This window comes from Apteryx mantelli, chromosome Z, assembly GCF_036417845.1.
Source record: "Apteryx mantelli isolate bAptMan1 chromosome Z, bAptMan1.hap1, whole genome shotgun sequence".
Taxonomy (NCBI): Eukaryota; Metazoa; Chordata; class Aves; order Apterygiformes; family Apterygidae; genus Apteryx; species Apteryx mantelli.
In genome coordinates this window covers 49,926,074-49,994,242 of record NC_090020.1, presented here as the reverse complement: position 1 = coordinate 49,994,242, position 68,169 = coordinate 49,926,074, and the positions used below count along the sequence as shown (strand labels likewise).

At 37.1% G+C, this 68,169-nt stretch overlaps 1 protein-coding gene across 4 annotated transcripts; it reads right to left on the bottom strand.

The window, feature by feature from the left end:
- Positions 1-9,610: 9,610 nt before the first annotated feature.
- On the bottom strand, positions 9,611-62,985 carry CHD1 (chromodomain helicase DNA binding protein 1). 4 transcript variants are annotated; one of them, XM_067316299.1, is made up of 37 exons: positions 62,933-62,985; positions 61,073-61,277; positions 47,702-47,906; positions 46,561-46,668; positions 45,166-45,233; positions 43,305-43,454; positions 42,726-42,997; positions 40,965-41,190; positions 39,960-40,060; positions 39,532-39,710; positions 38,917-39,044; positions 38,377-38,593; positions 37,699-37,788; positions 36,729-36,919; positions 35,428-35,616; positions 34,918-35,080; positions 32,153-32,305; positions 31,761-31,832; positions 29,813-29,962; positions 28,972-29,120; positions 28,615-28,711; positions 28,426-28,521; positions 27,242-27,418; positions 26,913-27,073; positions 25,530-25,571; positions 24,633-24,760; positions 24,071-24,209; positions 23,169-23,319; positions 21,993-22,115; positions 19,660-19,797; positions 17,040-17,303; positions 16,459-16,599; positions 14,141-14,319; positions 12,143-12,239; positions 11,858-11,915; positions 10,840-11,050; positions 9,611-10,634 (listed from the first exon to the last, which is right to left on the bottom strand). In XM_067316299.1, the coding sequence occupies exons 2-37, from the start codon at positions 61,123-61,125 to the stop codon at positions 10,271-10,273; spliced, it is 5,430 nt and encodes a 1,809-aa protein (XP_067172400.1). In that variant the 5' UTR covers positions 61,126-61,277; positions 62,933-62,985; the 3' UTR covers positions 9,611-10,270. The 4 variants fall into 4 exon arrangements, with proteins under 4 accessions (XP_067172400.1, XP_067172402.1, XP_067172403.1 ...); XM_067316301.1 differs by having other exon boundaries at positions 19,660-19,785; XM_067316302.1 differs by lacking the exon at positions 17,040-17,303.
- Positions 62,986-68,169: the final 5,184 nt, after the last annotated feature.

The window sequence follows — 68,169 nt, the reverse complement described above, 5'->3', positions numbered from 1 at the left end:
TATCTGCCTTGCAACTATGTTTAGTGCTTGGCAAAGGTCAAAAGATTTGCTGCCTTACAGATTTATTGGGTTGTCACACTCGTAAAGCAGATGCAAGATACACTGCAGTAATCGGCCACAACGTCTGGTGAAACAGTAGCTAACTAATTCAAGAAACTACTTTCCACAGATGATGCCAACTATATAGCCCAAAGGTTGCTTTCTCTGTCATTCCGTGTAATTTTGGCACCCGAGAATACCAGTGTATTTACGTGTGGGACACCAACAAGGCCAATAACCAGTTCAGTTGCAAGATCACATTCAGCCACTCTCCATCTCTATAACAGATGGGAAGAGAGAACCCAGAGGAGGTGGTGGCTGTTTTGCATTTGTTCTCTCACAGAAATGCAGGCAGGAGTTGCACTCGTGACACTCATGGCCACGTCTGCTCCAAAAAGCTACAGGAGAAGCAATCTTCTCAGAACAACACTACTGCACTGGGATTCTTAGGCTGAACTATAAAATTTTAATTCAGTGTAGTGCTCCAGTTTTGAGGCATGGGAAAAAAGGGGACGAGGACTGCACACGAGTTTCTATCGCAGAGGACCAGGACCATATTTACATGCTGCCCCTTTCTGACATTTGCAAACTGAGGCATAACCCAAACAGGTCTCTGTTAATATGTCTGCTTTTAACTTCCTCGTTTGACTGCTCACAGCTGCTGAGTATTTTATTTTTAAGTGAAGAGCCAATGAAGAGCCTCGGTTTGGTAATCAGAATTCCCACAGACTAACTCTTTTTCTGACAAGCGAAGGAACTGCTCCCCACCTCCCGGCTTGCCCATACAGGAGCGCTGGCACAGGCAGTGTTGCTTCCTGGCTGCAACCTGAGGTCATTCCTGTAAGGCTCAGCAATGAGCTATGAAAAGGAATCAGAAAGGCCAAGAGATCTGAATCAGCCCTGATGGTTGAAAGAAGATATTAAGGGATAAAGAAGCACCAAATTAATTATGATATTTGGAAGCATCAGGTGGGGATAAAGATGCACAACCAATAAAATGCCCTAATTAAAGTATTCTGGTGTTCAAAAACAACAGCCATTAAAGACATCACTATTAATTGATGCATGTCTCAGGTCCCCCAGTGTTATGCTGGAATAATACCAACTCATCTCATGAAAGATAGGTTTTAAAGTGTTTGTGATACCAAACTGAGCGCATCACAGTGCGCCCAAGAAGAAATGATTAGTTTTGTAATCTGTATAGAACTTAGAGTGCATCTTGTGATCGTACACTGAATAATAATAAAAGAAACACTGAATAACTATATACTTGGTGCTTACCATCTACTCTCCACAGTGAATGAAGTGGGGTTCCCTAGAACCTAGAACTCTGTTATTAAAATTGCATTATAAGGATGGTATACAGGGGTCTGAATTAAGATTTGAAAGCAAACTTGATTTTGGAATGTCCTAACTTTTGAGTGATTCACATGCAAATGTGAAGTTACTCATACATTCATGAAATACATTTTGAAAATATTCTGACATCTAAAAATATTCTTGCCTCAGTTTTGAATGTTTACTGTACACTGACTGAAAGGATTTCTTTTGTTAATGGTAGGCACTTAGTTCACCTGCTTATTCTGTATGTTATTACACTACAAACCCATATATTAAGCCTTTAGGTTATAAACTAAAAAAGAACTTGACTCATAGTTAATAAGCAAAATTAAAATGAATAATTCCAATGTATTTTTTTAATTATGGAAGCATTGGTTGTGGTTCTAATAGTAAGGTTTGAGTTGAGTTTTATACTTAAATAACATTTTGATCTTCCTATTATGTATTAAGAATAAATTTCCACCAAATTACAAGAGTGATCCTTAAGTACAGATGGAATATTCCAAAATTCAAAAGTAAATTGGATAATTTACAAGTAAATCGATGCTTTAAGATGCATAATACTTCCTGGTTTTCAAGACTGCAATTTAAAATAACACAAACTCTTTAAACTTGACACATTCTCCCATCGTCTCTTAAGCTATGACAGAGCAACTAGTTATTTGGGGTTTTTTTTCCACTTGCAGTCAAGATTATGGAGCTTATATAGAATTTAGAACTGAAGAAGAGCAGTATCTGATCTTTTGAGGCTACAGCCTTGGACTTCACAAAGGTAACATTATTTCAAGACATATAAATATTTGCAGACTGTAATAATTTGGCATACTGTCCCTTTCAGAAAATTTCATATCCATTTGTTCTAGTAGTCTTGTTATATTCTTGTCTAAGTGTAAATATCATCCACTTTATAATGGACTCTTTTAATTAAAACAGAGTGAGGAAGTTTATCAAAGATTCTATAGTAACATACCAGATAAAATGGGAATTTGTGCATTAAAAACTTGACCTGAACTTGATGGAATAGTGGAGGACCCATAGCATAAACTGTTCCATTTCTAGGGGTCTGCTAGCTATGGATATACACTGTGAGGATCCCTCTCTCTTCAATTCCTGGTTAGAGGTTGTCCCAATACAATGCCTTTGAAGGGAAGAATACAGTTTTAAAGCACCAAAACAAGAAAATGCAGCACTTCAAGCACTTTTTTTTTTTTTTTTCATTAAAAGCTGATAATGAAATATCTCTTTCCTGAACATGTTTTCTCTTTAATGTTAAGGTTAATGAGTAACTGGATCCTAACTCTTCAGATGTAATTATTTGGAATTTGACATGACTTAGGGAACACTTAAGATCTTGGGAGATAAGAGTAATTTTCCAATCTTGTTTACTTTCATACTAGGAAAAAGAGACAGGATTAGAGCATACCCTTCTAGATTTGATGGTTTTCATTGATTTCAGTGAAATAGAATTACACTGTTTTGTACTGCAGATCTTTTAAAACTGATCTCTTACTTATTCGATTCTGAAAAGAGAATCTGTTCCCAGATTTCATTATACAAAGAGAAGCATCACCCCCCCAAAAAATCTAATTTTTACATTAAAATGTAAAATAGAAAGCTGTTATATTAACAACTTCTTTGCAAACAGTGCCAAAAAAGAGTAGACGGTTCCAGAAAAGAGAACTGAAAGGCACTTAAGGCCATGGACTTCTGATAATCTTATTATGGATTCTGCATGCTATAGTAGCTGTGTGTGCAGTTCAGTGATCCACTACATTTCATGGTTCCAAGATTCACTAGACAGCACATATTTAGCCTACTGATAGGCACAGATAGTTACACAGAATATGTTCTGAAGTATCTCAGAAACTTCTACTGAAAGATTAAATCAAGCTTTACTTAAAAGAAAGATGGTTTGATAAGCTCACATATATCAAGCTTCAAAGATCTCTTTGTGCCTCTGTGGTTTACAAGCAATGTTAAAGAAACTTTTGTTAATGTCAGTTCTTCTGTACACCACAGATACAGGCAATTATCAGTGCTAGGGTTAATGCAAACCAAAAGCAGTAGCTAGTTTTAAGTGAGGATTGAGAAGATTCGTTTCCAAATGTTCCAATTACTTCAGCAAATATCAAAATTATTGCAATTAAAAGTCAGTTGAGGTCTTAGAGTACAGGAGGAATAAAAGCTGCTCTGATTCATTTCTTACATGTGATCAGTGGTATGTGATTTTCTGACATCATTTCAGGATGTTTATCTTCAGAGAAGACAGACTCAAAACTGGGCTTGTTGAAACACCTGTGACAAATAAAATATTTAACTTTAGCAAACAAATAGTAATAGTATTACTCCAAGCACAATGAAACACACATGTTCTTTGGGCTTCAGCCTTAGTGTATGAACTCAGCCCAGATTTATATTTCAGCTTTCTGACTGGACCAAAAGTTTATATTTTAAAAAGCAAAACTCTTAAAGTCTTGCTTCAGAGATTTCAGTAATTCTTCAATAGTTATGTATTCTCCATCTCACTTTCAGTAAAGTCCACTAGGCGACTTTGACAGTAGCTGCTCTTAGAGTGACTACATTTCAATCTTAGTATTTCACCCACCATTAAACAACTTTGACAAGCTGTCGAACTGTCAAAAACAGGGCAATTGCAACATTAGGCAGCATCTGTATTAAACACTTTGAAGGGCGGTAAAGCTTAAGCCGAAGGGTAACATCTCCGGCGCATTCTGGTTTAACCAGTTCTAGCAGTTTTGCCAGCTCCTTGTTAACAGCTTAAGAACAGACTTGCAGCATACCTCACCCTCTCTTGCTCACCTTCATTCCTCTACATGTTTTTTAGCCTGACTGTTATTATATTAAGCCCTCAACTTAGTTGTAAAATCAGATGTGGACTGTCCATTAATTATTTCCCAAGACCACATCTGGCTGCGCCGAATTTTAGATATAATGCATGAATAACTTTTCCCTCAGCATGTCCCCTTTTTCCTCTTCTCCACATGCTCTCTGGGTGGATTTTGGGGAGGAGCAGCCTGCCTGGACTTCCAAAACCCTCACCAAAATGAGAACTCAAGCTTTGATTTTACAGGGCCGCGCAGGCTTCGCCAAGCACAGCAGTCAGCCAGGAGCAAGGACGGGTGTTGGCAGTCAACAGAAACAGCAGCACGTTCAAAAATGAAACTGCAGAGCAGCTGCAGGCTACGAGCATGAGTGCACTGAGTTAGAGGCCTTGGAGAAAAGGAATTGGAGGGTGCAGTTATAATGGGTCTGGCAGAAAACTGGGGTAGGACTGGGCAGACAGATTAAGAAGCAGTAGAGAGGTGAGGAAGAGAAGAAGGTAGGGGAGAGAGGTGGAGAGAAGGGCTCCCCATACAAAGGTACACTGCCGTCCTGCTAGCAATACCTTCCTTTTTGTTGATGCAAACATGGTACCTCAAACTATCAGAGATCAGCTGTGTTAATTCCCAGATCCTACAGTTAGTTTCACTAATTTCCTTGAGTCTGGGATTAATATTTCTGGCAGAAAACCCTAAACAGAAAAATATTTCACATGGGTTTTAGTCATTATAATGTATTTTCACTGGCTTTCATTTGTAACCTCCATACAAAAAGCTACTATGTTGTATTAAAAATTTGCAAATCAGTTCCAGAATAGAGCTGGTACAGCTGGATCAATTTTCTTAATAGGAATGTGCCCATTCTGTGGTTTCCCAACCAGCTCTGGCTCATGGCCCATTCCTTGCAGACCTCTTCACCAGAGGCCCTTCAAATGTGGCCCTGGGTTGACCTGGGCAATGCGTGAATTGTTCTGGCAGCCTGTGTCCTGCCACCCTTTTCCAAAACACTCCGTAGTACTTTGCAGCCATGTGGTTGAGAGCAAATGATCAGTATCTTCTACACGTTCAGTCATGTAACACAGCACATGTGCTGCCGAGAAACACGTTTGGAGGGTAAGGTAAAATAGATACATACTGCCTGACTGCTGATGGGCCATCATTTGGGCAAGGGATACCATGTACTTTAGTCTCATGATAGCAGAGGTCTAGTTGTACAGAAACTTGCATATGAGGCCACGTTACCTGCTGTGGCCAAAGGTTGTGCGACACAAAGATTAAGCAATTAATCAAGGTTCAAAGAACAGCTACCTCAGATATAATTTATAGATATTAATGTAGAACATAACATGGCTACATTTTTCCTTGTAGCTAAAATAAGAGGAGTGCAATGAATTGAACTTCGATTAAATAGACTGGGTTACAGTCAGGTCTCAGGTGTTGGGTAAACATAGAATTATCATTAATCACTTACCTTTCAAGTTTCTTCATAAAACCCAGATAGCATTATATACCTCAAAGGACTATTGCTCAGTTTACTTTCTGTGAATGACTTGGAGATTCATGGAGAGAAACCACACTGTATAATAGAAGATGACAAATTAGAAATACAATTTTGATAATCCACAATAAATGCATGCAGGTTTTCTATGCCTAATTAATTCATTTTATGTAAATGATGACATTCTGGAGTAAACTGAAAAGCAGGCACTTAATCAAGACTTACCCCTTTTCTTTAAAACAATATGTCCTCCTCCCAATTTTTCCTACAGAACATGTCATATAGAATATGAGCACATATCTGATTTTTTTAATTTATCCTGTTCCTATATTTTAAGTGGGAATTGTATTGATATATACATTAAAAGCCTAATGCTTTCTCAACATTAGACTGTAAAACAAAGTAAGCAGCTTCCACGATTGGTTTATGAAAAGATTCTACAAATAACAATTTAAAAAAGGAATATTATCTTCTTTGCATATTGACTATTTCTAAACCTATCATTTTCTTTTGAACAGGACAATAGCACTTCTTTCTTTTTTATGCAAATTAACTGTCATCATTAAAGGTCATTATTTGCCCCAAAGCAATTTTTCACTTGTTTATAACTTCAAAAATAATAAAACAATAGCAACCAATTAATAACTTAGAGTAATAGTGGTGGGGGAGGGAGCGGCAACTATGTGCCAGAAACATTCAAAAATATATATTTTTTAGTATTAGCCATATCTAAAGGAAACTTTTTTACTGACCTCACACAATGGGCTGGCACAGGGATGGGTAGATCAGAATGTCCTCCCCTATACTCAGTTACTCTCAACTCAGTATCTCAGAAAGAACAACTGGACTACAGAGAAAAATGAAAAGGAAGGTAAGAAACAAATCACGAACTCCAGAATCCCTTTTTCTTTCTGTTCCTAGCAGCGTCTCACACAATTGTATTTCTCAGATATAGCTTTTGGAGCCCTTCACACTAATAAAAGCTTCAGTATAAAGTTTTAAGAACACAGCGTAACTTCCAAGTGCAACCATAATTTGTATACTGCTTGTTGGAAGAATGAACAGAACTGCTAGTAACAGCATCACATACCCTGTCCCAGCATAGTTCAGTAAAGCAAACTTTCATCAGTACAAGTGGACAACTCCTAACAGGTGTCTGTTATCCACTTGAATAGTCTTCGTATAGAGGCAGCTACTCTTTAAGATTTTGACAATGAAGACATGCATTGTCTACAAGATTTATTTCTGTAAAGGTAAAAATAAGAGCACTGCATCTCACCCATAGAATATAAAAGAAACTAGGATTCAGTTAATTTTCTATTCAAATAAAACTTGACCAGGCAGAAACTTGTAATACAGTGCCCCATCAGGAAAAAAAGCTGTATGAGGATGATTCTCCCTTACTGACTTTTAATCTTCCCACCTTCTCAGGTAAGGGTATGGTCCAAAAAAGCCACTGTCACTGAACACTGAGCCACTAACACTAAACATGGACTAAACATTAACAGTCCACTGGAGACTGAAACAGCACTCCTCAAAAATGCATCACAACTACAATACTTCACAGGGATTTTACACCTTAAATGAAAAAGCTCTTCAGCAAAACAGTAAGGGCTGCTGAAGTAACAAGTAGCACTGAGCTGTAATATCTGTGATCCATTGGTTGATGATGGAACAAGCTGATCAAGATTGAGAGGCAGCAGACGTACATCATCCAAGCCATTCAGCCTAGGCAGGCAGCCCATCACTTTTCATAGGAGTGACATTTTTCTGCAGAAACAGTCATCCTGCTGCTGTTGGTGCTTGACTGCTCTGCAAGTCCTGCACTTGACAGCACTGAGCATCCCTCAGAAACCAGAGGCTGTTTGAGTGCAGCTTTGATACAAGGACATTCATGCTAAAGATCAAAACGGGGAAAACACTGAATACAAACAGGTAAATAGTGATGCCAACACAATGGCAGATGAGCTAATGGTAACCAGTCAGAGAATACATTTCTGTCCTTAAAACTCATAGCAGCAATGCATTTTTTAAATGTGCCTTTTCAGACAGACCACCAAAATACTTGTTTTAAGTAGTACTAGAGATGGCAGACTAGAAATATTTAACATGACTGAGATGGAAATCTCAAGACTTCCATGCGTGGTAGATGAAACAAATGAATCTATCAAGAGCACAAGTTCTCTTGAAGCCACCAGATTTCTTACCTCCTAAAACATCTTGTAGATGGCAACATTAAGATTTGAAGCAAGAGGCTGTTGTCAAATGGATGCTTCAGAACCAGACACAGTTCTCACAGACTTTCCATTACAAAAGAACAAAATAGAGATCAAGTCTGCATGCAAGGAAAATGAATAAATAGCTTATTTACAGAGGATATTGGATTCTCCTGGATAAGATATATATCATAACAGTCACCCTCATAAGCAGTGGAGACAGCAAACCTGGGAGACTATCTCCACCACCAAACTTCATATTTACAACTTAATTGAAAGCAAAGGGGGAAAATTTAAACAGTTGTAATGCAGTTAAATAAAAATTAACACAACCTAAATACACTAATTGCCACAGATTGTGACCAAAGTCACCCCATCAGCATATTCTCTGTCTTGCTTATGTCAGAGACCTGAGGTGCCTTTAACAAAAATGGATGCAGTCTAACCATGTCATATCATGTCATGTCATGCTTAGCCACAATGCCATGCTAATGTGGCTGCACTGATTGTGAACCAGACTTGGTGGGACTGCTCAATTTATCACGACAGATCTAAGACTCCAGCTCGCTACCCAAACAGTAAGAACAAGGCAGTGGTTGCTGATGCTCTTCTAGATTTTCACCATTGGGAGAGGAAGATGCATAGCACTCATGCACAACCTTGATAGGCACCACCAGTTAAACACTGTTTCAGCAATTAAGTGCAAAAGCAGAACAACACAAACTCCTCCCAATCCTGAGAAGATGAAGAGCTAAGAACTGAACAAGCACTAGCTGAGTCCCAGCTTACACTAAAGTAGCTTAAGTGTACTTGGCTAAATGATATTAACTTAAAATGAGCTGTGACTGTGCCTACAATGAGACCCTAGCAGACATATACTCTGTGAAAAGGTTTTAGTTTGATTTTAATGCTTTTATATACAATTGGTTAATTGGGAAAAAAATGTTCAACATTGTAAGACAAGAGGAAAAAATGGAGCAACAGATATGGCTTCAACCACACAATGCTAGGCTAGAAGTTTATCTTCCCTGATTTTCGTGTTGTGTATTAAAACTTAGTATTTACAAGAGTTTAATATTTTTATACTTAAATATGAGAAAGGTACACTGTAGAAAAACACCAGCAGAAAACTACAAGAGCCCACATATCCTTTTAGTTTAAATTTAATTTGTCAGATAGAAGTTATCTATGTACAATCAGTGTGCATTGTAACAATTCTATTAATAAAGTCATTCAAATCTGCTAAAATATTAACTGGCTGCATAGCACATTTGACATTATTGCCCATGTTAAAGAGGGAAAACAAATGGATTTACAATAAATTTTGGCTGATTTGGATTCTGAAGTGTTCAGATATTGAACGTTGCTTCTTTAAAACCAATGCACCTGAAAAACTTTCCAGAGCACAGTTTAGCTGAATATTTCTCACCATTTCATTACAACAATCACAACACTGACAGTTTAATAGAAAACAAAAACAAAAACATGTATCTAGAGTATTCAATAAAAAAAGAAGCACTAAATGGAATAAAATGTTCCCTTTCCCCATTTTTACATTCTGAACAGTGATTCCATCAAGATATTTTATTAAAAAGTGTAAGTACACTGATTTTGTTTCATACTTGTGATAAGAAGGCCTGAGTTGGTGGGGAAAGGAACAGTCAAAATAAGCCTGAGAGGGGAAAAACCTCATTTAATTAATTTACAATAATTTACAGCCATTTTTGTGGGTTTTTTTTTGTTTTGTAAAAAGGCATTACAACTGATCACAAACAGGAGAAATCTTGGCTATTTTACAGGTATAGGTACAGAATTTAAATATTCAAGCTTGTGATGAAAAGCGGCAAGGTGGTCGCAGTGTACAATGTAAACAAGTAGCTTTGGAAAGTGAACAAAGTCCTTGAGAGTTCTTTTCTAAGAAAAAAAACAAAAAAAAACCAAACTCCTCATTCCTTCCTGAAACACGATCACAGGTCAGTGTTTAAATGTCCATTAACAAACATAATTTAAACTGTGTTCAGCCTAAAACCACTCTGACACGAAGAGTTTTATAATAAGATCCAGTCTGAATGGGGCAGTGTTGAGGTCCCTGTAAAAGTAAACATCTTCCATTTCTTAAAAAAAAGTGCCACAACATTTGCAGCACAGTGCAGCATAAACTTTAAATACAAAAATATTTTTCTTCTGTTGGGATAATAGACCTTGCATCCTGGAAAGAAGTAACAATACTGCTACTGATAGAATATCCAGTCCATATCTTTCAAGTCATGTAAGGCAATTACTGTGTTAGTTTACTGTATATGGCTAAAAGAGGGTCCAGAAAATGTCAGTCTTTGTTATGTTTTCCGGCTACTCCATGAATGTTCAGGTGTACTTTTGTGATCTGATGAGTGTTCAAATGGAGATCTGTGTCCTAAGGGAGATCTTGAACCATAAGGAGACCTCTGATCTAATGGTGACCTTGGGCCACTACCAGAAGCTCTGTGGTCCATTTGCCAGTCTGAGTGGTACCTATAATCTCTGGAAGATTTATGATGACTGTACTCTGAAGTGGAACGGTGATCTGAATGTATCCTGTGGTCTGATTGGGAACGGTGTTCTGAATGAGGCCGACTGTCTTTTAAACATCCTTCCAGGTTTGACCTGTGATCTCTGCTCCTGTGATCATCCAACTTTCTGTGTTTACTATCACTGTAGTATCTGAAAAATAAATTATTTGTGTTAATGTTACTGGATTCACAGTAAGAATTGCAATTATGCCAGTACAACAAAACTGCATTACAGAGATATAATTACTTTGAAATTCAGCCTTCCTCAGAAAAGACACTTTGGTGCTTACTACAAGCATATTATAAAAATAGGAAGGGAATTCTGAACAGATTTTACAACTGCTGCAACAACTCACCTGCTGTCTTGTTTGTAGTGATCCCAGTCTCTATGATCTTTTCCATTGCTGAAGGCTGAATAGGGCCTTTTCCTAGAGTCACTTTTTTTATAAGCATCTCCCTGATGCCTGTCTTTGTGATGATCATGGTATTGTGATAGATGTCTATCAGAAGAATAACTGTCCCTGCTACTGTCATCATGATTTGTATTCTCTTTCAGTCTTTCCACATCTGTTTAATAAAGCAAAGGTTATAAGGAAGTTTCATAGACTATAAACCTTTTCCTAGCCTAATTCAGTCAGCACTTCTACACATCAGATTTAAAACAATGCAAAAGTGACATTACAATTTGACAGAGACAAAATCTAAATAGTTGAAAGACATATGCACTATTGTGAGTGAACTCAGAGAAACCTGAGAAGTAAGTAGGAGGGAAACAAGTTAGAAATGTAGTTGTGTAGGGCTGAGAAACTTAACTTTTCAGCCTTGCAGACCAAATCCTTCTTAAATTAAGAGAATCAATGTTGTCCAAATGAGCAACCAATAGAGACCTGGTGCCTTTAGTACAGCAATTACAGAGTGGTAGGAATTGCCTAAGGATGGACGGCTCTAGCATGAACATCAGTTTTAAAGGTATACCCGGTTAATGAAAGGTTTTTAGTGGTATTCCTAAAATATATATTATATTCATTGTAAGCCCATTAGAATATTCCCAAGTTATAATGTAACACCATATAAAAGCAAGTATAATAAAAACGCAAGTGTATGAGCATAGAAAGATGGCGTCAAGAATAAAAGACATCCCATATAACTGATTGCTAACCCTGACTTCAGGGAATATCTTTTTTAAACTGTAGTGACATTACAACTTCTGTGCTCAGTTCAATTTCATCAGCAAACTTGTTAAATTATGCTAACTCAGCATATCCCTATGATATCTAGCAGTATGGGAGTTCTAGGAGACAATTTTTAAGGTTATTTTATTTCACATACCTTATCCAAGATATCCAGCACAAGAATACATGTAAGATTTCTTACCTGGATTTCTAATTACATGTGTATTCACATTGCTGCTAATATTCTGGTCATTGTGTTGCTAAAAGAGACAAGTACGAAAACTGTCACTGATAAAACCCAAAATTACACCTGAATACTTTAAATATATCCCCCCAGAAGTGGCTAGTTTATTATGAGTGCAAAAATGTACCTCAAGTAATATTTTTTTAATTGTTCTTGGTAATCCATTAAATTGTTACTCTAATAAAACAGTTATACTACTTAAAAAGTATATTTTTATATTTAGAGAGAGCCTGGAAATGTTACCTGAGACTCTTGGCGTTTTTTGATTGCATGTTTATACAGTTTGTGCAGCTTTCTGGCATCAAATTCTGTAAACTTAGAGACAAATATCCACAAATTTCTGAGGAAGAAGAAAGAGAGCTTATAATTCTTCTGTATGTTAGCTTATTCTTGTATCATGCAACAGAACATGGGCTTAAGTGAAATTTCAGCAGTACTTTGGTAAACTAAAATCACTCTAAGATCCACTACATAGCATATTATCTAGCTGCATAGCAAACACTACCTAGCTGCATTTCAAACATTTGAAAAATGAATTCCTTTAACAATTTACCACTTTGTAATATTTACCATAATGATTTCAGAGTGCAAAGAAATGCATGAAAAGTTGTAAATACAATGATTGTGTTAATAGCATGATTTGTAAAACCGCCTAAAAACATAGCTTTCAATTTGTTGTGGAAGTCTTTTGAAAGATTGTTTGAAATCTGACAAAAAATTTAAGTATTTTCTACTCAATAATGCTTTTTCCAAACCTGAAATATCCTGCAGTGCAAGACACTTAAGCTACATGCCTCATTTCCTAAAAATATCAGAGAAAGAAGATTTTCCCCCCACCGAATTCTAAAGCCTGGTCAAAGCTTTGGAAACCAAACGAGAAATCTGAAAGAGGATGTAAACGGCATGGCCAAAAATTCAAGCCTAATCTGGAGTATCTATGCTACAAAGGAAGAAAGAAGAACAAACCAACTCTTGCTGTTGAGAAGCCAAAACTCTAAAGAAAAGGTTTGCTCCTATAGTCACAGATACCAGATCTAAAATCTAGAATTCTTTTAGTCAAATTTACAGGTGGAGTGCTTAAAAGTGACTACAGAATATTAGTGTTCAACTTAGTGCTTAGTTCAGAAACATTTTAAGTGCGTAGGCTCAAGAAGCATCAATTTGCTCTTTCGCTGTGATGATTTAAATACTATAATATTGGCTTAGTTTTGCAAAAGTAGACAGAACAGTCAATGGTGTACCTAATGACATCTATATAACTTTAATAAATGTAGTATTACTACACTATATATCTTAAAGACAGGTGAAATACATATTTTAATAATCTGCTTATGGTATTGTAGCATTATTACAAGTTATTATAGTAGCTGTATTATGAATTTCCACTAAAAGAAATATAACATTTACCAAAATGCCTTTGAGACATGGATCTTGCTTTTATATTTCAGTTCACCCTACTATTTTGAAGTAAAATAAGTAAAAACAGAAGCATTCTATGCTGACAACAGTCTGCAAGGAAATTAAACACTTAACTGAGTGTTTTATACAGAAGTTCAGGATATGTTTTCAAACAAAGTATTTAAGTGCACATTATGATAAAACCAACTCAAATTATATTAGTTGGGAACAGAAAAAGGGAATATTACAAGTTTACAAAATTTTTTTTTCTTAATTTTTTGAAGTTATTATCTCATAGAGATGCATAAAACATTTAAAAACCTCTTCTTTCATTTTTGAAAAACATCTCTGAGTACATGTTATGGTAACTCTTTTTATGAAGTCATAGCTAATATGTGATTTAATTCTAGAGTATATTTTAAAAAGAATAAAGGATTCTGCAACTCAAAATCATACAAATGTCAACACACAAATTTAGAATGGCCTATTTTTAGCATGAATAAAACCTCCTCAAAATTGAAAAAAACAGATTCTTTAAGGATAAGAACCCTTTTCCACTAAACTTTAAATACTGTTTAAACACATTTGTCTTCTGTTTGCTTTTAGTTGCAAGTGAGATGGCTCCACCTACTGGATGAAATGCATTGCTATGCCAGTATAAAAAACTGAATCCATTAAAAGCCAAAGCCATTTATAATCTCTTTTTATAGGTCCTTATTTAAAACAGCAGAAAGTTACAAGAAAGGGATAATAAGAAATAAGAAATAATTAAAAATGATTCTGTTTAATAGAAGCAATTGTGGACTTTCCTTTTTTTGAGAAAAATCTCACAGAATAACTTACTTCCTCCATTGTTTAATTTGCTCAGGATTTGTGTACTCCTTTAGACATTCAGTAATGTGATCCCCAATTTTGATTAGACACTGTCTAGTATGTTCTAGCTGTTCCCTTTCAGAAAGGCCTTTCTCTGGTCTATCCAGCTGTTTCAATGCTGCTTTGACAGGCCTCATTCTTTCTTTGCACTGTAAAATGGAAAAAAGGAATACATTTATTCAAAGAAAAAAAAAAATTCTAAAACATGACCCACCTTTAGTGTGATATTTATATAGGCAAAGACAGTACTGTTGTAAGCCAAATGAAACACAAGGCTTCGCTCACAGCTCTTAAAATTTAGTTTTACTACAGGTTTCCTTCGGAAAAAGTAGTATTTTAAATCCAGCTGGAAATTTACTCCTATATGAAAGCATTAGATTGTATGCAACAAAGATATTAAAGATTTAAGAAAGCACTAATTTAATGTAAAAGATTTTCTGAGGGAAAGAACTTATTACAACTGGATTTTACAATCATGGTTATAACTTTCAGCACAAGTATATAAGACAGGACTTATTTTACTTTTTAGGATCTTGAAAGCTATACAAACTCAGTGTCAAGATTAAATACAAGAATGTTTAATACATTTTAAATAGATATATTCTGCAATAATTAAACTTGGCATTCAGCAGACATTCAGGATTCTTTCTTCCAGGAGTTTAAGCTCGAGTTCTACGCAGATCCTAACAGACCTTGTGCTATCTAGGGTAATGCTAGTTTAGGTACGCCTAAATTAGCAACAATAGTGATGGAAATGCACATGTACCCATAGATATATTTCATATGGGTGTTCTTGAATTTTCACATTGTAATTCAGATGCGTTAACAGTAAATGCAGATAATCCAGTTAGCATGTTTTAAATTACAGACACTTGGAAATACTATCCAATCGCGATGGCAAGGTAAACAGATGAAATGCACGCTGGCGTAAGAAGTCAAATGAGTTGGCCTCAGCAATCTACAGCAATAATTTCCATTTGAAAAAGTAGTTAAACATGCTAATTAGACTGCATCTGACCGTGACCTAATGATGAACATACATTCCGGAACAGAAGGCCTGTCCAAAAAATGCTCAATACACAAACCCAAATTAGAATTGCTCCCTGTAAGGGAAAAAGGCAAGTCTGTATATCCAGAATCAAAAAATATGAAGGATTTTGGAGAACATCATTATCACTTTGTCAACATCTGGGGACAATTCAGAAAAATCACTAAAGCTGTTCCATTGCTGGCTGATGCCATTAAGTAATTAAGCAACTACATTACATATTGCACTAGCCACAGCTTAAAGTGGCCTTTAAACCACAATTTACAGAGTGTGCTGCTTAAGTATAAAGGTGATCAGAAAGCTGTAATGGTGATCAGGAAAGTGTTACTGTAGATGGAAATCAAGTGATTTTCAGACACCTAGCCACACACAGATATCTACCTGAATCATTTGAGACTCATTCTGGAAATCACATATGAGTCACTTGCAATGTTTAGATTAAAAAACAAAACACCCCCCCACACACTACAAACAAACCTAAACTGGTCATTGTCATACTAGAATCCTAGAATTTGCTTTTCACAGCCAACACCACAGTAGACCCAGTAAACCTGCCTGGCAGTAACAGACAGCTGTTGAAACCAGAATGATAGAACATTCACAGCAGAAAAGTAGATGCTCAAAATAACTCCTTGGCATCTTTCCAAATGCCCCAACTGACCTATGAAAATCCACATAGACTGAGCTTACCTACCTTTTTTCCTCCAATATTGATTCTGTTCTAGTCAGCAGTACTGATTTAACTGATATTCTTTCAGTATCAGATAGATTACTCTGGTAAGATATTTTTAAGGGTTTTAAAATTTGTTTCTTCTTGTGTCTAACAGTGAGTCTTTAAACTTGGGGGAAACTTAGAAACCTAGTTTCTCTTGTCAGCTTACAAAGAAGATAGGGGTATTTGATAAGGCCAAACCAGAGACTCCAGCAACTGTGCTAAGGTTCATTAATTTCTGTCCTTTAAGAAGCAGTATACACGTGAGTTATTCTTGAGGATCAATATTCATATTTTAAAACTATTCAGTGCAATAATCTGCATACGCTGCAATAAATAACAAAATAAAACTGCTGGCCTGAAAACAAACCTGACTTTAGCATGGTATCCATAACCTTCACTGATTTGAGATTTTACTAGCAATAGATCATCTGTATTACAATGCCTAATGGCAGAACAAAGAACGTCAGAAATTGTGTCCGCTTAGTATATCAAGCGCAAACAGTAAGTTATCAATAAGGGCCTTACCACACTGAATGTCTTCTGATCAAGTTCTTCAGACTCCTCAGATATAGGAACTGGTTCACTAGTTGCTGTAATATGAACTGGAGTATCCAACAATGGAACTTTTTTAGTTTTTTCTTTATTTTCAGATTTGGTTTCATTTACCTGAGAACAAAATATGAAAATTAATCCAATAAGCAAACTTTGTTTTGGATTTGGAATTATTCTGTAATTAAGCAAGTACCATAACTACTGCATTGTCTTCACTAATAACAAGAAAAAATATCCTAACATTCAATGCTGGTATATTTTATTTTCTGTCTCTGAAGCATGGAAAAAGAGAATGGAAAATAAATAAATGAGTTTCTTAGGTCACTTGCACTTGCAGCCCCACTAAATTGTGTATCTTCAAAGGGTAATTTCCCATCTTGTATGCCTGTCCTTGCAGTTGCAAGTGGCGAAAAAAAACCTTCAAATTATGTAAAAGATTTCAGTGAAATGACAACTGATCAACAAATGATCCAAAATACCTTTCCAACTCAAAATCATTCACAAAAACCTGATGGCCTTTTCTAGTGCTATATAAGATAAGTAAACCTAGTTACCTTCTCTTCCTTTACTTCTTTTTCTTTCTGTGTGGATTCTTTTACTTTGTTTTCTCTCTTTTCTTTAATATCTTTTTCTTTTAATTCTTTCTTATCCTCTTTTTCTTTTTTCTCCCTTTTCAAATCCCTCTTATTTTCCTTTTCTTTTGTCTCTCTTTTTTCTTCAGCTTCCTTCTTTATATCAATATCTGGCTCAGGCTTTTCTTCATTTTCTTTTTCTGCTTTTATTTTTTTATGTAGATGTTTCACTGAAACAATCTCATCCTGCAATACGCAAGCATATATGTCACATCAAACTGAGCTCCTAGCTATACAGTTTTGTAACCATCAGATTAAAACATATTTTTTATCTGTACATAATTTCTTTAGACTTAGATTTAATACCTATCAAATAGAGCTGGATGCAGCTGCAAAGAAAAATGAGGACCACTCACTCATTTCCTTGATGTGACACAAAACAAGTACTGATTGGGCAGTAGTAATGGGGGTTAGAGATTAAGTCCATTTAACTTTCATATCCCCAAGGAAATCTGCCCCTGTAAAACATAGTTAAGCTGTAAAGAGCTAAAAAAATACAGAAGCAGACATCACAGAACTGAACTGATTGGTCGGGGCACTCAAGTGATGGTGATGATAGAAGACCTCTGTCCTAGTTAGCTTTGTTCCAGTAACTCTTTACTGATCATGTATTAAACATTCACAAGGAACAAAGTTTCAAACTCCTCTTGTCCAGGGGGAAGAAAAAAAAAAAAAAAAAAAAAGTCTTACAGATCATCTGAGAAGGGCCCACTTAATTACTTCATGGCGAACAAAATCTCTTCTGAGAGAATGACCTCACAGAATGCCCCTACTGGCATTTATAATATTCACTTAGGAGGTCTGACATAGAAGCTCAGATTCTTTCAGACACAGAAAAATACTATAATAACAATAAGCAACAAAAAGGTACAAGTGGAAGAATCATCATTGTCATGAAGGTATTTGAAATGCATCCTGGGAGAACATATACAGAATCCTGGCTTCCAGAAAAGCAGACGAAAGAATGCCTAATACATGAATCCCAACAAAGTATCTAGATTAGGTATCTAGCAACAAGCCCAACCAGGACTTCAGTATTTAGGGGGAACTTCCCAGCAAAAAAAACCCAGGGACTTAAAGTGTTTCCTGAATGTTACAGCAATTAAACAGAAACTGTACCTGAGCTTTAAAATACAGCATATTCTACGGCAATTCAGTGGCATTTAGGTTGTTAAATCCTATTTCTGCGTCTAGCCCAGTTTTCAGAAGGGCAATTATTTTATGTGTACAAAACAGTATTCAAATGATGAACATTCGTTAGTAAAGATAGAAAAGGAGACAAAATTCTGGGTTCCTTCCCAAAATACCAGTCAATTGACAGACTGCCAGTGCCATCTGTTTCAGGTGGAGATTAGTGTCCAACACACATTTTAAGTAGATTGAAGACCTAATTTACCTAATTTTGTGATTCAGTTGCCCTTACTTTATTGCCCTCACAGTTTAGTTTGTACATTCCAGACAAATTATTGCATGAAAATATTAACAAGTCTACATTCAAAAATTTTTTTTCTGGCTTTATTTTTTATTTTTCATAGTATAATTTAAATGTATATAGGAACACTTCAGTTAAGACTGATGGTTTTATATAAATGTATCATGATTCTTTTCAGTCTGACTCAGTTTTAAACTGTATATTTGAATAAATATTTTTTCCCTTACAGAAAGAGTTGATCATTGTTATCTTAACATATATTTTCAATGACTTGTAATAATTTAAAATGGTTACGTAAAACATTTACTTCAATTCAGTTTATTTTAAACCATGAAGGAAGGATTTTAATTTTATATATATATATATATATATTTTTTTTTACACCAATTTATTTCAACTGCCTTCAAAGTCACAAAACTGGGTTCAACGTATCCCTAAACTTTATCTAAGTTTTTCTCTTTAGTGGTTTTGCTGTGAGATAAATGTAAAAGAAACCAGAAAACCTAAAAAATCCCAACAAAAGTAGAACACACAGTCCTGAAAGAATACAGCAGTAATAAAAAGTAACAATATTAAGTGGTCCATTTGAAGAATGAAAGTCATGACGTATACAGGACCTTTCACTTGTATGCCTCAAAACATCATTTATTCATGCTGTTATTTCTAGTCAAACTTTTTTTTTTCCTAAGCCTGAACAAAAAAAATCTACCTGAAGAATCTGTATAAGCAGTAATAACACATTAGCAGTTTTATATTCAGATGCTGCATTATATTTACACTTCTAGCAGATACAATGCTGAAGTCATTAAAGAACCGTGAAATTGCTCAATGACACTTGTAATCAGACTATAACATTATCTTATTATCTAAATTATCTAAAATACCCAATTTCTAAATTATCTAAATAATAATTTAGAAACCTAATCATAATGCCTCAGCTACAAGCCTATCATTACATTAATATAGATATAATCTTCCATGTGACTGTACCTATTTAATATTAACAGTAACTGCCACAAAAGGATTCAAACAACATTAAGTTCTCTGCTGGAGGAATGCCATTCAGGCATTTCAACTTTACAACAGAAACAGCTGAATATCCATCTTTACCTTGTTATCCTCATCATCATCATCATCAGATTTTTCTGAGGGTGGTGGAGAGGAGTCACTTTTTATTTCTTCTTTTATTTTTGCAGCCTTTAGCACTTTATTCTTCTTAGTTCTTGCTTTCCTCCTCTTTGAATTGCCCTGAATGCAATAAGTATCTTTACTATGTCAACTGACAAATATCTTTGCACCACAGTTACAGAAAAAGATCTGTTTTTATGTTAAATAAAGGGTTCCTCTTATTTATCGCCACTAATGGCCATCACTTTTCTCAGGAATGGAGACAAAACATAGTGTAATAGTAAAAAGTACTTACAAGTAAGAGAGAATAAAACAATATTAAACTTGCAATTCATTACTTGAGTTAGTCTCATGTAATATGATTAGCACTATGGAAAAAAATTGCACAAAAAAAGAATGAGCAGGAAAAAAGAAAAAAGAAAAAAGGAAGAAAAAAGAAAAAAGGAGGGAAAAAGAAGGAGGGAAAAAGAAGGAGGGAAAAAGAAGGAGGGAAAAAGAAGGAGGGAAAAAGAAGGAGGGAAAAAGAAGGAGGGAAAAAGAAGGAGGGAAAAAGAAGGAGGGAAAAAGAAGGAGGGAAAAAGAAGGAGGGAAAAAGAAGGAGGGAAAAAGAAGGAGGGAAAAAGAAGGAGGGAAAAAGAAGGAGGGAAAAAGAAGGAGGGAAAAAGAAGGAGGGAAAAAGAAGGAGGGAAAAAGAAGGAGGGAAAAAGAAGGAGGGAAAAAGAAGGAGGGAAAAAGAAGGAGGGAAAAAGAAGGAGGGAAAAAGAAGGAGGGAAAAAGAAGGAGGGAAAAAGAAGGAGGGAAAAAGAAGGAGGGAAAAAGAAGGAGGGAAAAAGAAGGAGGGAAAAAGAAGGAGGGAAAAAGAAGGAGGGAAAAAGAAGGAGGGAAAAAGAAGGAGGGAAAAAGAAGGAGGGAAAAAGAAGGAGGGAAAAAGAAGGAGGGAAAAAGAAGAAGGGAAAAAGAAGAAGGGAAAAAGAAGAAGGGAAAAAGAAGAAGGGAAAAAGAAGAAGGGAAAAAGAAGAAGGGAAAAAGAAGAAGGGAAAAAGAAGAAGGGAAAAAGAAGAAGGGAAAAAAGAAGGAAAAAGAAGGAAAAAGAAGGAAAAGAAGGAAAAAGAAGGAAAAAGAAGGAAAAAGAAGGAAAAAAGAAGGAAAAAGAAGGAAAAAGAAGAAAAAGAAGAAAGAAAAAAGAAGAAAAAAAGAAGAAAAAAGAGAAAGAAAGAAAAAAAAAAGAAAAAAAGAGAAACAAAGAAAAAAGAAGAAAAAAGAGAAAAAGAAGAAAAAAGAAAGAAAAAAGAAAGAAAAAGAAGAAAAGAAAAAAGAAGAAGAAAAGAATAAAAAGAAGAAAAAAGAAGAAAAAAAAAGAAGAAAAAAGAAGAAAAAAGAAGAAAAGAAGAAAAAGAAAGAAGAAAAAAGAAGAAAAAAGAAGAAAAAGAAGAAAGAAAAAAAAGAAGAAAAAAGAAGAAAGAAAAAAGAAGAAAAAAGAAGAAAGAAAAAAAAGAAGAAAAAAGAAGAAAGAAAAAGAAGAAAAAAGAAGAAAGAAAAAGAAGAAGAAAAAAGAAGAAGAAAAAAAGAAGAAGAAAAAAGAAGAAGAAAAAAGAAGAGAAAAAAAGAAGAAAGAAAGAAAAAAGAAGAAGAAAAAAAGAAGAAGAAAAAAGAAGAAGAAAAAAGAAGAAAAGAAAAAAGAAGAAGAAAAAAGAGAAGAAAAAGAAGAAAGAAAAAAAGAAGAAGAAAAAGAAGAAGAAGAAAGAAAAAAGAAGAAGAAAAAAGAAGAAGAAAAAAGAAGAAGAAAAAAGAAGAAGAAAAAAGAAGAAGAAAAAAGAAGAAGAAAAAAGAAGAAGAAAAAGAAGAAAGAAAAAGAAGAAAGAAAAAAGAAGAAAGAAAAAAAGAAAGAAAAAAGAAGAAAAAAGAAGAAAGAAAAAAGAAGAAAGAAAAAAGAAGAAAGAAAAAAGAAGAAAGAAAAAAGAAGAAAGAAAAAAGAAGAAAGAAAAAAGAAGAAAAAGAAAGAAAAAAGAAGAAAAAGAAAGAAAAAAGAAGAAAAAAGAAGAAAGAAAAAAGAAGAAAAAAGAAGAAAGAAAAAAGAAGAAAAAAGAAGAAAGAAAAAAGAAGAAAGAAAAAAGAAGAAAGAAAAAAGAAGAAAAAAGAAGAAAGAAAAAAGAAGAAAAAAGAAGAAAGAAAAAAGAAGAAAAAAGAAGAAAAAAGAAGAAAGAAAAAAAGAAGAAAGAAAAAAAAAGAAAAAAGAAAAAAAGAAAAAAAAAAAGAGGATCACTAACATGCCCATAAGCATATTATCTCATTACTGCATGTCAAATTTTACTTACTGCACCAGCAAGTCTTTGTGCTTCCTTTCTTGCAAGGTCTTTATTCAGTAATTTAATGAGGTAGTCTGCACGGGTCTGTAACTGCTTGGCCTGGGGTTTCTTATCTGGATCGTCAGGTAAAATCTGAGAGGAACAATGGTATTATCAGCTATGTGCAGAAATTACCAAATTTATGAGCTACTAGCCTGGAGCACAGGGAAATGAAAAAGCTGCAAAAAACGCTGGGAAAAAAAAATCCACTCTAACTATACCTGGCAAAAGTGCCAGCATGCTTGAAGGAATGGAGAATTTCTTAAACAATCTATTTTTCCCCAATCACACAATTAATGTAGACAGTTTTGAAAATTGTCTCACGGAGTTTACAAAAACTAGCCTCTGATTTCTGTTTCCAACCTTGTAGCTCATCTAAGAAATTCTGAACTCCTGTACCACTGCCATCCACAGATCTCCGAGTTCTGCCTCATGCTTCTAAATGCAGAACTCATCACTACAGGATATTGCCGTAGCCAAAAATATAAAAGGGTGTGTTCATAAAACAGACAAATTGATGGAAGGCAGGAGTAGAAATCATTATTAAACAGATTTGGACACAACCCTGGCTCCTCGAATCCCAAAGCTACAGGTTGTTGGCAATATCACTAAGCTTGCTTCACCCCAGTCCATCCCTACCTATCTGTTACTCAACACTGTTAAGCAGCTATTGTGCTACTTCTGGTCTAATGAGCGTGGCTATTCTCAGGTTGTGAATGAAAGCCAGTTTCAAGTGAAGGAAATGGGGATTAAGCTGGGAGGGGTGGGGGGGAAGAGAGGAAGAGGGGAGCACACCAAACCACAGAGCAGCCTCCCTTCCAAAAGCTCAAGAACAAAATGAACACAACTAGAGCATCTAAAACAGGGAAACAAAAAACTGGAAAGGAAGAATTGAGGTGACAGAGTTCCAAGGATATGGAAATATGAAAACATAATAAACTGTAAGAAGGCATACTTTAACAGAATACACAAGACCTTGAAATCTAATAAACTACCATAAGAAGAGAATGAAGGAGTACAACTGATATACAACTTCTGTGCAATTTCAGTTATCATAAAATATGCTCTTTCAGTGACTGATCTTATTATCATTATTACCTAAACAAAAAAGGTCCTTGATGACAGGAAATTTTGTAGATGACATACCTTCTGTGTCAAACTGAGATCAGGATCCATTTTTATCATTTCCCAGCTGCCATAACCATATTCATAGATGCCTATTAACAGATTGGAATCATCTTCCTTACCCCAATCTATATCAAAATGAGCTGCCTTCGTGTGGCATGGGACGACATATCTAGTGGAAGTAAGTTAGACAAATAAGTGATCTTTACTTCGGAAACTTAGCAAGGGGGTGGGGAATGTGCTACAAGTGGAAAAAATAAGTACTGTTACATCACTAGGAGGCTGGTATATTTAGGAAAGTAATTCAGTTATCTACCATCAGACTTTCTTACAATTTATTTAGAACATTCACTGAAATCAGTATTATAACATGTTTTATAGCAGGTCAGGATTAAGACACAAGGAACAACAGGTACTGGTCTATGGCAATGGAATGAGTCATAAAGTTGGCCAGCTGTGAAGAAAAGCTTAAAACATCACCCGAGTGTAACCACTAACTGAATTTGCGGACAGTTTAGGGAGTATGATACACAGGGTGGCAAGCTAAAAAGTTCAGAGAGTGAGGACTGAAACAACTACTAACAATGACTGCCTGCTCCACTGTGACAGATACTACTTTGCCTCAGGCAGAGATAACACATAAAGCAGCTCCTCAACAAGCCTGATTTCTAGTCTGGAATACCATATTAAGATTAACCGAACCCAGTCCGCAATGAATACAGTTCAGAAACCAAAAAGCAGGTACTGGCTACTAAGGTGAGGGAAGAAAGAACAAAGACACAGAGCAGACTGCTGCTGCCAGTCCTCTATAGGGAATGGAGAGACATTGGTGTCGCAGTGTGCTTAGAGTCTGGATTGATAAAATATATGCATAAAAACCTTTAATAGTTTTCTACATTATGGCTTCCTTTAGAAAAAATTACCTTTTCCTTTCTTCTGGATCTGCAGGAATGGATTTATGCAATGGTGCCAACTCTTCTTCGTGAGAGATGACCAGCTTTGCATTTACTTGCACTCCTGATATTCGGAATGTTGGGCCTTTAACTTTCCCAAGTCTACCTCCTTAAAATAAAAGACCAAAGTATTTAGGCTTTATGTGTACCTTACAGACAAACGTAAAGAAAACAGGAAAGATTGTTGGTGTAGCAGCACACCTTCAATTATATCAAATGTATTTTTCTTAACCAAACACCCCAACTAAACTTCAGAATTTCAATGTCTTCCATATAATAATATGAGATTAATCTTAAATTTCACGGCAAAGCAAAAACATACTGCATTCTCCTATAGCAATTCACACAGGGAAGGGGAGAAGAACTCTTCTTACTATAATCCCCTTTTTAATAGCCTAGCATGCTAACATTTATTACTATTATTTATATTTTCCCCTAATACAATTGTTTTGTCTTATAATCAGAGTGCAAGAATAACTCAGGCTTCTTGATACTTTTTATTCTTCTTTCTCCCCACCCAAGCACACCGTACCTGCTCTTTCTGGTCCAGAATTGTCCTTCAAAGCCTTAATGCATCCATTATGTACAAGCTCTCCCAAACGCCTAAGGTCTGTCTCAGATTTATCAACTAGCTCAGCATCTCTAGCTATAGCATCTAACCTGTAATAAAACAGATAAGTATTTTGTACAACTCTAAAGCTTCACTAATTTGTGAATGACTCCTTCAAATTTTGAAACTAGAAAGGTGATCATGTAAGCTATCAGTCAGCCACACTTGCGATACTGTGTGCAATTTTGATCCATGCAGTTAAAAACAGTTATAGAAAATTATACAAAAACTACAAAAGAAAAAAAAAAAGGAAATAATACAATTGATCCAGATACCAGAGGACAATACAACAAGAACCATAAAGGACACTAACTATACAATTTTGAGTTACATTACTGGCTATTTATTAAAAAGAAAAGGAACTATAACATGATTATATAGACTATAAGTATTTCTAAGGAAAATGAAAATGAGAAATTAATCTCAAAAGTGGAGTAATACAGAAAACTTAAAAATAAGAACTGACAATAAGAAAAATGCAAAACTACCTTTGGCAGTTATGGTGGATAAAACCATAGGCTTTCAACAGACTATCAAACAAGACAACTAAATGATTATCATTAATGCAGATTAAACAAGACAGCATGTAAAGTATAAGGAAAGAACAAGTAGCCCTGCAAAACGGAGAGGTTTGAATTACTGGCTGTCTACACACATGCCATATATGAAGAAAGGGAAGATACTAAACTAAATTCATGTTATAGTCAAGGCAACGGATTAGGTACAGTTATTTTCTCTTCAACCTAAGTTTTCTAGGTGTATTGTTCTAGTTTTATGAAAACAAGGTTCCAAATTGCTACAAAACTATAATCAGTTTACCTTTCAAGGGGGCCACCAAATTTCTTGTAACTCTTGATAAACCTAGTAACAGAAAACAATTTTACAGTTTAAATATATGCTTAACTAACCACATTGGTTTTAAAACTGTCAATCAATCAATTTTTAGTACAACACTGTATGGACAATGGAAAAAAAATGAAAACTAGAGAGACTAGGGCAGCTTAGTATATCAAGATACCCCACATTTAAAACCAGAGTTTTATTTGGTTTAAGAACTGATACAAATAAAACAATAGATGGTACAATTTATTTCAGAAATTACCTTATTATTTTCATGAGACAAAAGATTCAGCAACTAGACATGTCTAATCGTAAAAATCAAATGCGGATTTACAGTAAATAGAGAATTCAAATATTATGTTATGCCTCATAAAATAAAGAGGAGATAGCTGCAACTCAAGACAGATGATTTTAAGATTTAAGAAAGCATGACATGAAAGATAAAGGAATGTTACTACCCTCAGAAAAAATGTGGAAGGATGGAAAGAAACTGGAAATATCCAGGAGGCAGAGAGGGAATGAAATAAAAAAGGAGTTTTCCTCAACAAACAAGAATCCAAGTTACTAGTGCTAGCACAAAAATAACCTTGTCAAAAGCTGCAATCCATTATGTTGGATGAAACGCAAAGGGAACAAGGATCTTGTAAAATTGTTTCTATAATTAAGAATATTTTGTAAACTTTAAAATATTTCAGAGAAATTTGAATACTTAAAATTTGAAAGACAAAGTAGCGTTTCACAAACCCATAAAGGTAAAACAAAAACAATTCTTCTTTCTCCTTCTACCAAAAAATATTTAAAGCACCAATACTTACGGGACCAGCTGTACAGATTTATTAATGAAAAGGGATTTTTTATTTTTTGGTTTTAAAAAGTATATCACATTAATTCAATTACAGTGTCAAGAAATCTAAAAGAAAACAAAATCCACTCAATCTTTTGTGGGTATCATGACAAAGATGTACATGCTCTTTCTTCAATCAGTTGATGCTGCTGGGAAGTAGAATATTTTGTTTATTTGTTTGGGGCGGGGAGGGAAGCTCATCCACTGTAAAAACTGTTTTTTTGAAACCACTCACTGTCTTCAGGGGATGCAGTGATTAGGAGTAATACCTACTCAAACAATCAAGAATATTTTTCCAACCTAATTTTATCCCTCACCAAAAGGAGTTCAAATTCTGGACACTACAGTCCATCATGTCAGCACCACAAATTATGCAAGGTAAAATGTCAAATGCCTTGAATAAAAGGTTTCAACTAAATTCAGGAAAAATAAACTGTCTTTGTATTTACAAACTCTAAAATGATTTAAAATAATTTTGTTTTGTCCCATTAAACATGCATGTTCCTCCCCAATCTTACCGTCTAATCTCTGCATCACTAAATCCTTTAATATTCTCTCGAGGAATAGTTCGTGGTCTTCCACGTTTTTTTGGACGTTTTCTTTCTGAGACAGAGTCACTATCAGATCCAGAATATCTTCTGTTCCTACTGCGTCTCCCTTCACTTCCATTAAAGCTGATCTGGAATTTCAGAGTAAGTGGTTCAAAATGACATAATTAAAATGCATGAATAAAGTTATCTGGCTTGTCAAAAATATATGTTAGGGGGAAAAAAAAATAGGCAATCCAAAAATACAAACTGAAACAACAGCAACATAAAAATAAAAGTCAGTCAAAACCCAGAGATACCTGTTTTGCACAGTTTCTCATCCTTGGGAGCATATATATTTCTTCAAGTTCTTTTTGTCTTTCCTCCTCTTCTATTCTTCGCCGCTGGACTTCTGGAATGATTTCTTCCCAATTTCTTGAATTTCGTTCTGGTTCCAACTCAATGTCATCTTCATCCATATTAGAAAAGTTGGCCACCTTATGTATCAGAACAAATTCACCAAGTCAATATGCAACTTTATTTAAACGAGAGTCAGCAACTAAATTTTAGGAAAACTTAGTTCATGATGGTGGTACACAGACACACACACACTGAAAAGAATATACATGTATATATAATTTATAAATACAAAATGCTTAATGAAACACTGTCTCTAATGAAAGTATTTTCATATACATGCATACACCCCTCCACTCAAAATGGTTGAATAAAAAGATTAGAATCTTTTTCATATTTAAAAGTTGACTAATACAGAAGCACAATGAAACAACTTCCTTGATAGCTGTATGATTATTATTTAATTTTCCTTCGAAGCAGGGCTAATGGCATGTGAAAGCCTAAGTTAATGTGAAACTGTCATAGTAAAGCTAACCATACATTAATACAGTGCAGATATGTTGCAAATAAATAATCAGCAGGAAGGCGATTTAATACTCTACTGATCTAAACAACTGTATGCTGCTCTGCATTTTTTTTAAGCAAAACAAACCAATTTGGATACACTTTATAATATATTTAATTGGATAACACCTAAAATAACTGGCATAGTTTATTGATTTTTTGGGGTTGAAAGGAATTTCTCAGAGTCATCAACCAAGCAACCCAAACTTTATGTTTTGTTTTCAAAAGCACCACAGGTGCTTAACAGCCTAAAGCATGAAGCAAAAAACAACCCTTCCAAGAATTCTAATCATTAAATCAAAGACTAATACATTATATATATATATATATCTTTTTCTTTTATATATCTCTTTTTTTTTTTTTTTTAGCAAAATATATCATGTATTTGTAAATGTTTTTTCTGATGGTAATTATTCTGTATAGGTGAAAAGGCATTTTACGCGAAAAAGATACAGTGTTGACTTATTGTGGTATCTGTTTCATAAGAACAAAGACAAGACGGATGGGTATGCAAAAGAAGACAGTAGCATTTATAAAGGGAAGTGTAATTACAGGAGGAGGGAGGATGGGATCAAAGCAATACCTTAAACTGTGAAAGCAGCTCATCTCCCACAGTTAATGGGCCTGGCTCATTTTCCCGCGTTTCAGCCCTCTTCAAGATTTCATCTATATCCATTTCCTGAAACAGAGTAAGTTTCTCTTTATAACAAAATAATTCATAGACATTTTTGGCTGTTATACCCATCAAGTGTAGAAGCACTGTTCCATTTACCTGGGGCTCCTGTTCTTCCCCTTCAGGTTCTTTAAAAAGTTCCTCAGCACCAAACTTCAAAATTGCTGATAACTCTTCCTTATTAAAGGGCGTTGAGCTAAAATACAGGAATTTCAGAAAAACATCTTAGAGAATTTTTTCAAATTACTATAATCATGAGTCAATCAAGCTTCTACTTCACTTAAAAATAAAAGCTATATTTAATATGTAAATAAACATGTGCAAAGACAATATACTTTGCACGTCCCTTACTACACATTTTTTGTCTTTTATTAACCAGCTCAAATAACTTGCATTTTTACTTGCTTGTCAAATATACTTAAGGGTAAATTGATATGAAAGAATATACAGATATACCTTGAAGGAGTAGAGCCTGTATGTAGCACAGTTTTCCCTGTAGTGTCCATTCTCTGAATTACTAAATGATCTAACACCATCTTCTTCTTGGCTCTCTCAAGAATATCCTCTTCTACTGATCCTTTTGTGACTAGCCGATAAATATTAACCTATGTATATTTAAACAACAACAACAACAACTCTATTTAGATGTTCTCAAATTACGTATGAAAACAATATTCAGATAAAATTACCAAGCTAACAAAAAATGCCTTAAGCAACAATAGGGAAAAATGTCAGTCTTGATTATGAATCTTCTGAATTTTATTAACTGGTTTCATTTATGAAATATTTGTTCAATCACGTTACCATAGTCTCTGCATAACCCACTTAAAAAGTAAAGAAATAAATTCTTAGACCTCTCTTCTATAAACTGTAGAGATTAGGCATAAGCATGACCATAATCAAAAGTGTCATATCTGATTTATTGCTTGATGTCTTTTGCAAGAAAGAAACCTGGAAAGAACTAGGAAATATTTCACTTGTAAGTAAAGGGGATGTGGCTGAAGAAACAGTTATTTTCTAGAATGACATGATACCAATGAACATGGGACAAGTCCATGACTCCCCTTCCTTCCCAACCATATGTATCTACAGCTGCCATACCATCTCCCATATAGGGAGATTTAAATAAATAAATAAATAATTTGGATAAGCACTATTAACATTTTTAGACATACTAAGCAAACATTACTTATTCTTAAAATACATGAAGACTGCTCCCAGATGCAAAACAGACAGCAGACAGCTACTGTGTGGAACCCTCCTTCAGGTTTGGAGCTCAAAGCTGAGAGACGCGTACCTGTTTCTTCTGTCCAATCCTATGGGCTCTCGCCTGTGCTTGCAGATCATTCTGTGGATTCCAGTCAGAATCAAATATAACTACAGTGTCAGCAGATGCCAAGTTTATACCTAATCCTCCAGCTCTGGTAGACAGTAAAAAGCAGAAGTCCTGAAATCATAAAATAAGAAATAGCTTTATACATATTAGTTTTAATATTCTTCAGGGAACCAATATGACACTTGTTTATACATTCTGTGAAGCAGACTATGAACTCATATGCTATCAAACAGCTGTTCCATAGCTGAAGTTTCTTTAAGGATAAAGTGAACACTGATATCAATTTCTCTTGTGAACAGTTATTGATTTCTCTATAGTTTAAGGGAAGCAGAACCATAGGAGATGAGCACCAACCACCAGGGGTGGGGGTGGGGGGGCAGTGGAGAAAGGAGAAAAACAATCAAACAAAACACCAGCCAAAAGTACAAAACAACCTGCTGTTAAAGTCTTGTAGGTGTCAAAGTCCCTCATCAAAATTTTTTAAGAAAACTAAGCAGCCATGGCATAGGAGGGAAGACCCTTGGACATAAAGGTAACTGGTTAACTATGAGACAGGAAGCAAGTGTTCTGCAGGGATCAATGCTGTTCAATATGAAAACGGGATGAGCAATGAGATGACAAAATTTGCAGATGATACACAGTTATTCAGGGACAACTACAAAGGACTGCAGAAGGATCTTATGAGACAGGCATAAAACAGCATATGAAATTCAAGATAAAGCAAAATTGGAAAAAAGCATCCTAATTTTACATACAGAGACAGGTAATAGCAAATCATTACTGCTCAGGAACTGGTTCTTGGAGTTGTGGTAGATATTTCCATGGAAACCTCAGTTTAGTAATGGCCAAAAAGTCATATGAAATGTTATGAATTATTGAGAAAAAACTAGAGAATAAAACAGAGGACACAATTATGTTGCTGCACAAATCCATAGTTTGCCTACGATCTTGAATACCGTGTGAAGTCTGGATTCCCCCCTTCATCTCAAAAGCTGTACAGTAGAACTGGCAAGATTTCAGAAAGGCAATGATGTCTGTACTAGAATGTAAAACTTCTGTATCTAACAAACATCTGCAGTTTAATGTTATGAAGTTAAGTCCTTCCTCCCCAACCATAGCAGAAACTTAAGCTCAGCAGTAACTGATAAATACTATCCTTCCATTATTGCAAAAAACCCTGCCAGGGTGGGGCAGGGATCTAAGATGACCAAAGGTATGGCATGGCTTCCCTATTAGGAATACTAAATAAGCTAGGAATCTTTCAACACAGAAAAGAAAGAAGCTATAACACAGGCCTCCAAAATTACAAGTAGGCTAGAAATCAGATCTTCACTATTCTCTCCCAGGGCAAGGAACTAAGAGTCAACAGATGACGATAACAGAAGCCAGAGTTAAAGATGGTTGTACTTCATGCAAGGATATATGCGACTCAATTCTGCCCACTGCCAAAGGATGTTTTTGACGCTAAAGGCTTGCCTAAGTTTAGGGCTCTTGTAAAAATCATAGGATTAAGTCCTACAAAACAACAAAGTTATGAAGCTAAATTTTCAGTGCTTATATAGTACTTGTAATTACTTTGATAAAGAGCACTGAAAAAATATTAAAATATTGTAATTACTGATTATATTAATTAAACAACATTTTCATAAATTGTGTTCCTATTTAACCTCATCTTAGAAAAAAATCTAAGAGTTGTAAAAATTATATTCTAGGTAATAACAAGGAAATGTCAACTTTACAGATGCATCCATCACTTTACTCAGCCTTCAGTTTTTATGTAATGTTTGTTATATTTCTCAGGGATATATTCATTTTCCTAGCTAATTTCCCTAAATTTCTATTTAGTATATCTCTTTGGAAAAAAATAAAGCTGAGCAGATTCCTTAAAAATACACAACTAATACCATACCTCTGATCCTTCTGCATTAAAATGATCCAGTGCTTGTTTCCTCAATTCCCCTTTTATTGATCCATCGAGTCTCTAAAGAGATTTAATACTACAGTTAGAAAGGAATTCCTATACTATATTCTAATCAGAGCAACTTCAATTTCTCAGTTGCTATAACAGTTACACGAGAAAACAAAAAACCCCAAATCCAGCAATGTAACATTTTACACTCTCTTTTCCATCAGCTTCATTTCAAAATATCATTTAGCATGTAGCAATTGCCAGGCTTCCTGTACATAAAGATAAATTTATATAGCTCTTTCTACCAAAAAAAAAAAAAAAAAAAAAAAAAAAGGAAGGAGAAAGGGACAAGGGACAGAAGGCTTCTTGGCTACTACCAGCAAAACTCTTACTTGAAAGGGAAACTGGCGATACTTCAAATACTCTGCTAGGATGTCCAGCATCCTCACCATCTGAGAGAAAATCAAAACTCTGTTGCCACGTTCTCGCAGACGAATCAGTAGCTTGTCAAGAAGGATTAGTTTCCCGCTGCTACGTATTAAATGCTACAAAAACAATGTAAATATATATTACAGAATAAGTTCACCTCAACAGTAATACACACTGCAATTGGTTAAACATTCATTTTAGGTTTGCTTTCTTGTCTACTGGTATGGGAAGAATGATAGAAATTCTGACTTTCCTTTAAAAATATTTTAATACGTGCGCACAATATACATACTCTTAGAACTAACACACACATTCAGGTGACCACCCTACACTGCTATATATGCAGCATTAATTGAACATTAAAGTTCAATCAGGATTTAGCAAGCATCCTGATCTTGTAAAAAGGCATTATAAAAGCATTGAGTACTTCAACTGAACAAACAGCAGCACTGAGTAGCCTATTTTTAAGGAAATGCATTTCTCAGCTCTTGCTCATAAAACAGCATCTTAACATTCCACTGAAGTGTTAGCTACAAATCAGAGCAGTTAAGGTATAGGCTCAAGCTCTTTTTTGCCAAGTAAACAATAACTTTTCGTAGTCAACAAAATACTTGAGATTATTAAGAAAAGGGACTATTTTATTACTACTTTCTCCCCACTTCCCATCTTATGAACAGAAACAGGCACTGCTGCCTCATCCTGTTAAGTATTCTTAGACAATGACTACCACTCAAGTCTCTCATGCAAGATAAACTGGGAAGAATCTTGTTTGTGGAGTTGAACGGGCTTTAGGTAGGCTACAATGTTAAGCCTTCCCAGCTCCACTGAGAATAACTAGAACAAAAACTCCAGTGCACGTGGAATTTAATGCTGAAAACTTTAGGCCTCTTTAACTTGAAAAGGTTTGGGATACAATTTTAGGGAGTGGAAAAATTTGGAGTTAGGCACTTTTATTCTTTATGACAGAAAGAAAGAGGATATTTTGTTCAGAATTAGAGCTAACAAAGCTTCACAGAATGGTTGAGGTTGGAAGGGACCTCTGGAGATCATCTAGTCCAACCCCCCCTGCTCAAGCAGGGTCACCTAGAGCACCTTGCACAGGATTGCATCCAGGCGCGTTTTGAATATCTCCAGAGAAGGAGACTCCACAACCTCTCTGGGCAACCTGTTCCAGTGCTCTGTCACCCTCACAGTGAAAAAGTTTTTCCTCATGTTCAGATGGAATTGTCTGAGTTTCAGTTTGTGCCCGTTGCCTCGCGTCCTGTCACTGGGCACCACTGAAAAGAGTCTGGTCCCATCCTCTTAACACCCTCCCTTCAGATACTTGTACACGTTAATAAGATCTCCTCTCAGTCTTCTCTTCTCCAGGCTAAACAGGCCCAGCTCTCTCAGCCTTTCCTCATAAGAGAGATGCTCCAGTCCCCTAATCGTCTTTGTAGCCCTTCGCTGGACTTGCTCCAGTAGTGCCACGTCCCTCTTGTACTGGGGAGCCCAGGACTGGACGCAGTACTCCAGATGTGGCCTCACCAGGGCTGAGTAGAGGGGGAGAATCGCCTCCCTCGGCTTGCTGGCAACACTCTTCCTGATGCGCCCCAGGATACCATTGGCCTTCTGGGCCACAAGGGCACATTGCTGCCTCATGCTTAACTTGGTGTCCACCAGCACTCCCAGGTCCTTCTCCGCAGAGCTGCTTTCCAGCAGGTCAACCCCCAACCTGTACTGGTGCATGGGGTTATTCCTCCCTTATTAAGATGGGCCAGGGAAGTCATTGTTAAAAGTATGAAATTATTAGAAAGAATGGTTGAACAGTTCTGACGAGCTTAATTATAGTTTAGAATAGTCATACAGTATACCAAGTTGTAAGTAAAATATCCTTTAGCTTTGAGAAACACTTTATAACATAAAATAGCTTGAAATCACAAGCTGTCACTGCACAATCCGGTAATTTTCCCCAAAGTATTTAAATTATCAATTTCAAAGCTTACAGGAAAAAATTAACTTTAGAAATATTTATGTTGATATAAACTGCATCAAACAATAGCAGTTGTTTTATCTGTTGCAGTGGTTCTCAACAGTTTTAGTATAAACAAGAGTTAACCTATACAAAAAAAAAAAAAAATCACAGACCATCCTTGGTAGTGATGCTATAGTTGTTTTCATTCATAACAATAACAGCAAAAATCATAATAAGCTTTGGCTGTTTGTTGCTTTTATTTCCTTTCACTTTGGCTGTTTGCAGGCATACAGAGAACAATGCTTCATTATAAAAAACAAACAAACAAAACCTTAAAAACATTCTGCAAATCACTTTCAGCTATCACATGGATTGATGATGTACCACTACCAGTCCCATGCATTTGTATTTATATTACATTCACCTGTTTAACTACTACTTTTTTTCAGTCTGGGTTTAAATAGGTCTTGAGTTTATTTTGTCCGAAAACACACAGCCTATTTCAAACTATTTCCTTTTTATTTTGATCATAATTAAAATCAGGGATATTTTATTTAGTAATGGTCTATTATTTGGTTCTAATTAAGAAACAAGAAATCAATTCACTTACCTGTAAAACTCAGGATGCACATTTTATAGAGATCTTGTTCTTTCTTAATATATATTAATAAGAACAAATAAATTGCCTCAACAGTATAAAATTACTGTGTACATATTACTGATGTAAAACAGAACTTTATTTTTTTTTTTAATTAAAAAACAAAGTGGTATTACCTGTAAGGCCTCCTGTTTATTATAGAATTCACTGTCATCTGGTGGTTTAATGAGGTAGCAATGGTTACAACACTTTTTGAGTTCCATCATGATGTTCAAAAAGCCTGACGTACTGCCTTTTGAACCCTTACTCAGGGCTTTATAATTCCTGGTTAAAATCCACCTATGATATAGAATGTACAGTGTAAATAATTTCTAACCATATATGGAATTAAGATACATGTAAGCTTTCAAAATAGAAGCAAACTGAAGAGAAAAAGCAGCTCCTGACAAAAAAAACGTACAAATATGCCATACAACAGAAGCTAAACGAACAAAGATTAGACCAGTGTAATTCTTAAGCCTTTGCTTCATGGAATTTCACTGTGGTAAAATCCTGAAAAGTATCAGGTTTTTACTTTTTCTTGTTTTGTCTCAAGCTCAATTGCATCACAAAAACTACTAAACTTCAGTAATTTGCAGGTAGATATATTACTTAAAAAAGCAGGATTTAAATAAATCATTTCTTACTTGTAATATTGCTTCTGCAATGCACTCATTTCCATCCTCAAAATTTGTTCAACCTTAGCAGGTAAAGACTTTTCTACATCTTTTTTAACTCTTCTTAGTAGAAATGGTTCAAGTTCTTTGTGAAGACTTGCATAACCAAACTCTCTCCCTTTGCCATGCTCCTCTTCAAAATCTTCCCATGAAGAAAACCTTCAACATAAGAGAATGAGTCACTATGAGAATCACTATGAAAGTAGTGATATACTGTGAATGACCTGAAGAAGCGACACTCAAGAAGAAACAGAACACAAACACACAAAACCCATAAATATACCACATATGCGCACACACACATATGGACTTCTTCCCCCACTCTCTCCATTTCATTTTCATCTCGCAAGAAATTCAAAGTACTTTCTCTGTAAATAGAAGAATGGAAGTCTCCAAACACTTTGCAGAATTAGAACTAAACTACTGAATTTGAATTTCTCCAGTGGAAACTCAACATTTTACCTTGTCTGCAAGAAACTCGGATAGATAGTTGCAGAAATTCTATTACTGTATTTATCAAGAGCCACATGAAAAATAGTTGCATGGCTGGAAGAGAGTGCATGAGAACAGACCACTTCACATACTTTTTGCAGCTTGTATAGAACAGCTGAAAGGTGATATGCGCTAACAGACTAAGAGAATGGACATGTGATCAGCTGAAGAATGCGTGCTAGATAACAACTTTCTTGGTTGTGCTTGTAAGGTTCTGAAGAAGTCAATGCAAAGCATAGCTTCCAAACTAACTGCAGCTATGGTGCTTTGCATTTACAAGATACTTGATAAGAACATGTCCTTAGAGTTCTCATTTATCCGAGACATAAACACAAGTCAATACAACATAAGGTCAATACAGTAAACCTATTGTACGCAAACCACATGGGCAAACTAGCTACGTGATTGAACTACTGGGTATCGGGCATCTTGGTACAAACCTGCTTTCACTAACGGTACTAACAGAGGAAAGAAGATATCCTCAACCCCATTCTATCTCCCCAGAGTAAATCCACCTGGTTTCCGTTTTAGACTGGGACAAAGCCTCTTTTCAGGACTCTGACCCATACATCACTCCATCTTTTTTGTGGACTGGTAAAACAGAAAAAAGTAACAATTGCTACCAGAAGTATTTATCAAGAGTAGCATGAAAGATGTGTGTGCCTGCTTTATACAAAATATTTAAATTATTTTATGTGATTCTCCCAATCGCTACAATATTCCACAGTAAGAAACTTCGAAAAAATTATTAACACAGATCATGTAAAACTCTTTCTTACTTTTCTGGCATGATGAAGTGCAGCAAAGACCAAAGTTCTTTGAGGGAATTTTGCAGAGGAGTTCCAGTAATAAGAAGACGATGGTTAGACTTAAAGTCTATTAAAGTCTTGTACAGAAGGGAATCGTCATTTTTTAAACGATGAGCTTCATCAACTCCTATAAATGCCCAATTCAGACCACCAAGGAATGACTTAAAGAAACAGAGGTGGGGAGGGGGGAGAGAAAACATTATACTAATAAGCATATTACGCAATTTCTGGCATTTTACATCAGGTTACAAATACCATCACAAAATATGGACACCTATGTGTCTAGGCACCTAAATTTGTTGGATTCAACAGAAGGCTATGTAAGTGTCCCAAGAAAGTATACGCTAAGTTTAAAAGGAAAAAAGGGCCAAAAATCTGATCTATATTAATTTTCACATGACAGAAAGAAATGACCATTGACCTTCTTCCCAGCACATACACAAAAGTAAAAACGTTCTGCTCATTGGCTTTCTGCAAAAATTTTGATACACTATTGGAAGGTTTAACGATAACTGTGTGTGACCATTATGGAGACTACTACACAAAGGAAAAACACACGGGATTTCAGAGTTCTAAATCACGGATGTCAGGGGTGGAGGGCTGTTTGCTTTATCAGTTCCTTGTTCATGGTCTATAAGGAAGGAGAGTGCTTCAAGATGGAAATTGATTATTACAGTAATGAGAAGCCCAAACAAACTGAAGAAAAAAACATGTCACCCACTCAATGAAATGGAAAAAAAACAGAGGAGGAGCAGAAAGCCTCACCATATATACAGAAAATCTAAAAGTGCTTAAAGAAAACTCTACTGTCCTACTTCTGAAAGCAAAGCTGTCAAATTCCCCATCCATTTAATGATCCAGAACCGAAATACACGTAACCCTAAAGGAGTTCTGCACTGGACAAGTGATTGTATCTCCCTGAAGAAATAAGCGCAATTACCTTATCCTTCAACAAAATTTCATAAGTTGTTAGAAGTATATTAAATTTTAATCGCTTGGTCTGTGGATGCATCCATTCATGAGTTCTTATCTACAAAGAAAATTAAGTGAACTGTAAGCTACAGAAAAACTGTCTTATTGATTGGGATGATTTCAAGCACTACAGCAATATTAATTGTTAACTGACACACAATAATTTGATCACCAAACAGAAGCACAGCACACTAACATATGCAAGACTAAGTCCAAGCTCTCTAAGGGCCCCGAGATGTTTTCTTCAACTTATGAAGAAATGGCAAGAAGTTTCCATAAAACATTTTTTTTACTTTAATGGATGAGATTACTCACATTACTCCTTTACAAAACCAAATTAAGATCATGGTTGTCTTACCTTTTTTTTTTTTAAGCACCTAAATAATTCCATGGCAAAAGACAATTTATTTTCAAATGCAAGTTTGCATTTTTAATCCTTTTTATTAGTTAGTAGGAAGGCAATCTTTCACATGTTTATATCAGATCAAAATCTAAGCTTTCGCTTTGCTTTCTAAAGACACACAAGTGTTTCAAATTGGTGTTTTCTCATTCCTAACCAAAAATACTGGAGAGTAAGAGAAGACAAGAGCGTGAAATAAGTCTTGTTTACTGCTAAGCTTTTTCAATGATACAAAGAAATACTCACCATATTTCTGCTAGTTATATCTCCTAAGTAAACCACAGCATTCATCTGAGGAGCCCAAGTTTGAATCTCTCTTTGCCAAGACGTCAAGGTAGAAAGTGGCACAACCAGCAAGAAAGGTCCATACAGTTGATGTTCATGAAACAGGTAGTTCAGAAAAGAAATTGTTTGTATTGTTTTACCCAGACCCATTTCATCCGCAAGAATACAGCTATTCCCTCTAAAAAATGGGGAGCAGAATGGATAAGAAGAGATTAGTATTTTTTGAGCATAAAAACACTCATACAAATTTTCAAGATTTTGCAACTGTAAATCTTGAAGTCTCTTTAGATACAGTTAGAAGCAATTTCAAAAACCACATAACACTTTTTAGCATACTACTTGTTTTTCAAGTATGTTTACCAAAAAGCTTGCACATATTCCTTGCATGTCTACTTTAAAATTATAAAATTAATATTGATCTCTTAGAGGTTTGCTTTGTTTTCTTTTAACATATGATCTTACAATTTGCAAACAGCAAAATTCATTTTAGACTATACTTACTTGCACCATGAGTGAGCAAGCCAGTTCAGTCCATTTAACTGATAATCTCTTAATTCTAAACTCTCATGCCCTCCAATATAAGATGGTTGCTTCTTTAGTGCAACAAACCTTGGCCTCTGTTTTAGAACCTGTCAAAAGGAAATTAAGCATCAGCCCTAATGCTAACAGAAGTTACCAAAATGTCTTCCCACAGAAGCAACATAGTAGTAGAAATCTGTTGGGTCACCATATCTAGTCTTTATCCATCACAGACAACTAGGCTGTACAGCAACTCCTGAAATTAATTTGATTGCTGATCTAAATTACACAACAGGAATGACATTAACACATTCACAAAGGTTACTTTTAAAACAAATGAAACTAAACTCCATCTATGAATGCCAGTAAAAAAAGCAAGGGACAAACATCTACAAAAAGCTATTCTCAGCAGTGATACTCACTGTCTCTCGCTGTCTCTCTCTCTCTATACACACATACACGTACATACCTCATTAATATTATTCTGAACAACATACAAAATATTATAAAATATATATGTTATTTCCAGATGCATAAAATACCTTCACACTTTTAATATCACAACTGATTATAAACCCATTGTAATCACACACTCACCTTGCAGTCCTTAAAGGGAGTGGTCTTGGACTGATTTCTGCTAAAATACTCATCAATGCGGGCCTGAAATTTTTTAGCAATGAGGGCACCATCTTCCCAGCTACATTCTGAGTAAGGCAGACCCTGCCATTTGCAATAGTAATCTGGATAACCAGCTGCTGATTTCTGATTTGAATGAGCTGCAGAAATGCATCAGAGATATCAGATCAGTATTTTCCTTCTGTATTTTAAGAAAACACTCATTTTAGACGATGACTTAAACTCATTTCACAACAAAGAAAGTAGGACAACTTTTTATTAGAGTTTTTTTTTGCATTAAAATTTTAGTCATATCAATACTCTAAATTTCTTAACTACAAATGCAATATACAAGCAATAACTACGTAATATTCTCAACACTATTTTCTGTCTGCAAGTTTGTCACATACCAATTATTCTTTCCACTATTTGATATTGTTTATGTAGATCATCTGTAAGTTCCTGCTGGCAGTTATAATATTCCACATCTTCTGGAGAAGCATTTTTCAGCCTGAAATGGGAATTTATTTACAGTACTTATTACATTGTGTAGTTCTAAAACTAAGAAAATTTGGCAACTCTAAAGCTCTGAATGTAAGCATCACAGGAATGCTTCTTAGAAAGCTTCTTTGAAGCGGCTACAACTCAGAAATTCCTGCTATAAAAGTGTTCCATCTGGCCTAGGTGCCTCATCACTAATGACTGAGAAAGCATATCAAGAGACACTACAGCTTGTACTAGTCATGCAGATAAATCAGAACATCTATTCTCAACAGTGCGCAGTGTACTTTGCAGGAAACTTTCATGGAATAACATCAGGGATGGTTCACTCTCTTACAAGTAAGATTCCCTAAAAATCCCACCAGTGTTCATAGATGATATTAAAATACTAATAAAATTGAACATCAAAAATGTGGCATTAAAATGTACAGATTTCTTCAGTTCTCGGCTCTTAGGCTTTGAGAGAAGTTTGAGCCAAGAAAACTAAATACTTAGCAAAATAATCTCTGCATTGATTCCCAAAGAACTCAGATCAAAATATAACTACAAAACTAGTAAAAGAGGTAAGACTTTTTTTTTCCTTTATTTTTTTTTAAGCACCCATCTTGGGCAAACTTCATTTGTAACAGACACACTAAAATTTAGGAACAGAAGCTGCTTACTTAGAGGTCCAATTTTATCTGATGCGTGAGTATTCTCACCTGCTCAATGAAAAAGTCAGCATGCTCAGAATCTTACAGGATTGTAAGGTTTTAGGGAGGCCTTAAATTTTCTTTTTTTTTTTTTGTCTTCTTGTTGTATAGACACTTGAAATCATGTCCTCACAAAGAGGTAACAGGTCTCACAGAAACACAATAAAACAACTATGTTGTTATAAAAATATGTAACATGGAAGTAGTTATAAAAATATTCACCATCGTTTTGTTTCCTGATCCTTTTTCTTATAATTGTCCAGCTTCTTCATTCCTTTAACATTTTGTTGCTTCAATGTTTCCTCGGTTTCCCAAGTATTATGGATGTGGGACCAGCCTTTCCATTTAATAAGATATTGTACTTCTCCTGGCTCCTTTGACTTTTCAAACCCAGCATTTGGATCACCATCTGCCTCAACTGCATAGATGGTGGTTGCAGCACCAGTGGCTGAGAAGGAAACCATACCATAAACCTTAATTAAATGTGCACTGCTATAAATTAACTGATAAGAAATGTGTTGTAGAAAGCAATAAGTGATGCTTTTAAATTAATTTATCTACAGCTCTCACATAATTACTCTTATTTGAACAATTATGATATAGATATGTTAACACATTCACAGGAATTCAAAAGAAAATCAAAAAAGTAACCAAAAAATCCTCTGCATCTAACCTGTAATATCTCATCTTTTCTTACTAGAATTTTCTTAGTATTCCTAGTTGCTCTAGTGATCCCCAGGGAATGCTCCATTAACATTACTTGCTGTCTTCCCTGCTATATCCTTCTCATCTTTGTATGTACATTAGACATTTGACTTTATGTTTGGTCAGCTCTGAGACCTCAAAAACCTGCTATTAGGGATGCTATAAATCTATTTCTTCCTAGGCATACTTTACTACATTTTTTTTCTTCTGCCCCTGGAATCTTATCTGAGGCAATTTTTAACTAAATACAGACTGCATCCCAGCTGAAGCATACTAGCACCAGGGAACAGGCTCATTTCTGTGAGGAGGGCCAGGTAAGGAACTGGACTCAGTCAGCTGCAGGGGCCAGATATGGTAACAGAGAGTGGCAACAACAAAGGACAACACAAACAGCAACAGCATCTGAAGAAGCAAAATATAACAAGCCTAGTCCAAAAGGTTTTTAACACAGTAGTGTGACACTCCATCGGAGTAAGAGACTTTAGGATAGATTGGAATTTAGGACAGCATAGGGGGAGAAGAAAGTTGAGAAAAGACAATGCAAGCTCTGAGATGGGTCAGAAACTCTAGAGATTGCTTATAATTAAAGGAGAAAGGTAGCTCTGAAGCGTAAGGGGCCCAAATTTTCTATACTTAGAACCCTAATTTGCAGGCTAAAACACATAAAGAAAACTGCTGGGCACTGCAACCCATTGTTGCTGCAAATATGACACCATTACCATCATTCACAAAGAAACTTTTAGAAGTTCACATGCAAGCACACGGCTGAAATTTTAGACACACTTTGTAGCCTTTCCACCATTTGTTTGTAACATATTGAGACAATTTGCACAGGAATAATTGAAACCACGGTCTCAATGGTTCAGCCTTCCCAACACCATCCTTCAGAGTTCAGATTACTGGTTAGCTGTCCTATCTAGTCCACTTTCTCCCCTCTGATTGTATACAATTGATACCTATCAGGTATTAGAAACTGTACAGACAGTGCTGTAACAACATGGTGTGCATTTATGCAATATAGAGCTATCTTCCACTTATCTAATTTCTTTTTGCATTACTCAGTTATGTAAGTTCTGTGCTTTACTTTATAAGGCTTGAAAAGGGACTGTAAAAAACAGCCTCCTTATCAGGGTGAAAAAACCAATACAAGATGACTTTCTGGTATTTTTAAACTTATTACTGTTTACAAACATCATGGGTGACCTAAAGCTGAGAACAATTGCTGCAGCTGTACCAAAACTTACTTCAGCATCTTAAGGACAATGATAAAAAAAATACCTCCTTTTCGGCCAATTCGACTATCCATAAACTTCTCTATAGTTTCAAATTCATCTTCTTCAGGTTGTGGGACATCTTCTCCACAGACCTCCAGCAAGTCATCAGAATCTGTCTTAGTTTCTTCAGCTTCTTTGTAACTAACGTTGACTGTTGCCTGGCGACGAGATCCTCTCTTATCATAATCATCATCATCGTCATCATCATCATCATCTGATGAATCAAGCTGCCTCTTTTTCTGTCCTGTACTCTTTTTGCCACTTTTTGGCTTAATTCTTAAGACAACGAGATATGACAAAACAATGGCATTTCAACATGGAAAACCACAAATCATCTGTATTTGTTTCTGAATATGCATACTTCATGACTGTTCAGTTATGCCACTTACAGTTACAGCCCACAGGAAAGAGGCATTCACTACAATGCATTGGTATTGGTATTATGACATGTTTTGTAGTTAAAAAAAAAATTCTTCAATTTTTGTAATAAATATTTACATTTTCAATTGCATATATAGTAGTACAATGCTCAAATTATTAATTAGAAATAGCATGAGACTATCCAAAATGCAAGACTTTCTACCTGCTTGGAGGTTTCCGGCTTTTGACCTTGTTTTTTGGCTCATAGTCAGATTCACTCTCTTCACAACTGCTTTTCTCCCTATCTTCCTCTGATTCAGAATCGGAGCCAGTTCCTGATACTGACCCTGATCCAGACATTTGCCAGTCTTCACTGTACATATTGAAAGATAAAACAGTAACTCACGTTGGTTTTTTTTTATAAGGTATTCATCTACACATTTGCTGCTGTAATCTCAACCTTCTTAACAGAAATAGAAATCCTCTAACAGTTATTTCAGCATTAACTGAAAGGACAGAAAATTATCATGAACAGATAATAAACAAGTAAATATACCTAATTCAACTCCCTCTGGAGCCATTAAGTTTTCTATTATCAAAAGGTAGATTTAAAAAGAAAAATCCAAAACAAAAATCTGAATTTCTATACAAATTATAGATGCGAATTAACGTGTAAAATAAAGACTGACATTAAAAAAAAAAGTACTTCACAAGACTTTAGCTGGAAAGATCTGCATTTACTGCAGCTTAACCATGCTCAAATCATAAAACACTAACATTACATTCTGGAGAGTCCAATATTCTCTAATAGCTAGGTTTTGGGTTTCTTGACCAAGGCCCTGAAACAGTACTAATGTTCTTCAGAGGTGAATTATCACTCAAAGACTTCTTCACTAAATTTCAAATCAGGAAGCCTAGGAATCAGTGCTTTGACATTCCTCCCCCTCCCCCCCCCCCCAAACTTAAATATGCATTGGTCCTGGAAGAAATTATATTTTCATTGTTCCAAGACAGACACATACCCTGACCAATGCTACAGCACCATCTGTCTTATTAAAAGACTTATTCTGCATGCACTAAGTTAAAAAATGCAAATCCACAACCTGCATTTATTTGGTGATATAGATAGATTATATAGATAAAATCCCATCTTCTAGGGCTTGATCCTGTGCCACTTTACAGAACAAGAGATCTCTGACCTGCATATCAGACAACAACTGCAAACATACTTGTTCAAAATAGTCAAAAAACAAAATTCAAGTACTGAATATATGAGTTTATTTGGTTACTAGTTTCTAAACTTAAATGTCTTTCCTGTAACAGAGTATGTTACTAGGTGTAATCAAATTCTTAAGTAACACAAGACTGAAAATAACTCTTATCACTAGAGAAGCACCATTTTGCATAGTTAACCTTTTTTGCATTTTATCCTTCGATTAACGCTTCTCAAAGATATTGTAATGGCAACCCTGAATATTGAGATGACTCCATTCATAAAAACATAGGTCAGAGTCTATTCTCCTTTCACTGTCATGAGGACAAGGTATAATCCTTTTCACAAACTTCTTGATCTACAGCTTAAAGACAGCTCAATTTCAATTAAGCTTCCTTGACTAGTCAATAAAGCTAACTACTGTCAGACATGTAATAACTTCTAAACAGTTCAGAGAGAAAAATCAAAAAGGACTGGCACAATCTAGGGAATTCCAACTTAAATTTGATCTGAGACAACCTGCTGAAGCAGTATCCTATTTCTTCAATGATTTTTAGGGAGGACCCTCAGCACAAAAATATGCTGCACATAAGAATATTTTTAACATAAAAGTGCTTATGAATGTTTTTGAGTAACATTGTAGGTAATACAGGCTCTTTTGCTCAGAGGCAAATATGATATATATGTTCCTTTGAGATTTTTTATTTTAAAAATATTCCAAAGCATCAATCAAAACTGAGAAGTGCAAGATAAAGATGAATTAAAAAGGGAATTTAAGTATTTCAAGTGTGGAGAAATGAAGCATGGGTAATTATGAGCATACACCACCATGACAAAATATGATGGGATATTATTTATGAAAAGATCTTACTCTTTATGTTTTTTCTTCTTGGTTTCACTGGATGAGTCATCTGCAGAATCTTCGCTACTAGATGAGTCCTGCAGATGAAGAAAAGAATATACATGATTCATTATCACAAAAAGAATGAAGTATTTTTAGTATTGAAAAGATAATTCATCTCCCACTATCACACTGGAATCATATTCTTCATGTTTTATCTTCTTCATCCCCCTCAGTGTACCTAATGATACTGAACAAGATGAGGATTGGTGATGTTTTTGTATTTATCCATCTATGAATATACCATGCCAGCAGAACTCTAGAAAACACCACCAAAAACCTGACTTAAAATTAATCAGTGTACCTATGTAAAGTATAGTCATAGTGTAACTGCTGCAAGTTAATAAATCGAGATGAAATTCTACCAAAAGCCTAATAAGCATCTCCTACCATTTCAGAGCTCTGTCACTTTTCATATTCTTTCACATTTAAACACCAGTTTAAGAAAAGTTTGAGAATAGGATGTATGATTCTTCTCTTTCCAGTCCAAAAACAAGAAAAGAAATCGATGAACCCTCTTAAAACTACATTTTCCTAAAACCAATCTCATAGAGATAAAGATTAGATCATTTTTATCCTGAAAAGCAGCTGTTGAAAAAAAGAATTCTTAGCAACAGTTTTAAATTAACATTTTAACTATATATGATTTAGTCCTTTGTTTTGATGATGAACAGCTAAACCATACCAAAACAGAAGTCTAGAGTGATGAGTAAAGATTTGTGACCATGATGCTTCATTTTTATAATGACGGAAATATGAAGTGTCTGCTTTATAAGTAATTTTCATTTCACAGGCACTAGTGTCCTTAAGAAAATGTTCTTACTGCACAAAGTCAACATTTTTTTTTAGCCTATGGTTTAGATTTTAAAATATCTAACACTGAGGTATGATTCTTAAAATACAAGATTTCTGCTGTAATAATTGTTATGAAATTTGCAAAAATGTAGTTTTCTACTGCATACAGTGTTCTTGAAAACTGTAGCAGCTACCTTTATACAAAAATAGTTGAGAAGTCTTTTAGTATTTTTAAGTGCATTTATGAAACACAGAAGCCAAAAATACAATGAAAGTCTGTACTACATGACCTGAAAATTTTGTCCATACATCAGATTACCTAGCTAAAAACACCAAATAACCTAGACTGCTATAAATTTGGCACAACCCAGCTGAAAACATGCAGCTGAAGATATTTTTACATTTTCTCATAAGCATGTCCGTTATTTGAACATTACTTTTAGATTAAACCAGACTTTTACACACCCTTAGAGAATATAATTTGGTTCTACATAATTTTATTCCAACATATGGGGCAATGAGACACACATGTTCACATTTTAAAAAACTGACTTATTTTGTGTTATTCACCTCTTCTGAGCCACTGTCTGATGAAGCTGGCTTTTGTTGCTGTTGCTGCTGCTTCTTGAGCACTGCTGATCTCTGCACGGCAAGTATACTTGGACTGGACTTCCAAAACTGAACCAGAATTCAGATACGAGAATCATTTAAAAATATTGAGACTTTAAAGTTTACCACATACTTACATTGCTTAACATGAGCAGCATCACTAGCGAGACTGATCTCAATTTTATCAATAATAAAAATTCACTATAAAATACTGCATGCATTAACAATATCAGATAGCAGTTTAAAGCAGCAAGATTTCTGCAGAACAGAACACTACATAAGAATTGCCAGCACAATTTTTACTGTAACCAATAGTTGTGCAGGTCTCTGTATTATTAAAGTAAAATATTTTTAAAGTAAATTGTTAAACTGGTCCAGATAAGTCCTTTTAGGCCACTCAGTTGATATAATCTTCCAGTAATTTTGCTTCATATGGGAATAGAGAAGTACATAAACAAAAATACAAAAGAGAATTCGTAACGGTCTGGATCTTATGATAACAAGTATTTTATTACCTTGAATTTATACAGGATCTATCACTCAAATAAAGTCCATATTACACAGAGAAACAGAGGGGAGTTTGGGTAATTTTGATCCACTGGATTTAAGAGGATTTCTAAACAATATTTTTTTCCTAAATTTGGCAGACTTTTGCCATACAGAAAGCCAAATGTATGTAAACTTAAAATTTTTGTAACACCATTTATTGGTGATATGAGGAAAAAAAATATTAGATAGATGACCTAAAAAATAACATTTTAGGAATAACAGCATGATGTGTGGCTTCATCTTCAGAAATAAAGAGTAAGCAAATAGGTGCTTTTGAACGATTATATTTTAGGTAGGTACTTAACCGTAAATACCTATAAATGCAAAAATTTAAGAGCATCAGTACAAGCACTCATCTATGAAAAACTCATCCCATAACAAAATGTTACGACAGCTAAGCACATACACTCACCAACCCTCCCAAGTTAAATTCTAAGTAAAAAATTTTATTACCTCATCCTCTTTATTCTTTTCTTAAATGAAAACTGCTCTTGAAACTAACTGCAGAGTGATTTTTTTTTCCACAAGGGTTCATTTATATGTTTTGTTTTACCTCAGATCCATCAACTTTTGGTGGCTTAGCTTGAACTTGTTTCTTCTCTCTAGATGTGTCAGACTCGGATTCAGACTGACTGCCTGACTCGGATCCAGAGTCAGAGTCACTGCTACCTGACTGGCTGCTACTTCCATCACTACTGCTTCCAGAGCTTGAACCAGATCCAGAACCCGATGCTGACCCAGATTCATCATCTGATCGGCTGCAATTAGAAGATAGCAGGATATAACACAATGGCTAACATAACCAGATTTAAAAAAAAAGTCCCAGTAGAAAGACTTTAGCTTTGCCTAAAAATCAATTGTTAAGTTAGTCCAAACATATGGGAAACGTACAAATGGATGCAGTGGATTAAGTCAGTCAAGAATGAGAATTCAGAGCAAAATAATTTCAAATTATGTTCACTCGAACTGCAAACATTTAAAAATCTCAGGAAAGATAATGCCAAAATCCAAAACAACAAACACAAAAGGTGGTATCAAAATCTAGATCATTGCCCGCACAAATCACTGGGGTAGGAGGCAAATTGATCATCCTCTGCCCTAGAATACACTTAATTGACAAAAAAGCAAACACACTACTCTTCCTGCTGTTGCTAACACCAATGAAACTGGACTAGTGTCATTGGGGGAAAGGAAAGAAGCTATCCACAGACTGACTCCTATAGACAGCACCTCAATTAGTCCTCTGCATCTGTTGATTTTGAAAGAAGACAGAAAGGAAAAGAAACAAACCATGGTGACGCTTCCTTGTTCTGAACTAATTGTTCTGGAGTTAGATGTTAAAAAAAAAAAACACACCCAACCCCCCAAAAAACACTTAATCCCAAATCTTTTCTTTATGAAGAGATCAACTAGCTACCATTTAGGCACTCCACTAATATCAACCTGTTAACGGATGTGGTTCATACAATATTCAGTGTTCAGACAAACCCCTTATCTTGCCAACATTACCTCTCAAAAACAGCAGCTTGGGAAAGGATTCCTCACTGGGCTTATTGGCAGGGTCAGCAGAGTAAGAGCCACCCATCTCATTACCACCCCTGCTTCTCACAATAAATTGACCTAATCTGGCCATGAGAAGGGAAATACAATCAGACTGCATATCAACTGATAGTAACATTTGACAAGTTAGAGTAAACTTTTCAAAGTCAGTATTCAACCCTCCTATTAATAAATAAGATTATATACAAAAAAGTCTGTAGCTAGAAGCATGAGGAATGGGAGAGAAGAACATAGAAAATTACAAGGAACAAGAAGGAAGAGTGAATAGTAAGGTTCACCACAATTGATCTAGGGCTGGCTTAATGATACCCTATATGAAGGACAATTCACGATCAGTACCATAGATTAACAGCTAATTCATACTCAGAATAAAGAAAAATCAGAAAAATTAAACTTAAAGGCCCTAGCATCCATCATGTCCTACTAACCTTTCTTATACCACAGTACTACACCAGCACAAGAAGGAAACGGGAAAAGGCAAACCGAGCACTGGCAAGTTATTTTAAAACTAGTGAAAAGATACCATTTTTTACAAGGCCTTGCTAAAACATTTACCAAAGCTTGAGATGCTATGCAGTGTTCATATATGCTTAAAAAGCTTTAAATTCACTAATAAAAAATACATTTGAGAGTTCAAGGTACACAGGACTAGCGTATATTGGGTAGAGCTTAATTCAACTCTAGCCATCCAAATTAACGCAGATATGTGAAACTACACTAGAGTTTCTGCCTGTACACCCTCTTACATGCAGCACATATTCTCAGAGGTCTTGATGCAACTGCAGCACATGCAAAAAACAGATAAGATGAATAGCTGTGACTTCATTTCTACTGAAGTGTGGACTACTTACCTGGTCACTGGGCCACAGGATGACCAACAGGATGGCCTTGAGGACCACCAGCACCCATTTAATTTATTACATGTTCTCACTGCAAGAAGTCAGTTTCTACCCCAAGCTTCAGCAGAAATTTGACTCAGAGGCACAACCCCTAAAAGGCAGTATTCTAACCCCAAAACCTAAAGTACTTGTTTCCAAAGGAGGTAGGAAATGGGGCAATATATGAATAAGTTCTGCATATTCTGCAATGAAAATAAACTGTTGAGAGAGTACAAGCAGCACTGTATGTATAACAAGTGATACTTTCAAATCCCCAATAGCTGCAACAGTCTGGGTATCAAAAACTTTTCTCTGAGAAATCTAATGGATTTGAAACAACAGTAACAGTGATGGGGAAACTGAGGCAAAACACACACCATACAGGAAATTTTACACAGTAGAAGTTCCATTTTCAGCATAAAAAAATATATTTTCAATCATCAGAGGGAAAAATTACATTTTGCTCTTTGGCACCGAGATCACTGCATCCTAAGGGCCAGTATAGAACAAGTTTATGCCAAGGCAAATCACTAGCTGTCATATATTTCTGGGTGCAGACTGTGTCCTTGCTTTTCCTACACTTAGGCCCAATTTTCACAGATTTAACATTTCTAATAATAATTTTCTTTCACACAAAGTGTAACACTGATATGTCAGCATTTTCAAACCATGACATTCAACCAACTTGTCAAAAAACTCACAGCACTAGCACCTTCCATTTTCAAATGGTTTTATACTAACATAGGTGGCAAGAAATGACTGAAAAAACAAGCATCCTAGCTTAGCCATTCCCTCTATCAAACTCACTGCCTCTGCTCTCTCACAAAACCTATTTTTTCTTAAACTAGAAAATAAAATATAATGGAAAACTCACACCCTAACCAAGCTATTTGGAGATGTCAGCAGTTAAACGAAAACCTCTTTGCATCAATACCACAAAAAAGGTCTATTGCCTAACAGGACTACCTATCCAAGCAGAAGTTGAAGGAAATTTTTAGCAAAGGACATTTCTTAATATCTTTGAAGGTAACTACCCACATGACAGACAGACAAACTTGATCACTAACAATTTTTTTGTTTTTATTAACCTCTCATAAGAAACAGTTTTAGACCCACATCAGGCTAGACTACCAACTTGCATCATCAACTTTTGAGATAAAGCAATGCCTTATTTATTTTTGAAATAATATTTTTAAGAAAGCAGCGACAATAAAGTAAGAACTTAGAACTTTCTAACTTTCTAACTTTCTAAAACTAAGAAAGGCACCAAAATATGCAAAAATTTGCTTGGAACAAAGGAAGAAGAGTTATCTAAAGAGAAGAATAAAAATTACTTTTCCCCTCACACCAAAATCAAAAAGGAAAGTGTGTCTGTAGCATTCTAGCCATGTCTCTTAAGCAGCATCCATAATGAAACTCAGGTATTGAAAACTCCATCTTACTGGAAAACTATTGTAGTAATAGTTTCCAATTTTAACTTCTGTTCAACATAGCTACTAGCAACTTGCTACATCATGTCAATTCACCCTCCCTTTCTAGACCTTGCCTTTGCAGATATGCAATCACTAGGATGTATGTACTTGGCTTTTTTGTTTGTTTCACTTGCGCAGTGCTGACCGCCTCAAAGTTTAGCAAGGAATCAGTGCCGCTCAGCATCACTTGAGCAGGGCCCAGATTCACCCTGCCTCAGGACTTAACTGAGAAATCTATCTCTGAAAGCCAACCTCCCAGTGAGAAAGGCAATCTAAAGGCTGCAGTTGCCTATATCTTCATACTTCTGCTAAGTAATATGAAGAATGCCAGGATTTAACTGAAGGCTTGATCATCCTCCAAGACGCCAATCTTTACGCTACAGTATTTTAGCTAAGGATGCTTATTCCTGGAAGAAAAATAGACAACCTCCCACCCCCAACACAAACATTTTACTGTGAACACAAAACTACTGGTGCAGTAAGGGGTAAAAGTCATCTCCTTGCAAATAACGGGGAAAGGAAAAAGGAACTTCAAAATTTCACTTTAAATGCTTCTAAATTTGCTCTGAATTTCAGCAGTTTTCAGAGAAGTTGAAAGACAATATAAGCAGCGATATGAACTTTCACAGCTAAAGCCGAGCACCCTGAAAATATAATCTTAGTCCTCAAACAATACATTGCCTGCTGTTGAGCGATCTTCCACAAGAGTAACTTATTCTGACATTGCTATTGCTGCCCCCTCCAACCTTCCCCCAGCGCAGCACTTCCTCAGTGGTGTCAGTACAGTCTGCAAAGGGAACAGATTCAGCTTGTAAAAACATCCCACCAACCCTCAATGCCCACGAAGCAACGGAGCAAGCAAACAGGAGTGAACAGGGCAGTATTTAAGACTGCTGTCCTGAAACCAAAGTCTAAGATGGTGCACAACAATACAGAATTAGAAAAATTAACTAGATTTCAAATGAAAATTTTTTTGTTGCTTTTGATCTTAGTACACACGTTCCACATTGCATCACGGAGACTGCAGGTGTTTTTCCAAGTGCTTAAAATTCTATACAGTCTAATTCCTTTCACTCTTTCTCCACAGAGCATTACTGACATGACTAAGAAAGAGAATAACACTGTGCAGAACTCTTATTACAATGCAGCACCTACCGGCATCACTGTAAGTTCAGAAAGTTTGTTTGCCAGCATTTTAAAAATCTAATAGAGTTTTTGAAATTCATAGGAAGAGACATAGGATACATAAGTTTCATACAGATTTCTGGCAGCCCAGATGACATTTTCTTGGTCTGCTAAAACGAATACTGTAACAGTCAGCTACTATAGGGCAAAAACAATCATGATCAGCTTCAGGAATGTTTACATGCTTTTGAGAACTTGAAAGACAAGCGATCTCTCACTCTAACAACTTGTATCAGTGGCATACCAGAAGTGGTTTAATTTTTCTTGAAATGAAAAGGAGATACAATCTAAGAAGAAAACACTGCATGTTTTCTAGTAATAATCATTACAAGCTATCATTGCTAACCAAACTACAAGTGAGAGCATTTCATACTATACCAAAATTTGACTTTTAAAATACTCCATTAAAAAAAAAAAGAAAAACAACAAATTCTGCATGATAGCAAGACAGTATACTTGCATTAAAAGAAGGAGAATCTAAGTTCTATAATAAAGATGCTAAAATACAAATTCAGGGAGTAAAATATGACTACCTCACAGCTATTAACATCCTTGTCACTTTCGGTTTTCCTCCTTTGCCTATGGGCTTCCTTTGTTTTCCCTGCATTTTTTGTGGCACAGTATACAAGCAATGCCTCCTCTAAAGAGCTTTAAATATTATCTGATGTTGTCCACCTAGGGTCCATAATTTGCCTAACTCTTCTCACAATGAACAATGCCCATGAGCACGATGAATGCACTCTGGTGCAAGCAACACCACTGACCTCTACAAGATTAGTCACCTGAAATGGCACTACTAATTACCGAGATTCTGGTATCGTATCCCTAATGCTAAAATGCAAGGAATATGGTAAACTGAAATATTCCTTCAAACAAGGACTCAGAATACTATCAGAATTGCCTCTGCTATCTGCTGCCTAATGCTGTTACTTAAATATCATCTCAGGAACAGCAGTCTTGATCCTCTGTTCTTCACATTACCTCTTACATAAGAGGACAGGCAAATAGCTTTATTTCTTGCTTCCTTCTCTTCCTGTACAGTCAAGGGTTGGTGCCCTTGATTTAGACACTTTTATTTTAAACAGTTCAGCAAAAAGCGAAAGAGGACACCATATTCTTCCTGTTCTGGACACCTGGGGTACTGCAAGAAAGAGGGTTTGGGTACTACAAAAGCAGCCTGTGCACCCATATCCTCTTTCCTCCTTCTTCCAAAAAAGTCTGCTTGAAACTGGGAGGTGGGTGGGAATCTCCACTTTTTTCAGGTACCTTGCCTAAATTGGAATCTCCCTGTCCTTCCCTCATCCTTTCTGAATGCAGTCAAGAGACAGGCTCTCCACAGGACAATCCAAAGCAGGATCCTACCTTTTTCTTCAATTTTTCTTGTAGAATAACTATACATACCTTACATATAATCAGAGAAAGAAACAGTGTACAAGACTTCATTCTCAGTTAACTATTCGCCTGTGTTTGTCAATTTATCCTATCCCACTTTGTCACATTATGTCTTCCCTTTACTCTGGTCCTGCACTGACGTCCTCTTCCAACCATCTCTATCCTGTGATCTGATTGGCTTTTTTCCCCCCTCCCTTCTTCACCAAGGGCTTCCAAGAGGAGACCAAACATCAACATAAATTATAAACACTATCAAGACTAGAATAGGAACTCTAGATGGAAAACAACAGGACACAAGTTAAGCTTCAGAACAGAGATGCTGTTAACATGAAGTATACAGAAAGAGAATATTCAGCATTTGCTAACATTATCTAACATTATCAAAGAGCATCCCTGCTCTTTTAGGCACTTCATTCTGTTACTCCAAACAGAATTCCTGCTTTTGTAAGTCTCTCTTTCAAGAATGTCATATTAGCCTACTTCCCATACTCCAAAAAAAAATTTACATTAAAAAAAATCAGTAAAACAGCATTATTTGATAAAAGGTATCCTTGAATAAGAAACCATACATATATACACTGTACTTTGTTCAACTGAAAAGAACTTAAATGAAGACAGGCAAGCATGAGATGAGACAGCACAAAACAGTTACAGGAGCACCACAGGACTATGAATAAAAAGTGAGAGGGATGGATAAAGCAATAATGATGACACCTTCAGTCCTGTTGGAGCAAGACTAGTTCTCTACCACGGAAACAAACCACTGCAATGATGATGAAGTTAGCTGACAGTGCTAACTTCCAGTAGTAGGCACAGAGCAGTACATACTGAGAATCAAGAGCATGTTCTCAGAATGGCACTTCTGCATTAAAGAAGTATAATTTCATGTATGTTGGCAAATCAAAGTAAAGGTGATAGAGAGTATCTTCCAGGATATTTAGCAAAGAAGCCTCTCTCATCCATTGTCCTTTAACCAAGTAGTTGCATTTGTACAGCAGCATATGTCAAATCTGATTTGGTACAAAAGTATGACACAGCTAAGAAGTTTGTCTGTGCTATATTTTACAAACACTGCTTTTGGGTACTCTCAATATATTCAAGAACAATTCAAGAGAGATCCCCGAATGCAGTATTTATTTTCAAACTGTTTTGCAAGAAAAGCAAGATGAAAGAAGTAATTTTTGAGTTTGTTTATACCTGTTGATATTTCAAACCCCAATAAATGCCTGTAGAATAAAATCAGAGTATGCTTTGGGGAGATGACAGAAGATATACTTAAAGAAAAACATCACTGATAGCGAATCAGATTAAAAGCCAGTACTCTGTCACAGAGTCACTAGTTCTTTTCAACAGCCTTTGTTTTGAGAGGTAAGCTAGAGAAGCTAAACCAAGATCTTCCTGATAGGAACATGCAATGAGGAACAGTCACCTAATTTACACAAGGCACCAGGCAGAGAAACTCCAAGATGGAAAGCTACACAAGCTATGTTGCAAGAGTGCTGCTAGAGCATTTAGACTCCTGTATAAGGTCTAGGGTGACAATGGACTGAGAGGACAATTTGTCTTTGCTGATTTAGAGTGCATTCATTATGTTAAGCTGCCTTAAGAATCTTCTGTTTTAAAAATGGCAGGAAACAAATATCAACTTGAGCAAAAGTTCAACCCACCAAAAAAAAAAAAAAAGCCTGCAGGGTCTTTGAAAAGCATCTGATGTGACAGTGGACTGCTATTTTAATAAACCAGATGTTCAAGGAAGGGATGCATTTGAATATGAAGAGCTCCTTCCAGAATAAGTAGAAGCAACAAATGTCAAGCTCTTAAAACTGCAAGTTCACAGGCAGCTTTCTTTAGGCAAACGGAAATGTTTTTCAGGTTTGTTTTGTTTTTAAAGAAATCTGAACTACTTAATCTGATTATATGTGTAAAAAAAGAGTTATCCTATTTGTCACCACAGGTATAAAGCAAAGGGCACAAAGACTATAAAGTTCAGGCTATCAAGAAGTGTTATTTCCTGTCTTCTGCTATTATAAAGCATAAACTCAATTCTATTTTCCTGACATAGGCTGACAACTGGAAGGGCAGTAAAGGATACATTGTATTTCCAGGACTGCAGACCATTATCTGCTGTGAGCACTATAAACTTTCCCCAAAGCAAATAGATCAAAATTGCACTGATCACCTACTAACTTTCATGAACCCTAGGAAGCACATCCTAAAAGTCTCTATTTGAGAGCCACAAGTAACACATTTTAGAGGGCAAACGAAGTTTGGGAATATCTCATAGGCAGGAGGTATCAGTGGCTCCTGAGAGGTCTACCACTCTTGTGCAATGTGACCATGCTTAGGTGTGCAGCTGGTTCCAGCAGCAACACAACTATGTCTTCACCAGAAGTTCCTTCTAGATCACCAGCAAACAAAAGTATTAGATAGAGTTTAGTTCCCCCCCCCCCAAAAAAAAAAAAAAACACTCCACACTTGAGGGACCGTATCTGGCTAGATCTGGTGTATATGCTAGTTGTATTGCGGTATGTTAACTCTTAGAACGTTACCCTGTTTTAAGAAATGTGAAAAGCCAGCATTAGCTAAAAATTTGAGACTCTCAGAAGAGTGGAACAGAATCCAAATCCCATGAAACAAATATCTGCCAGCTCAGTTAGATTAGACAAAGATTAGGAGCTGGATAAGCTCAGCAGGACTCCTATAACCAAACTAGAAGCCATACGGGGAATGAAAGATGCATTGCGAATTGAGAATTTCTTCTTTAAATAGGTAAGGCCAAAATACTAGCCCCAAACTATCTTGTTTTTGATGCATATTCTGTTTGAACTCTAAGATAAAGTAAAAAGATGTTTTTAATTTAGAACAAGACAGTGCAAACTTCAGTATGCTTAATTCCATAACAGGTCAACCTTCATAAAATTGGCAACTTAATAACCAAAGAAAAGATTACTGCTAACAGAAGCAAAAAGCTTGCTTCATCCACTAGCCATTCACATGAAGTTCTACCTACAGTTTCCTTTACCATTCAAGTATTTTTATGGATTTCAGAAGTCTTCTGTGCTAACAAATGTATATTTTTATATTTTCTTTCTCACCCTCTCCCTCCTTTCCTCTGTGTTTCTCTCTCTACACACAGACTTTTATGAATAGTACCTACGAAGTGTCTACCAAAAAGAAATCAGTAGACAGGAACACTTCTGCAAGTATGCCTGGGGAATCTTTAACTCCCACTTGGATTTCTTGACAGCAGGAATCTAGAGCAGTAGCTTTCAAATTATCTTTTGATCTTCCATAGAAGGTATGACTTTATACAGTGAATTCAAGCCTGCCGACTAAGAACTGGCTTTATTTAACCATCTTTTGTGGTCCACAGACTATTAAATAAAAGTGATTTAAATTCACAGAAATTACATTCTTTCATTAACATCAGCTTCCAAGTGTGTAAAGAATAGTAAGGGTCTTTGGTGCAAGAAGCCACTTTCTGGTTACTGGAAAAAGGGAGTGCAATACACCTTTCCAGATAAGCTATACCAAGCACAGCCCTTTCTACCTACAGAGAAGGGATGTATAGTTAAGCGCTCCATGTCTTGTTCTACAGGAAACATAGGAAGAGCACAGAGATGGGAAAACAGATTTCTATTCAACTGGCACCAGTGTTTCACTTCTGCATTCCCTGTTCTACCTGGAGCTTGTGCAGTTCAGGTATAACTGCCTTTCCTTGCTCATTAAGCTTTCTTATTACTAGCTAACTGGTATGTATTTTACTCCTATTCAAGTTTGCAACAAAATGTGTTCAAGAACACTACACAAAAATGCTTTGCCTAACTTTTAATAGGAGTCAGCTTCTCAGAGCTTTGCTATAAAATTTGTGTGTTCACACTTACTTGCTATCCAGATGAACAGTACCTGTGATATTTTACCTAGAGCTACTGAAAATATTCCAGGACAATGATTTCAAGTAAATAAAAGGCTGAACAGTACACTCCACTGTAATTATTACACAGAAATTGGAACATCAAGCAGCAAGATTAGATGATAGCATTTATGTCAGTTTACAATCTTCATCACGTTTGGCATTAGCACAGATTTATAGCTTCAGAGGTTGCTAATGTAGCCAAGGAAAATCCAAACAGCGCAACAAGTTATTCAACGGTGAAAGTACAAGAGATGCATTTTTCCACTTGTGGCAAAGCAGAACTTCAGGCATAGCACTTGCATCAAGAGAAGTTTTTCCAGTCATCCATCAGCCAGGTTAATAGACTCAATGGTGGAAAGAAGTACAGGAGCATGACAAGTTGGCCATTTCTTTCCCACATGCTTCAGAAATGCATCCTCTTCACAGTCGGTCACAAGGAGTAGAGAACAGCTGCTACAACACCTTACTACAGTGCTGGTCAGTGTATAAAGTCTAAGACTTCTGATCAGTTCCTTCTCCAGCCCTCCTATTGCTGAGAAGGATGATTCCTTTCACCTTCCACCTACAGTCTTCCCACAACTTCTGCAAATCATAGTAAGAGTTTCTTTACAACAACATAAAACAGTACTGATGAGGCTGTGTATTTTTGTAAATCCAGCCTTGACCTGCAGCATCTCTTATTTTCCAAAGTAATGGTGGTGGCTCCCCTAGATCAGGCTATATTTAATTATGATCAGGACTATCATCCCACAGTGACAGCTGTGGAAGTTTACACAGACATCAAAGTGGGAAAAATGGCCTTACTAATATTTGCAAAGTCTCGCATATATAAAGTGACATATTTTTCAAAGATTTGTTGTGGTTATCACCAACTGTATCAGCAATGCTGCTACTTCGATTTGCTGCTGTATCCGCCTTCATCTCTGCTCCTTTTCTCCGTATTTTTGAAAGTCTCTCTGCAATTTCTTCCCAGTGGCAATTCTCAATTGCTTTCTCAACTTGTTTTGCTTCTCTCATTCTGAATGGAACGGGATCACTAAAGCCTTGTAATAATACTTTGCTATCAATAGTAACTACTTTGTTACTGACTTCTATTTCCATTCTGTAGAGTTCACATTTCCAGACCATTTGAAGGCTAAATGCAGTTTCACTTCCTGAGTTACAGTTAAGTATCTGCGTGCAGTCACAGCTGGCTTAGTGAATTCCTGTCCTAGTGAAAATCATTTCGACTTCTGGAGAACTTGAGAGGCAACCCCCCCCAAAACAACAAACAAACAATCCCCAAACACTTCCCCCAAAACAAACAGACCCCCCCCCCCAAAAAAAAAAAAAACCCTAAACAACAGGCAAGTGATACTCAGGTACAACTTAAGCAAACTCATGAGTGATAGTTATTTTAATAATGGAAATAGGCTAGACAGAAAGGGCTCAATTCTTTAAAGTGTAAGGCTTTCCTCTTTCATTTACAAAATAGAACTTCCTGATAGCAAATGGCAAATGTGCAAATAGACTTTCCAAGACCTGTCTGTTAATCTGACTGTGCAGATGATGACTGACACAAGTTCAGAAAAAAAGTTTTAAACTTTTTGAAACTTTTTAAAAAGTTTAAGATGTGCTCAGCAGCACATTGAAGATGCAGAATAAAGTCACACTTCACAGTCAACTATCAAGCTTTAAGTACTTAGCATCTTCCTGATACTTACTTTTAATGAAACCACTGGGAAACTTTTGATGTTTAGCTGTTTTAGCCTTATTAACTGCTACAGCTTTTAAATAACTGTGATATACCAGTATCTAGGAGCAGTTACAGTTCGATACAAAGTATTTTTCCTACATTATCTTTAGCTAGGTGGCTTTATCCTAGTAGTTAAAAAAAACAACAATAACAAAAAAAAAAACCTAAATGCAAAGTCATTGGAGTTGTCCCTGACAAGTTAATGCTAGTTGGAGGTCTGATTTATAACTCTCAAAAAGTTCAGAAAACTAGACTCATTCACATTATTTTGTTCATGCTCATCTAATCAACTGACAAGGTGTGTTTTGTTTGTTTGTTTTTTATGAGTAACCAGGAATATTTGCCACTTACTGGAAGAAATCCCAAACTTGTTTGCTAACTAGACAAGTACCATCTTTACTGGAACCAGAAGTCTTCAAAAAATATTATGTATTAGAACTTCCAAATTATTCACAAGATTCAAAGTTTGATTTTCTAGGATATTCCTAGTTACAATAGGAAGCTTGACATAAAAATACACAAAGGTTGTTAAAGTTTCTTTGGTTTTACTGCTCACAGATTTCCTAGTGATTTGCACCTAATGTCACCTAAACACTTTTCCCTTCCCTTTCTTCCCACTCTATCATTCATTATGCTACATGATCAGCTGGCCAATATGTTTTTATTGCATTTCTTCACTTGGGGCAATAATTTAGATTCTCTCCTCTACTCAACCTCCAGTTTTCATAAAGCCTCAGAACTAAAACTCATTTTTCTTTATGACCTCTGACTGACTGGAATCAACTAACAGGTTCAACAGGCTGTGATCAAAAAGAGGGGGAGAGTGAAAGATGGGTAGACTGACAGCATAATCACAACCACCTCTTAGAATTTTGTCTAAAACCACTTCTCTTATTTGCAATTCTGCCTTACCTTCTCAAATCTGAACCATTCATCATATTGCTAGTTTTAAATATATGAACTGCCTAGCGTAGTAAAGACTTGTTGAACTTAGTAATGTTCTAGAATAAGAATTTTCACAATTTCACTATAATTCCAATTTTACAACTCCCCGCAATTTTCCTGTAATTTCATTATCCTCATCTTGTGGCAGAAAGTTTTAATGAGGCTCTTCCAACCAAGGAGATACTCCAGAATACCAGCATCCAAAGATCTGCTCATTTTTATATCAGAGTGCTGGATTATTATTTTTTTAATTAGAAAAAACAGCTGGAAATTGTACTTCCACTTTGGAAAATACATACGAAGTCAATACTCTTTCAGTTATACTGCTTTAATAGCACAAAAAAAGAAGGAAGCCTCATGAAGTATTACATATCGTAAACTAGAATTAACAGCCCACTGTTCCTGCTTTAGAGATAGTGTAGTTAGGTGCTTATACAGATATTATATACACATATTATATGACAACTGGTGTGCCTTGCACTTTGTGGACACAAGTTTTATTTTAACATTCCAATGCAATCCGTTTCAGCTTTCGACATTTCATTTTTTTCCTCAAAGAGTAATACTATTCTGTTACTTTCTGATGCAGTTTTAATACTATTTAAACTTTATTAAGGTATATACATGATTATGGTTACTAAGTGAAGCAATCTGAATGTAAAAAGCAGACTGAGCATCTGTAATAAAGCATGGCTGGTCCTCCTAACTATGGTCTGCTTGCTAACCAGGAAGTTTTGGCACAAAGTTAAAATGTAGATATTCTATGTGTAAAATGTTCTAATAAATAAACACAATATAGGAGAATACAAAGCCAAGAAGGACTGAAATGACAAGTGCTTACCTTGACTCTCCACTACTGTTTCTTACACTTTCTTCATCACTGTGCCCATTCATTGTAAATATTTATAAGTTTAAAAGATAAATAAAAGTCCACTCAGGTTACAATGTGGATGTCAAGAATTCACTTCCTGGTACTCTGTGCGTTTTCCAGGTGATGTGTTTGCTCAATTGTTCTCTGCAGGTATTCAAGATTTCTCCCAAATTACCTGAAGTAGTAAAGGAAAACATCAACACAATTTGAAATATTTGACGGTTGCAGCCAAAAGACACCAAAAACAACCTGGCCTGTCACACTAACACTGAAAGGGGGTATCTATCCCATTTGACATTTTCTTTTTAACTGAAGAATAGCTTTCAATGTTATCTGCCCACGTTTGATTGTTTTATCACCATTTTCTTGTCCCCCAACACCCTTTTTGTGTTATCTATGGAAAAAAAAAATCTTCTTAAAAGAAGAGATCTTTTTATTAGCTATATTGAAAAATTAGAGAACTAAATGAAATATATGAAGTGTAGAAAAGGAAAGATCTGTCTAGCTTTTTGCCCAGGTGCTGTCAGGTCCCCAAATTCAGCCCATTATGCTCCTTTCTTCAACTTTTCATCGAAGGTGCTATTTAGGTGACAATTTCTGCAAAACCACTAGCTGCAAATTACTTGGTAGCCCATAGACCAGCTTCAGAAATGCTATTGTCTTTAGCATTTTGGGGTTAGGAGAATGATTTATGATATGTCTGCGCTATACCTAGTGGCATGACTCTTGCCATAGTACAGTCTTAAGGACAACCAGACCTAAGTTTTAAAAGGAAACAGCCATTGCAGAGACATAGGTATAAGCTAGGAATATTAGTGCTCTGCTAAAATTTGATCAGTAAAAAGTATTTCATGCACAAAACACGCACATCAGAAGCATTTCCAGATTCAGGCGTAATGCCTTCATCCAGCTGGGGGCAGGAAGAGAAAGGCCGTCCCATTTTAAAGAAACTGTTCAACTATACCAAACCGCCAAGATTCCGCAGACGGAAAGTTCGTTATTTCCTATGAGAACACCTTAAACCAGACCACTGCAGTTACCAGCCGTGCCGGGAGAAAGTTTGGGCTCCGCGTCAACGCCGTGCAAGCGCAAACTCCCTGATGTCGGGCCAGAGCAGCGCCGCTCCGGGCCCGGCGGCGCGCGGGCGAGCGAGCGAGCGGGGCGGCTCGCACGGCCCCTCCGGCCGGCGAACAAAGGCGGCGGCGGAGCCGGCGGCAGGAAGGCGCCCCGTAACCCGGGAGGGCGGGCGGCGAGGCGGTGGCGGCAGCGGCGCTCCCCGCACAGCGGCCGCCCGCCGAGGCCGCGCCCGGGCTCCCGTCGCCCCCGCGCGCTCCGCCGCCCCCGCGCCGCGCCGGCCTCGCCTCCCGCGGCCGCGCTGCCCAGCGCGCCCCCGCGGCGGCCGGGCCGGGGCGGCCGCCACCCGCCCCCGGAGCCGGCCCTGCGGCCTGCGCGGGCGCCGCCGCCGGCCGAGGCTCCCTGGCGGCACCGCCGCTGCCCGCGGCGCTCGCTTCCCCCGGCGCCCCCCATGGCCGAAGGAGAGCGAGGGCCGCGCTCCCGCTCCCGGCCGGCTCGGCACGGGCTCCCCCCGCAGGAGCCAGCGAGCGCGACTCGACCCCGGCTGCCCGCCCGCCTCGCAGCTCGCTCGCTCCCTCCCTCCCTCCACGAAAAACAGGGAGCGGGCCCGGGCCGCGCATCCGCCCCGGCCTCCCCCGGCCCCGGCCGCGCTCCGCGGCCCCAGCCGCCCCCGCCCCCAGCCGCCCTCGAAAGCGGCGGCCACCGCGCAGCTCCGGACCGGCGAGCGGGAGAGCAGCCATGGCGGCCGCTGCCTACCTGCGCGCGCCGGCCCGGGCCGGTCTCCGCGGGGCCGCCGGGGCCCAAGGCAGCGCTACGCCCCGCGGGGAGGTCCGTGCCGCAGCCCGCGGCCGCCGCAGGGCCTGGGCCGCTCCGCGCCGCTCCGCCCGCCGGCTCCCGCCGGCTCCCCGCGGCCGGCTCGCCGTGGCCCTCGCCCGCTCGAACAATGGGGCCCCGCACCGGGCAAGGAGGGGCGCGCGGGGGACCGAGTGGCCGCTGCGCCGCTCCGCCGCCGCCGCTTCTTAAGTCCTGCCGACCGCCGCCATCACGCTGCCGCCGCCGCCCCTCCCCCGCCGCGGTCGGATGGAAACCCCGGGCGTGATGTCAGCGCGGCGCCCTGGGACGGAGCGCGGCGCGGGGCGGGGCCGCGCCGCGCCAGGGGGCGGTGGGAAGGGCCGCGCGGGGGGGCGCGGAGCGGCGGGCGCCCGGTGCGGGGAAGGGGCCAGGGCCGGGCCGCGCCGCGCCGGCTGCGGCTCCCGCTCGTGAGGCGCGGCGGGGCCGGGCGGGCGCCATGACCCCGAGCGGCGCCACCGCCAACCTCGGGCCTCGCGTTTCCGCTCTGCGGCTGTGGTTTTGTTTTGTTTTTTTGGCTCATTTGGTTTTTTTCTGTGTAAAATCGGAGCCCGGTAGCCAGCGCGAGGGCGCTTCTCGGGCTTCCCGGGCGGTCGCAGGCGGCGCCGGGGCGCGCTCGGGGAGGCGGGGGCGCTGCTGGCGGGGCAGCGGCCTCCGTGAGGGAGGCCCCGCGGCCGGAGGCGGTTCTTCCTCCCGCCGCTCTTCCTCCTCGCACCTAACTGTAGTGGTGCAGGGTGCTCAGCGAGCGGGCCGTTTGTGCGAGCTGGCTCAAGTTCATTAGAGGAAAGAAAAAAAACACCTATGCAAATCACGCTGCTGGTGGCGCCTACCTGTTCCCGGGCGGCCGAGGCGGCGGCGGCCGCGCGTGCTGGCGGGAGGACGCGACCCGCCCGCTCGTGCCGCGCGTCGCGCGAGGGAGCCTCGCGGGCCCGCGCCGCCCCCCCGGGTGGCGCCGGGCCTGGGCAGCAGCGGCTGGACAAGGCGCGTGGGCTAGTGCCCGGCTCCAGCACCGCAGCAGAACACCCCAAAATCTCAGGAAAAGAGAGAAAAAAACCTTTTTCCTTGGAGTTGAAAGAAAAAAAAGCACCAGAAAGTGTTCAGACAAGAAAACAGCTTCAAAGTCTACAAAAAGGCTGTGTTAGATCATCTTCCCTAATGAAGCACTTAAGTTTGCCCAAGTCAATTCAAGGGAGGATCCTTCGTTGTGACAGACAAGGGTACCACGACATCAGCAGAGTCAAGTTTAAACTCAAGAATGTCAGGAGGAAAATAACCGTTTTAAATTAAGGTAATTAATATTGAAACACTTTGCCAAGGATGCAGTAAATTTTCCTTAAGTTGCTGCCATTCAAAAATTAATGCTCCAACTGATGGTTTTCAGATCCTCACTTAAATTTACTATACAATCGTTTACACCCTGATAGAAGGCTTTTTATTGCTGTATTTGCCAATTTTAAGGAAAGAAGCAGTAGAAAGCCACTGCCTTCTTCATCTAGAAGTTATAGACCTAATACAGAAATTGTAGAATAAAGCTATCACCTGCGTCAAGCAGGAGGTGCAACAAATTGGAAAGGATTCTAAAACATGTCAGGTATTAGGTATATGGCTGGTGAGGCTTATATAGCTGAGTAGCTTGAGTTCCATAGATGGATACTTGCACAACAAGTTTAAGTTTTCTTTAAGATTGGTTACAAAACTCCTATAGGTTGATATATACATACTACATAATTACTTAATGCCAATTACATAATTCACCCCTTCGTTATCTATACTATCCATAGAATTAGTAAAACCTTCAAAAATGCAGCCACACCCAAATGCAAATAAAAGCAAATACATGAATTTATCCTCCCTTTCTGTTTACAGAATATCTCTTACAAAACAAACTGTTACACTTTGTCTAGTTCAGAGAAATATCAGAAATGCCGAGGAAAGAAAGGAGGAAGGGGAACTAGACAAAGAGAAAACTAAATAAATTCCAGCAATTCCACTTGCTTACCCATAGAATGCACTCAATTCACATTAACCATCCTAAAAGCTAAATGTCAACAAAGTGGCCAGATGTTAGTCAAATTCCTCTATCTTTGCTATCCAACTTCCTCTCTTTAAGTTCCTAATTATTCACAGAGATATAGCAGCTTTTTCATCCTTCCCTTTTCTTCATTCCCCTCCTTCCTCCTGCTTTGTAAGAATTCATATACAGAAAATAGTTTTATCCTGCTAGCAAAGATCTTTCCAGGCTGTTGCTTAAGAGTCATGTACATAAGTTCATTTTGATACCCATCGAATCTGAATCTGTAGTAACATCAACAGCAGTAATAAAATCCTGTTGATGAGTGAAAGTCAAGTACTAGTTCCATGAGGCCAGTAAGTTGGCTTAAACATAAAGGAATTAACAAAAGTATCTACTCCTTCAGACAAAGAATCAAGGGGAGAAGTACAATTTTCCATCCTGTGTGACCCCTGCTACTTTGTCTTTTCTATAGTTAAAGTTACTGTGGCTCAATTCTTATATTTAAATATCATTGATCATGCTGCAACTGGAGTTTCTGTTGCAGGTTAAGGCTGCAAATTTTTTAAATATGTGCACAATTTGCTGATATCCTCTGAACGTTTAGGTCCTTTGCTTCATTAAGAAAGATATATTCTGCAAGATTGTCTATACAGTAAGAAGGTGTGACTACATACACTCTATTAATTATATTTGTAATAGCTTATTTTAGCTATTAAAAGTAACAATAGCTGTGAAAATGTGACAGCATGAGCACTAGCATAAATCAGTAATCAGAGTGTGTGCTGGGAACTTTACCAGCAGTACTGTCAAGGTTTTAAGATCACCTGTTGTGGCATATGCTTCTTTTTGCAGATGCACAGCACCTCCATCCTCTTTACTGCTACATCCAACCCAATATATCAAAGGTCCTTGGAGAGCTGCTCTGTGGTTGCCAGAACGCTCTGGAACTCATGATGCTGTTTAGATTAATTAAGCAATAACACACATACTTGCACCTGCTACAAATGCCCCTTTGCCAGGAAGGTATTTACATGTAATCTTTACTCTAATCTGCTGCTATGGCCTGCTATGAATGATCTTTTCTGCCGAGACTTTCAACACTGATTGTTTCCACACCCAAATTAATATGGTTAACCTACCTTCTTTCCAATAAAGATCGAGAGGATACATCCTTAGCTTGTTTGTAAAGTTTCATGATTGACTTAGAGCTGTGAGACGTCTTTCTACTTTCTATCTGTAGCAAAGATGCTAACCTGTGTTCACTAAAAGAAATTGCTTCCTGAACAGAGCACTTAAAAGTACTAGGCACACTTTGTAAATCAGGAGATGCTCTCTAGGCCCTAAGTCTTCTAAACATGTCTCTAAGAGCAGTTTTCCCAGGAAGTACGCGCATGTACCCTTTCATTTGTGTTTAAAAAAAAAGAAGGTGCTTCACATTTGCTAACCTCATCTGGAATCATTGCCAGTACTAAGCAAGCTTAAGATTTAAGCAGAATAAAGCTCTGTTTCAGTGGGACATAAGGTTAAACTCCTTATGCCAAATTGGGAAGAAGTTTGCATTTTGTATTCTATTTTACTTAATAATCTTTGCATCTTCAGTTTCCCTCACCTAGATACTTTTGGCAGAGTTTCTCAGCTTTCTGTAGCTTTCCATAGAGTTCATAAAACCACATACCTGCTTCCCTCCTCAACAATCTCTCGCTCAAGTGACCCTTTCAGTTTGAGGATTTCGAGGATTTTTTTTTTTTTTTAAGTTATTTGAAAACCTGCCAGCCTGGCCCTCCTCGAGGTTGATCGGCCTTGGAAACCCCCATTGATGGTGTGGTTCCACAATGGCTTAAAGTAATTGGAGTCAGAGCTGCAGTGATCCCATCCTCTCTTCTGCCTTCCCAGCCAAAAACTAGCCCTGTCCAGAAGTGATTGTGTTCTGGCCACTTTAACTTTTTGAACTAGATCACCAAACACTTGTATGTACAGTTATTCTTGTGCAGTAAGATGGTAGCAGTAATCTTGATTTAGACTGATTTGAAATTGCCACAGAATCATATCTGAAAATCTCTCTCCATGTTCCTGAAAGAGATGGAGCTCTCTTTCCTCGGAATGTGTGTATGTTTCGTCTTTAACCAATTGCTTCTCGCCCAGATGGCATAGTAATGTATGCATGACATTCCTAGCTTACCAGTGTTTCACACCATAAATAATATTCATTTCTATTACATGTAGCTTTTAGTCTCTATCAAGAGACAAATATATGAAATACACAACATTTTAAGGGAAGTTAGACAAAGCTCTTTGTTACCACAGAAAGGCTATCACCTTTGGAAATAAGCTTTCTTTTTTATCTACCTTCTGAAACTGGTGTTTGTATTAGAGGTTTCTGGCATCTAAGCATGCTTCCGGGAACTGGATCAGGATATTTCTTTTGCCTAAGGTGCTGCTGATTTAAAAGAAACAAACAGAAGACCCCCCCAAACCAGCCCCCTACCCCCACCCCTCCAGCTGTTCTTGAGTTGGATTTGTGCTTGTAAACAAAATACACATTCCACCAGACATAGCCTAGTGCCCAAGATAGGTGCACGGTTATGCATTTAACACAGTCCATTTTAAAGTCTAGATCTTCAGGTTGTTGATCTTAACATCTCATTTTGACTAGTGGTGATTCACATTTGTCACAGTATATTTAGATTAAAGGAGACATTTTTCCCTTGCTCCGTTTTTAACATTTAGAAGCTCTTCTGGGCAAAGAAGCTTTTTCTTTTTGAAGTAGGGAAGCCTTAAATACTGAATCAAGCAGCCTTTTTTGAAGCAAGAAATACACGTCAAATATCCCTACCATTTAACCAGGTACTAAACCATGTATTGATTTCTCCCCTCTTTTCTTATTCTCTTTTCCAAACAACCCACTCACCCCACCTACCACTTCCATTTCTCTCCTTTTACTCTTCAATTAATTTCACAACATTTCCTGAAAAGCTCAAAGACCACCATACTAGGTATAATACAACAGGGATTTTTTTTCCTCCTCAGAAGAGCTGACATGTAGCATGCATAGCCTACCTTGCCTCCTTTCCACTCTCATTGCATCCCTACTGTTACTCTATTTCCTTTTGCCTTCTCTCTCCTACATTTA

What these genes read in the sequence shown, in the direction of transcription:
- CHD1 (XM_067316299.1), bottom strand. Translation starts at nt 61,125, where the DNA reads ATGAATGGGCACAGTGATGAAGAAAGTGTAAGAAACAGTAGTGGAGAG. An exon ending in ATGATGATGAGGATAACAAG is followed by an intron (nt 17,304 to 19,659) that starts GTAAAGATGGAT and finishes TGCGTATTGCAG; the next exon opens with GATGAGATTGTTTCAGTGAA. An exon ending in CAAATTAAACAATGGAGGAA is followed by an intron (nt 12,240 to 14,140) that starts GTAAGTTATTCT and finishes CTTCTTCCTCAG; the next exon opens with AAATTTGTGGATATTTGTCT.